Source organism: Spermophilus citellus (genome assembly GCF_964194105.1).
Source record: "Spermophilus citellus genome assembly, chromosome: 1".
Taxonomy (NCBI): Eukaryota; Metazoa; Chordata; class Mammalia; order Rodentia; family Sciuridae; genus Spermophilus; species Spermophilus citellus.
In genome coordinates this window covers 76891215-76963303 of record NC_138182.1, presented here as the reverse complement: position 1 = coordinate 76963303, position 72089 = coordinate 76891215, and the positions used below count along the sequence as shown (strand labels likewise).

General features: G+C 31.5%; 1 protein-coding gene across 1 annotated transcript; it reads right to left on the bottom strand.

The window, feature by feature from the left end:
* Positions 1–55133: 55133 nt before the first annotated feature.
* SLITRK6 (SLIT and NTRK like family member 6) lies at positions 55134–61544 on the bottom strand. Its single transcript, XM_081302906.1, has 2 exons — positions 61123–61544; positions 55134–58784 (listed from the first exon to the last, which is right to left on the bottom strand). Exon 2 carries the CDS (start codon positions 58758–58760, stop codon positions 56241–56243), a length of 2520 nt encoding a protein of 839 aa, XP_081159032.1. The 5' UTR covers positions 58761–58784; positions 61123–61544; the 3' UTR covers positions 55134–56240.
* Between the last annotated feature and the right edge of the window lie 10545 nt (positions 61545–72089).

Genomic DNA, 72089 nt, shown 5'->3' with positions numbered 1-72089 from the left:
TTTTCTAGACAGTTTCAGCCAGATTTATTGTGAATCAAAATTAACTTCCCCTTCTCTAATTTATTCTCGTAAACATTTCTTTGGAAACAGTGAAGAAAAACTAATTAACACAATGGCATTTAATGTTGTGGGACTAATGAGATCATCTAACAAGTGGGTGTAGATAGAGAAGAGAAGGTTATGAATTCTGACCCATGCACTCTCAAATAATTAAGTATGAGGAAGAAAATCCAAAAGATGAAGATGAATAGCCAGTGGAGTGGGTGAAAACTAAGATTGGGGTTTTTTAAAGGGTAAGTAATACATATCAAGAAATACTTCCACTGTCTTATAAATTTCTAAGTCATGAAGATGATGAATGAGAATTGACTATATAACATAACAAGATTCAGGTAACTGGCAAGTTTAACAAATATAATTTCAAAATTTATGGGAACAATAGTCTGAATTTTCTCAGCATGTGTAAGAGAGGGAATGATCAGCTATACAATGGAAACAATGCTCAAAGATCAATACGTCAAGAAGATTTGTTAAGAAGGAAGAGAGTGGAGAACTATGACAGTGATTGGAAAGGATTAGGTATATATTGAATTTTTGAGTTGGAATTTCTGTAATTTTGCTTAGTTTTGGTTGACAGTATGCTTGTAAAAAGTTGTAATGATAATGATTATGGAGAGACATTGTTTTTGTCACCATTGCATTGCCATCACCAAAAGAACTGACAAGAACAACTTAGAAGAAAAGATTATTTTGGCATATGGTTTAAGGGGTTCAGATGACTCCACAGGTCTCCCAGAACATCATGGCAGAAGAAAGCATCTCAGGACTTGGCAACCAGGAAGGGGGGAAGAGAGAGAGAGAGAGAGAGAGAGAGAGAGAGAGAGAGAGAGAGAGAGAGAGAGAGAGAGAGAGAAAGAGATATCTGCTTAACAAAGGTAAAACATAAACCTCAAAGACACACGTAAACCTCAAAAGACCTGTTTCCTACAGCTATATCCTATCTACTCAGAGTTACTCACCAATTAATCCAAATCAGTGAATTAGGTTATGATTCATAATCTTATCTTTTCACCTCTGAAAATTTACTGCATATTTACACATGAGCTTTTTGGGGATACCTTATATCTAAACTATAACAGATATAAAGTCAATGCTTCAATAGAAAGAAGAAAATGGTGTACACTGTTAGAAAAATAATACACTTAGAAGAAATAAAAAGCTGTTTTTGAAGTAGAAAGAGAAACAATTGACTAAAAAAGTAGAGAATTTAGATACCTAAGATAAAAGGATATTAAATATAATGTTTGGAATTTTCAGTAGTTCACATTGCTCTTTTAGTACAGTAAAGTATGAAAAGTTATCATGTGAAAATCTGAAGAGAAGGAGAGCAATCAAGATTTTTTTGAATATGGGAGAGGTGTTTTGTTTTTGCAGAGAAAGAAAGATAACATTTGATGAATTAAAGTAATAAGGGTTTGTGCTTCATTTCAAGTAGTCACTTGCGATTTAAAATACTAAAGTGGGCAAGACAGAAAGATTGTGCTTGTTTCTTTAATACTTATTCTATCCTGGGATGTATGCAAACAGAATAGATAAAGAGGTTTTTCCAGGTGAATGAAAAAGAAATTAAAAAAAGAAGAAGAAAAGAAAGAAAAAGAAAAATACCTGCAAGATTATTATGTTAATGTTGGCTAGGTAATGCTACAGAAACAAACTTCTCAAAATTCTAACATTATTAAATACATTTTCTCAATTATATTACATGTCGAACATGTCAGCTGGGAGCTACTCTGAACAGTCCTTTAGATATTTAGGATAACAGGGCACATTTTCATTTTGCTGCACGAGCTGGGATATGGCCTTCTCTGTTATTCAGCAGTGAAAAAGAACCACTAGGGTACCCCACATTAGGAATGAGATGTTTAAGAAGGGAACTTATACTGGCTACTTGTGTTATACAGAACATGGACCAGAACAATTAACATATCCAACCCAATTGCAAGATAACTAGAAAGTGCAGCAGTCCATGTGATCCCAGAGAAAGGAAAACCAAATATTAGTTACCACAGAAACTGAGTTTACATAGAAATGAGTGGTTTCTTTGATGATGAGAGAAAAAATTAAGGATAGGAGGACAATTATTGGCAATGAAAAAAAAAACTGCTATAGCCAAAGTGTTAGTATTCACAAGGGATAGAGTCATCATTGTAACAGTAAATCAGCCAATTGTTATTGAGAGTAGATATGTAGAATGTTTAAATTCCCATTATTGAATATGATGCAATTATGGTAGCAACAGAAGTAGAAATTTACTTTTCAAAGTGTTCAAAATATTTTTCTTCCATTTGCTGTCTTTGTCCCCTTAAAAAATTATTTAGCAACTCTATGCAGGATCATCTATTTGTAAAATGCTGAGAATTCATAAAAACTTTTTTCTACAGCTGATCTAAAGAACAAATGTGGTTAAAAAATACGTACACAAACTGTTATCTTTTGGAAAGCAAAATAAAATTAATTGTACAATTCATAACTATCAAGAGATGAAGTGGTAAAAACAGAAATCTATATGGATATGCTTCATCTAAAGATAAGAAAGCTAGAAACCAAAAGAAACTCAGTTAATATAATCCTTGAAAACAGTGATATTTATTACAAGAACAATCAATACAATTTGTGAAAATAACTCATGGAATCAGATAACATAAATACACTTTGACAATGTAAAGCTGTAACTGGCTACTGCTGTTTGCCATTTTTAAATCAGATTCTTTAGGAGATTTTATTTTATATACAGCATAAGGTTTGGAAATTTTATATATTTTTCATGTTCATTTTAGAATAATCCTTGATACAACACTGAATATTTTGTTACTTAGGGGAATACAAAGAAAGGGCAGATTTTATACAAATATTTATTTGCAGATTGAATATTTATCAGAGTCCACTAATCAAGACATGAAGTATTATCTTCTATGTCAACTTCTATGTGCATATGTATATATGGTGAGAAGAAGAGATTTGGTTGTGTTTTGATGAATCTGCCCAAGGTGTCAAAACAAAATGATGTAAAGTTCTTAAAATATAATATGTAATCTATTTTACAGCAATATTATATCATTATTTTGTTGGAAAAAGAGATATTTAGAATAAAGCATGAAATGTCAAACCATGTTATTTAGGGATTAACAGTATTAACAGAATTCATTTATTTTTATTTTTATTTTTATTTCTTGTGTGTGTGTGACTGCATGTGTTTTCCGTTTGAAATTCTCTTGTCCCTGTGTGAAGATTCTGACTTTAACTCCATGTTGAACTCCAGGTCTCTCCACAACTGACACCCAGTCACCCTCTCTCTCTTTTGGAGCTACACTACTAATAATTGCTTTTTAAAATTCTACTGTTAGTTTCCCATTACACACCAAACTTTATTATTCCTCAACTTAAAATACTTAAAATGCACTTTAAAATTGAAGGAATTGGTCTAAAACCAAACAAAAAAAATTAAGATAATCACATGGGACAATGAAGGACAACATGGGTGATCTCATCCATCACTTTAGGAAATACAACTCTTTCTGAAATGTGATGATCTGCAAAGGATTTTGGCCAAAGAAATGGTTTGAAGTGATATCTGGAAAAAGAATGGAATTAAATTGATGAAACGTACTTAAACTATTACTTAAAATTGAAGTTATTATTTCCTTCAGCTTCCTACTTACCATTGATTAAAGGTCTCAAAGAAGTTACTAGTGAACAGAGATTTATGTCTGAAAAATATCGAAATGATTTGCGTTTAGTTGAGCAAATAACCCTAAAGGTAGTAGTTTATGGCCTTTTTGGATATTAAGGATTGTATTGTATAGCTGAACAATTTTTTCACTCTATAAGGATTTTGGTTTCTCAAATGCTCTCTGGACTATCAATACATCATAATGAGTTCCTCATTAATTAATGTACTAAAATATGTGACATATGTTCAATTTTTATTAGTATTATGATTTGATCTTCTTGGGAATTGTGTTAATTATGTTTTAACAACTTTTAACAGCTTGTGTATTTACTGTATTGACTTTTTCTGATTCCTTTCTTTGTACTTTATAATTCTGAAACTCTAGCAGTTTGTATTATAAATGTGCCTTGCTTTGTTTCCATAGTTTTAACTTAGGATGTGAGAAATATCTGGCAGAACACTGGATACTTTCCCAAAATTACTAGTCAGACAGGTGAGGCTTCACTTAAAAAAGGTGACTTTTATTCCTGAACACTTTCAGTTGATCTGAGATTGTAGAAGAGACAGAAACTCTAGGAAAGGGAATGTAAGAAACTTTGTATTCCGACAGTGCCAACCTCCTGGGGATGTTGTATGTGTTCAGAGAGGTTTCACAATGATCTGCTGACTCTTTTTCTGAACCTGGAGAATTCATTTCCTTTCATCTTCTCTCCTGCCAGCAGTCTTTCTCTTCACTAGGACCAAATACACAAAATTATACAAAAAATCGAATAACATCCCATATGTTCTTTTTTCCTAGTGTATTCTTAAAGCAAGCATGCAGTCTTTCTTCAATTTGCCGAGTGACCTATTATAGCCAATTATTTGGGGGAAGAGATAGAAAATGAGAAGAAAAGAATAAAAAAGTTATAAAAATGTCTCATCACAAGGACAGTCTTCAGTTTCATTTGAACTGAATGGATGCAATCATCACATATTTATCCCTTCATTACCCCTTCTTTTCTCTCTTCCTAGGGCCCATTGTCACAGTTTCTCCATGACAAGCCACCCTACACCTCTCGCCTGAGGCCCCTTACCCTTTACAACAAGAAGCCATCATGCATCAATAAGATCTCTCTTCAGAAATAGCCTTGTTGACTAAGACTCTGAAAGTGTTATTTGAATCACCTCTAGATTTCAGATATCTTCTGAAATGTCTCCTTTAAAAAAGGAGACCTCTCCCAAGTCTGCCTTCTCAGAATAGCCTACAACTAATGATAAAGCAATATTGATCTACAAAGACTAAACATATAAACATATAAAAACTCTGAAGGATCATTACATTTCCTGGTTAGACAGATGTTAGTCATGGCCATGGTTAGGACTATGTCGCAGATGAATTTTTCCTCTACCCAAGCCTGCTTTCTCTTCCCTCCCTTTTACCGATGGTCATTTTAGGAATCCTCCATAATTAACCTTCTGACAGAGTACTTTCTCAAAATCTTTATCTCTCAGTCAACTGCAAGCCAAACTCATTCTGTGAGAGCAACATAGACCCAACACCTCTAAGATAAAAGTTTATAGATACTCATGATTGGCACTTTCATATACAAAGAACGAAATTAAGAATCATCTGTAATGCAGAAAGCTATACAAACTTCTTTTCTTCCTCCTTGTTTAGAAATAATGGCTTTTATAGGCATTGTACCATGGATGATTGTATGAGGATTTGGGGCTGGGGATGAAATGGAAAATTTAGAGGAGAATGGGAAAGAAAAGAGGAAGTTCAGGTTATGAAAAGCTGTGGGTAATAACAAATATAGACAAGGGATATCATATTAATGGGAATTTAACTTTCTTTTTTGCACATTTCTCTCTTTATTGCAATATATGCTTTTAATGCAAAGGCATTTATCAAATCAGTCTTACAAAGGGTGGGAATACATTTTCCATTAGTGAGATGAAAGTCAGTGGAGATGAGTTATAGTGGAGACAGAATTTCATACAGGAATAGAAGCAACATTAGAAGAAAGAAAACTAAGTACTGTCCCTGTGGTCATTGACCTAAGGAGTAAGAAAAGGAAAAATGTATATTGTGACATATATCACCTGGAACATATTGGAGCAGTCTAGATTTTTATCTGCACAAAAATCCCCATCATATCATCTATCCATAAGTAAACAGACAATCTTAGAGGATCTCACTTTGTGTGCTTTTATTAAAAGAAATAGATGTTCTCATGGAGTCACATATGAATATTGATGTTTTAGTCAGCTTTTTCACTGCTACAATTAATAGATTTAACTAGAACAATTTTAGGGGAGTTTATTTAGGAGCTCACAGTTTCAGAGGTTTCAATCCACAGACAGCAGACTCCATTCCTCCAGACTCAAGGTGAGGCTGAACATCATGAAGGAAGAGTATGGTACATGGAAGCAGCTCACATGATGACCAGAGAGCAAAAAGAGACTCACTGGATACAAAATATATACCCCAATGCTACACCCTACCTGCCTTCAATTATCACTGAGTTAATCTCCATCAGAGGATTAGTTCACTGATTGGATTAAGGTTTTGATGATTCAGTTGTTTCTCCTCTAAACCTTTCTGCATTGTCTCACACATGTACTCTTGGGAGACACCTCACATCCAGACCATAACAATTGATATTTTACATACATTTGAGATTGTATGTTTACTAAATAGATTTATTGTATCTGACAGTTTTTACTGGTTTCAAGTCTAAGAAAAGGTAAAATGTGGGATCCTCTTTTATTAATAAGAGGCTTGTTTTTATAAATATTACTCCATCCTCCTTTCTACTCACCACTACTCACCACTTTCAGCTACATCATGTAGTGGTCTCATCAGTTGCAATTTGAATTTAGGCCTTGCTGCCATATCAGGTTTTTTCTATACTGAGATGATTGATTAATTGGTGTTTTTCAGATCAATTATTTCCCTAACCAAGAAAGCTTAGGCTAAAATCAAAATTTCTAACAATGGTATATTTGTTCTTTGGGCTGCCATAACAAAATATGTCAAACTTGATAGCTTATAAATAAGAGAAATTTATTTGTCACAGTTCTGGAGGCTGGTGTCTGATGAAGTCTTAGTTTTCTGGTTCACAGATGGTACCTTCTTACCTCATCCTCACATGGTGAAAGGGACACAACAGCTCTCTGGGCCCTCTTGATGATACTGATCTCATCTATAGGCCTATACCTGTATAACCTAATCATTTCCTAAAGGGTCTACTTCCTAACAGCATCATATTAACCATTAAGTCCCAACCTATGAATTTAAGGAGATACAAATATTTAAATCATGGTATATAGTCACAATCCTATTTGTATGCATTCTGCATATATCTCTGAAACCATATCCTACATGTTTCCTTTAACCCTGTTATGATTTGAATGTGAGGTGTTCCCCCAAAAGCTCAGATGTCAGACAATGTAAGAAGGTTTAGAGAACAAAAAAAAAAAAAAAAATGATTGGGTTGTGACAGCCTAAACCTAATCAGTGAGCTAATCACCTCATGGAATTAATTGAGTGGCAACTGAATGCAGGTGGGGTGCAGCTAGAGGAGGCAGTGCATTGGGGGCATGGCTTTGGGATATGAATTTGTATTTGGTAAGCAGAGATCTTGCTCTCTCCTTCTAATTATCATGTGAGCTGCTTCCGTCCACCACACACTTCCACCATGATGTTCAGCCTCACTTCAAGTAAGCCCCCAGGAATGGAGCCACTGTCTATGGACTGAGACCTCTGATACTGTGAACCCCCAAATAAACTTTCTCACCTATTAGTCTTGCAGGTCTTTCAATCACAGCAGCAAAAAAGCTGACTAAAACAAGCCCCATCAGTGTTTTTACTGATTCCCAGTGAGAATGTTTCCATTGTCTCTCTGCTTCTGCTTTTATATCTGTGCATAAAGTTCTTCTACCTAATTCACACATTATGTGTATTTCTCACTTTATTCATATCTCAGTCATCCAGGAGAACTTTTGTGACCATAACAGAACTCTTCTGCAATTTTATTTTTCTTTCTTGTCTCTTACTATATTAAATTTCACTTTTACAGCATTTATTATGACCTGAAATGTCTAGTCATTTGCCTCTAGTAGATTTATATTCATAGACTGTTACACTGACATCTACCATACTCTATTCTCAGTGCCTGGCATACTGAGATCAGTCAGTAAGTATATTAGTTAGGATTTTGGAGGATATTGTATATACAGATAGTCTCCAATTTATAATAGTTTGATTTAATTAAAATTTTTTAAAAAATTTACTACAATGTGAAATATTATATTTTCATAGAAACTATAAATGAAATTTTGAATTTTGATCTTTTCCCAGGCTATTGTATCTGGTATGGTATTATTCTACTTTGGTGATGGGCAGGGGAAGCAAGCAAATCTCCCTTTTGGCTATGCAGTCAGAAAGAATAAACAACTGGCTTTTTGCACTGTACTATTAGCTAAGATGTGATATTCATTAAATTAGTTCTATCATTGCATTTTATTTTAGTTTTTTTAAAGAGAGAGAGAGAATTTTTAAATATTTATTTCTTAGTTTTCAGCGGACACAACATCTTTGTTTGTATGTGGTGCTGAGGATCAAACCCGAGTGCGCTACCACTTGAGCCACATCCCCAGCCCCCTCTATCATTGCATTTTAGACCTATGACATTTTCGGTTTACATATTCATATATGTTTGTGTGGAGAGAGAAAAAACAAGAAAAAATAAGAGATTTTTCAGATATTGGCTCACACAATTTTTGGGGTAAACAAGCTTGTGATGTGTAGAGCAGGCTAGAAATTGAGAGAAATTTATATTCCTAAATCTGAAATTTTCAGGTTGGAAACATGCAGGATTTGTATAATTTGGAAAACCTCACTCTTTACTCTTAGGGTCTTCGATTGAAGGGAATGAGACACTCATACATATAAGGAGCATTCTGCTATATTTAGTCTACTGATTTAATTAAACAACATTTAAAAATACCTCAACAACATCATCTAGACTAGTGTGAACCTCTACTGATTTAATTAAACAACATTTAAAAATACCTCAACAACATCATCTAGACTAGTGTGAACCTATGACTAGGCCAATTCCCTAATGAAACTGTATATCAAATTAGCCATCACAATGAGTAGTTGTCTAAATACTTAAAGTTTTATTTTAAATTAAGTCATGTATTAAGAGATGTTCATTTCTTATGATCTATTTTCATGCAAGAGTATGCAGATAATGCAGTTAGTACAAACACTCTGGCCCTAGTTGCAGATCTAAAATTTGAAGTACTCTCCAATGTCCAAGGATCTGCCTATCATAGTGATTTATGGTGACCTTTATTTAATAATATGTGAATAAGGGCCTAGTAATTAAATCTATGCTTTGACTTGCTCTTAATATATTATGTCAAGAATTCTTCTGGCTATCAGTAACATTATTTAGTACTTGATAATGCCTTCCATTTCACGTAGAGAGCAGTTAGCTTTGATGTTATATAGCTCCAAACTGACCTGAATGTAGGCAAGTACAAAGGAGTTATTATCCATGTTATCATGCATCATCTTCATGATTTTAGAATGCTCTTACTTGGATTTCTTTTGAAGTATAAAAAGGAGCAACTTTTTATATAACTGAGGAAAAATACAGAATATGATCTTATATAATAGATTTCCTATTAACTATTCTAATAATATCCTATACAATGAGTACCTTCTTTTTATCTGCTCAAACTTCAAATATGCATATTGTTTTCTAATTACTGATTTATTTTTTACTATCATCCCATTTACTTTAAGCTAAGGTATTATTAAATAAGGTTCTGAACACTTGAGTATTTGATTTATAAATTAAGTGTATTACTCTATGCACCCTTAATGATATTATATTTTAATATTTATTATACAAAATGAGTGTGCATGCTCATGTATACTTATTTTCAGCCATAATTATTGCATTGAAAAATATAAGAAAAATGTTTTAAGCTATTTACAATTCAATTATATTTGTTTCTTAGCTTTATTTATTCACTAGTGCATCAATTCTTATTGCTAAATGTTATGCAAATAATGTTTAACGAGTAAATGTTTACAAATGCAATGCAAATATAGATCTAGTGAAAGATTTTTATTTTGTCTTTTCTCTATAGGTAGGTATATTAGTAGATACTTATGTGAATGAACTTCAAAATGATCATTCCATTAAAAATATTTTTGTGTAACACATCATGTCTCAGGTAATCTTCTATAAACTGAGCACATATCAGTGAATAAACATAACAAATTCTTGCACATGTTGAACTAGCTTTTTATAAAACAGAAAAAGACAGTGAAAGAGAAAGTACCTCAGTTTTCAGGAAAACAATAATACTGAATGAAATAGCTAGCATTAGAGTCATAATTAGCTTAGGAAATACCCAGAATTGGAATATGTGGTGCACTAGGGAATGGGTTGCCTTGTGGAGCAATTGACATTTGAACACAAATGAGAAGTTCAGTGACATAACCTTATAGTAATCCAGGGAAAAACATTCCAGGGTGAAGAGACACATATAATAATAGTAAGGAGGATGGTCTGACTGGATACTGTTGTAACTGAAGTAAGTTATGAGGAAATGAATAAGAAATTTGGTAAGAGACTGAAAAGGAGGATCATATAATTCTTGGTGGGCATACTTATAAAAAGGGAAGTCATTAGAGATTGTCAACAAAGAAAGAGTAATATTTCCCCTTGAGCTGATGCAAGAACAGAAAAAAAAAAAAAAAGACCTATCAGTGGACTACTGTATTACTGCCAAGTGGGAGAATAAAAAGTATAGTTGGTAAAAAGTGTGTAGATTTAGAAAAGTGAGGAAATGTGGAGGCTAATGGTTTCGACACAGACTAGAATCAAGAGGTTATGAGGGGCAAGGGGGAGGGAAAAAAAGGGAGAGAATTGAACAACAGCAGGGGAGGTAGAGAGGGAAGATGGGAGGGGAGGGGAGGGGAGGGGGGATAGTAGGGGATAGGAAAGGTAGCAGAATACAACAGTCACTAATATGGCATTATGTAAAAATGTGAATATGTAACAGATGTGATTCTGCAATCTGTATTTGGGGTGAAAATGGGAGTTCAAAACACAATTTGAGTCAAATGTATGAAAGATGATATATCATGAGCTATGTAATGCTTTAAATAATAAAAAAAAAAAGAAAAAAAAAGAGGTATTGAAAGATGCTCAAGATTTTAGGCTGGAAAGTAGAAATAGAACATGATTTCCCAATTACTGAATTGAGTAAGACTGCTATATGAGCAGATTTGTAGTGAAAAAGGAACTGATTTTTGGACCTGTTAACAGAGTTATCTATTAGACACCCTAAAGGGTGTTTTAGGTTAGCAGATGGTATGTATGCCTATAAATGAAAAAAAGACAAAATATTTTAAACTCAAATATTAATAATATGTGTTACATTTAGGATAAGTTTAGAAATCACTTAGATAATATGTTCATTATGCAAATTGCCTGCAATTACATGAGAATCGTGCATATTAAGTATAATGATGAACTAAATTAGTGAGTTAAATGTCAACATGTTTAGTAACTTCAGCTATTGGTGGAAAAGTTTATGATAAATTGTGTATATCTGTATTGCATACAGAATAGAGAAGTCACCATTCTGTGATTTTTGTCCTTGCAAATTTCATAAATAATATGTACTTCTTATTTATCAGTTAAAAATATAGTAAAGATTTTGAGTTAACCTTCTTTGGAGGAAAAAGCAACACTGAATGTCAGGATTTTTTCTACATTATTAGACATTATTAAACTATATTAGACAAATACAAGATAATGAGGCTATATCAATACAGTTGGTTAACAGGGTTATTTAGAGACTAAAAATGAAATCAGAAGCATTTCTAAAGGAATGTTTAAATTAAAATTAAGTGCTCTTAAGTGAGATTTATAAATTTTAAATTTAATTAAAGTAAAAGCTAAGTAATTTTAATAATCCTTTTGCCATAAAAACACTCTGATTTATAAAAAATACTTAATAGAAAATTGAAATTAAAAATATAGATTCAAAGTATATCTAAAATTTGGGGGAAAGTATACTCTTAAAACTAATGCATGTTTTGTAGGGCACAGTGACCATGCCTATAATCCTAATACCTCAGGAGGATGAGGCAGGGGGATTCCAAGTTCAAGACTAACCTCAGCAATTTAGTGAGGTCCTAAAGACTTAGCAAGACCCTGTCTAAAAATAAAACATAAAAAAAAAAGGGCTGGAGACATGGCTCAGTCATTAAGCGACCCTGGGTTAAATATAGTGTACCAAAAAAAAAAAAAAAAAAAGCAAGCAAAATAAAAGTAATTCAACTTTCACGTTGTATGTTTTAGATTCTGGTATCAACCTGTTTGAGTATTTTCTTTATGTAAAATTAAATATGTAATACTTCATGTCATTGGTTAATATTTTTCTCAATATAAATTTCAATTTCTGAGATTAAAAGCAAGCTAACAAAAATATCAAAGCAGAAAGAAGATAATACTTGAGCACACCTCAAAAAATATATTCATATTTCACTGAAAAGTATCCTCATAAAGGAAAGTCAAATTTACAATGTTTTCAAGACAATTGCTTGCCAAGGGGATACAGCAGCAAATAAATAGCATGATTGATTTTCTAAAAAAGGATATAAAATATTATCTAATTAGTATCACTTGTTTTTGTATAAGTCAAAATATAAGCATTTTTGCAAGCATTCCGCCTGTGCAACAAGAAGAATGAAATTGGATAGGGATATTGACTTGTTCCTTGATGTGTTAGGTGAACGGAGGAAAATGGTTGTAATGAAAACTCTTATTCAACCTTATTACTCTGAAAAAGTACTTCATAATCACTTTTATACAATATCCAAGAAATAACAACAGCAACACTTTCAGTCAAACATCTTCATTTTAATAATAAAGAATTTATTGTTTGAGGCAACATCTTAAATTACTGAAAGAATAGTATGAATTCCTTGAACTGTAAAACCTCAAATGAATTTGAGCCTATTATTAAAAAAATTTAGAAAGATGCTTAAGGGTTTTCCTATTAGTAAATAAGTAATATCAAATATCACCTTATCTCCCAATGAATGTAAACAGATGAAACTAAGTCACACATGTAAAAAAGTACCAGTAAATACTTTAAGAATTTTATTTTTTGTAAAGGAACATCTAAATATTTTTGTGACTTTTTCCTATCATAGGTAATCAAAACCACAGACTTGGCTTTACTTTCAGAAATGACTTTATGTAAAGAAGTGATGATTACTTTGAACAATTGCAATCCTTTGGATTTCATTAACAAAACAACATAAAAGTGTATGCCCTAACGATATAAAGATAAATATGAAATATTATAATAACAAAATGTCATTCTTTTGTCATCTATATTCTTCATAATAGTAAAAGACAACTCCTAACTTGTCTTTGCCATATTTACTGAACTGTTATATGAGGTTATCAGTATCTTCATAGGAGATTATTGTGGAGATTAAATTAGATAATGCACAGTTTCTAGCCCATAGGAATCATGGATAAGTGTTTGTTGCTACTATATTTATTTTTATAAATTTCTAATGAAGATATTAATATTTTCATGTTGTTAAGTATGTGTATAGATTTATTTTTCATTATTTTTTATCTTGATGGACTTCAATAGCATTGCCTATTTTATGTGTCATTTATTTGATGTTATATGTTAATAGTATGTTGAATATATTTTCTTCATAAAATTTTAATTCTGTGTTTATAAGATAAATGTTCTACATAAGGACAGGTAAATTCTAGATTTTAATTACCATTAATATTCTGATGGCATTGTGTATGTTAATGCTGGGGGATTCATATATTATATTATACTTTAGGGATTTAATGATAATTTATTGGATTTAACTTTTAAGAAAAAGTACTGAAAATGAACCACATTGTATACTTTGCCTATATAGTACTTTTTTAATGATCTAAAATTTAAACCAAGTCCAAATAAATAACTATGACCTTGGCAGAAAATTTATTCTGGAAAAAATCTTTAAGTTGAAATTTAAATAAATCTGGTTCTCAGTTACCCATTTGTACATTATTATTATATATATAAAATAATCTGGCTCTTTTAATATAGTAGCAAAATAGACAAAATTTCAATGTTATTTTATTGTTTTGAATTAATAGTAATTTCAAAGATCAAGTGATCCTATTAGTATATTATTAAAATGATGCCTGCAAAATTATTTTTAATTCAAAATTATCAACATTTCTGTTAGATACTATTATTATAGCTAACACTTTTCATAGGAAATTAATTCATCCATTTCCTACTTAAGTATTTGCCAATTATTGTATACTGAAGGAATTGAATGGAAAATAATTTTTTAATGTATATGTCATGTTCAGAGCCTCAATAAAGCTGACTATTGTCATGGCCAACAATTAGTTATATTCTCTCTGTAAACTTGAACACCTGCTTCGCTATGCTCTATTTGTTGTTGTCTTGATTTATAGCATATAACTTCAAGGACTCCATTTTTCAAAAATGTCTTTCCTCTGTCCACAATTCTTGGCATCACCCACTTTATGCTCTGTTTATGCACTAAAAATTTTACACATTGATTTATTAATTGGAAAATCATATGAATCTGATTTAAATATACATCACATTTGCACTCCAGATATTTTTCTGGTAATGTAATTAATCCTTAACTCTGCAGCCTCATTCTTATCTAAAGTTGTATTGCAAGTAACAGTCATTTTGAAGGTGTTCCTGAAGGACATACAGTATAACCATTACTCTAGATTATTTACATAATGTCCTATGACCATTAGGCACTACAGACAGTAGGGTAACTAACCTGTTTTAACTGTTTTAGAATTGCTTTAACAAAATTGGTTATGCCATCTGCTTTCTCACAGACATATTATAAGAAACTACTATGAAAATGTTACTATGTTTATATTAAATATGTCAGCAAAGACACAAATCTACAAAATTATGGCATGATTCATGGGTCAAACTTTTTAATGTTTCTTTTTAGAGTTTTGTTGAGGAAATGGATTGGTTTTACTGAATGGAAACTTCTGTTTCCAATTTTGCTTTGTCTTTTAGAAACCATTTCTTGAGAACTTACAGGATACCTTTTAAAGTATTTTGTGTAATTAAGGTTGAAATAGTCATTATTTACTTTAGATTGAATTTTTGGTAACTATAATGAGAACAGGAATTCAAAACTTCATGCATTTTGTTCTTAAGTCTCCATAAAAAAAATCTAAATCTACTCTAATTTTAATATTAAGATAAAAATGACAAATTGAAAGATGTTTGATGTTTATTCTATTTAATATCCAGTACAATTATTCTTAAATTTATTTCTGTATGATTAATTATCAGTCTATAGAGTTGCCATTAAATTTGTTGATTAAATGATTGTGGTTAAATAGGTTATTTCAAACATATTTTGGATATAATTGATTAATGAATGTAAAAGGCTATTTAGAGCTGTCTTAGTGATATACACATGGAATGATGCATTCTGACACATACAGATATGAATTACACCTGAAATGTATCAGAGAGATTATCCATTCCTGATTATAATAGTGCCAGACTAATAACATAACATTGACTTATAATTTTACCTTTAAAGATCCATGTTACATCCAAATTTTCCTTTATATGAAATTAATTGGTTAATCTGGAAATTTTTTTTAAATTTTATTTATTTATTTATTTTTCTTTTTTTTATTGGTTGTTCACAACATTACAAAGCTCTTGACATATCATATTTCATACATTAGATTGAAGTGGGTTATGAACCCCAATTTTAAATCTTTAAAATACTGGAAAATAAACATGCTCTGCTGTGACATTATCTTATGCTATCAATTATCAAACACTATCCATTTTGAAAGGAAATTCTAGAAACATGCAGCTTTTTAAAAAGTGAATTTGAATAAAAATGTCCATTTGAGTATTTTCAGATATAAAGAGATTTATGTACCCTGGAATTAGTAATGTCTGCTTTGGTTGATATTGTCTGTCAACAAAGTGTATCAAAATAGCAAATTTTATAGCAATGAAAAGTAGAAGGCTTTGGATGTGTAACCAATGTGATTCTGCAATCTGTATACAGGTAAAAAAGGGAGTTCATAATCCGCTTGAATCAAATGTATGAAATATGATATGTCTTGAGCTTCCTAATGTTTAGAACAACTAATAAAAAAAGAAAAGTAGAAGGCTTTCAGCAAGAAACATTCTAGAAACAATCATTTCGATTGTTTTCTACTACATATTTAATAATAATTTTCCATCTTCAAAACAGAACAATGAACATAAATTTAAGCTTTAGAAGATAACTTGAAGTCATCATTAGGAGTACCCAAAACACAGTGAAATCAAGTCATGTCTTTTAGATCTGTACTGATGTTTGACCTTCTGATACTAGGTTCAGATTTCTGTGCTTTCTGAATTTTTCTGGTTATTTTAATTTTATGATTTCTGCTTGGCTTCAGCTCATAACATAAAACAACTTTCTGTTTTTAGTCTTCAAAATTTGATTTTTCTAAAATACTGAATTATTGATAATCTTATTAAAATAGCCTGAAATTTTAAAACACAAATTTAGCCTAATAGTGAACTTTTCAAGCCTGATAAACTTGTGAAAGTAAGTGCTTCTGGAATGTGGGAATAGAATAAGGGTCTTAGGTAGGATCATGGATGAATTTACATTATTGTTTTATAGTGATTTAACTAATTTAAACTGTCACCTGTCACATTAAATCACATAAATTACATTTGTTAAAAATAAAAACTAAAACGTATATACCTATGCACCCCTCCCAGACTTCCTAAAATACTGGGTTTAACCATTCAAAAAAATGTTTCATCTTTTTCAGTTGCCTATAAAATTCAGAATTGAGTCAACTAACACAGCATTATTAAAATATAATGATCATAAATCTTCTGTTGAAACCTTTATAGGGTTTTCAATTGCTTTCATTATGACTTTAAAAATCTTTAAATTCGATTTCACAATAGTATTCAAATTTTTTGTTGAATAGTTATTTTTTGTTGAATAGTTCCTATTTTTTTCTTAAGTTAGAAGTACTTCTTTGCAAAGTTTTAATTTGCATTCTAACAGTTTAAATTCTTGTAATAGCAAATGAGGCAATTACACAATTTCAAAAATTGTATTGCAAAGTGTATAAAATAATGTTCTCTTAAAATTCATAACAATTGGAATCCAAATATTAAATAGTTCAACCTTTTTAAAATTACTTAAACAATCTATTTTAAAATAAGAAACTTTCACATACTTGCAATCTATATTTTAACTTATATTTCAATTTCAATTTTTCTACTGATTATTATTCTAATATATATCATACTTGAAAAATACATTTATGAATAAAACTTAGTTTTCTTGGACTATATTTCAAAGTGAAATGGAGTTTTTGACTTTCAGTTAGTCTATTTATCTATGGAAATATTTCATTGTGTTATCTTTAGAAAAGAGTTATATTAAATATTTATATATTTTAGGATTTTAAAAGTATAAAATAGTTTCATATATATAGTTTCATATATATATAATTCACTTTTACACTCATCCTAAGATATGATTATCAAATAGCTGTTTTAAGTAAAGTTATCCCCAGTTTGTACATAAGGCGAGAATATTGGTAACATATATTTTCATATCAGGGGAAGATACTGAGTTCTTTCTTTTACTGCTGATTACAAGTCCAAGATTTAGTGAAATAGTGAAATATTTTGTTTCCATGAATAATTTTTCATTTGGTATTGCAAAGAAGTTTTGCCAGTACTACAGAAAACCCAAAGTTAATGAACCTAGAGCATATTTATCAGTTTTATATTTTATTTGGAATTATTATCATAAAAATGTTAAATTGTATCTGAATAGCCTAGATTCTCATATCTTCTTAAGTTGATTAAATCATTTTATGAGTTTTCTAATTTACGGTATAAATATAATATCTGATATGTTTGTATTATATTTGTGGTTATGAGTTTGTAATTTTGAAAAATATGCTTTTATACTATCTATAACAAAAAGTTTTCAATGATTTCTGAATTAAGACATCAATTAAGGTCCTTTTCAGTTTTCAAATAAATTTGCTAAGGATTCATTGATTAGTCACTAGACTTTCTTAGAAGTAAGAATTTGCCAAGACTTATAAAATAAACTTCATTATGTATTTTATTTATCAACTATTTTCATGGGGCTAAACTTAGATATTGAGGGGAAAACTAAATCCTGATAAGAAATGGACATTTTTTTTTACCTCAGCATTTTAACCATTGGATATGAGCAAAGACACTCACTCACTCACTCACACACACACACACACACACACAAAATAATTACATACAGACATATATGTATGTCATTTAATAGTTGAAAATAATCAATATTTTAGTTAGGCAATCAATGCATTAGCAAAACAGAGTAACTGGAAGAGTAGAATTAATCCTAATTAAATGTTTTTTGAGTTCAAAACATTAAAACCAAGATTGCTTTTTGCTCTTATAATTATATAAAACCCTTTTTTTGTGATTTGAGATGCAGTAAAACCTTTTGTGGAAAATAACTCATACAACATTGTAAGCAACACTAATTTTAGGGACACTGGAAATATAATGCTTAAAAATGCATAGTAATAATTTTTTTAAAGAGAGAGAGAGAGAGAGAGAGAGAGAATATTTTAATTTTTAGTTTTCGGCGGACACAACATCTTTGTTTGTATGTGGTGCTGAGGATCAAACCCGGGCGGCACGCATGATAGGTGAGCGCGCTACTGCTTGAGCCACATCCCTAGCCCATACTAATAATTTTATGACTACAATTTTGACATAATTTACAACTCCAGTTATTTTTAACACATTATAATTAAATTGTATTAATAAATAAACTAGAAAAAGTGTGATTTGGTATCAAGAATAACCAGCAGGCTGGTAACAAGGAAAACCTCTTTACTGATTAGCAATATATAAAAATATATAAAAGAATATTAATGAAAGTGTTTTCATTGGCTTCTGTTATTGATTAAAATATGAAAAGTATCTTCAATGTTGTTGTTTTTTAAATTTTCTTTAAAGAGACAGAGAGATAGATTTTTTTTTTTTTTTTTTGGTAGATGGACACAACACAATGCCTTTATTTTTATGTGGTGCTGAAAATGGAACCTGGGTTCCGCCCATGCTAAGAGAGTGTTCTACTGCTAAGCCACAATCCCAGCCCCTTCAATGTTGTTTTTAAAAAATAAAAATTGATTTATCAGAAGTAAATGTGATAGTTTTAACCAATTCTTCTTTGAAATGATGTACAATGTATAATTAAGACAAAAAATTGTTTTCCTAAGTTACCAAAGATAGAATGTTGCAATTTTAAGTAAAAAGAAGAGAAAGAGATTCTGAGCTTCCTTATGTTTGTGAATTAGATGAATAAACAAACATCTAATTAGACCTTTGAGGCTACAGTAAGAAAGCACTACAGATTGTGACTTCTAAACAATAGAAATTTTGTCCTCCCCATTTTGTATGCTGAAAAATCTTAGATCAAAATGCCAGTAGATTTAGCATGTGCTTCATGGTTGGCACTTTCTTGCTGTATCCTCAGATGGTGGAAGAGACAAAGGTCTTTCTGGAACTTCCTTAAAAGGGCACTAATCTTATTAATGAGGAGACACCCTTCATGACTTAATGACCCCTCAAATTTCCACTTCTCAATACATTATACTGGAGGTTAGGATTTGGAAAGACTCAAGCAGTCTAGAAACAATGGTTTATGAGATTTTGAGTCTCTAAAAAATTGCTGACCCAGATGAAAACGCAGAAAACATGACTTTCATATCATACATTAATATCTTCTTGTATGCTTTTAAAATTGTTTTCCTAAGTTACCAAAAATTGAATGTTGCAATTTTAAGTAAAAAGAAGAGAAAGAGATTCTGAGCTTTGTTATGTTTGTGAATAGATGAATAAACAAACATGCTGAGATTTAATTCTTCCAAAACTATCTTTGGTTTACTTTCAAGGGGATCTCCATGAAGAACAATAAATTCTTCGACAATAGTTGAGAATTGAAAACATGAGTTTATGAAGTGAAAATAATCAAGTGCATTGCTCAAAATCATCAAAATACCTAAATTCATAACATGCTGAAATATTTATACTATGATTCTTCACTCTTACTTTGTGCATTAGGAAAGGATATAAATTACATCACAGCATGAAAGTTCCTTGACTAAAACAGTGTTTAGTTACTTTGGGAATTAGGATTTTCTTTTTGTTGGCCCACAAAAATGTTTTTAAAACCAAAGGTAGGGGATGGGGGTTCAAGATAATAACATTTGGAATGAAAGAGAGATATGGATTTCTTTTGTAAGATGAGAGAAACATAATTGTGTGATTGTGATAAGGGACAGGGAAGAACAGCCATCATGATCTTCAGCCAATGCTGTTTTCAGGCATATTCATTTTACAAAGAAGTTGACTATCTGGAGAACTATTTACTTAAAATATTTAGTGCCTTTATTCCCCTTAAGGAGATTTGCCTTCTTCAGGAAGATGCGCAGAAGAATTTGGAGATTTGGGTTTCTACCATCAAATTCCCCTATGGCCAATGTAACATGAAGTAAAATTTCACTTAAATATACCAGGTAGTTTATGAACTAGGAAACATTCTGACAGGCCCCATCACATTTGACTTTCCTTTTTCTTGCCTTTCAATTTCCTTTTCTTTTTAATGCAGTCACTGAAGACATTTTAAACCTCCTTACCTTAACTCCCATTTTATTCTGTGAGCCTTCTAATGTGATTCTAAGCCTTCATCCCATACACTATTACTACCGCCTTCTTCTCCTTTACTTAATAGCCTCACTTATTTCCTCCCTTTTTTTTATCTTATTGTTGTAATTGAACCCTGATTAGAATTGAAGGGTCCTCCTCACTTCATTAATCACAGTCTGTAGCTAAAAATATTCTTTTCCTATAACCTGCATTTCAGAGCCTAAAGGAGGTATAGATATTTCCTGATGTGCACTGACATCACACACGACTTTTCTTGTTGGTATCAACTATCAATTTCCTGAATACTTCCCTTTACTCATAAATTTTGGCACTAAGTTTACTGTCACAATCTTCACTCTCCATTACATAAGAATGATGTGCCCAATACTATGGAGTCTTACTCATTTACTTTCTCACCTTCAATTAACTTTCTTCTTTTCAATTTTATTAACACATAATGTTATTGCATATTATCACTGATAATGGCACTATTTCAAAGATTGAAGTTGTATTCTAAAATGACCCCAACTCCTTCCCTCACTGGTCAATTTCTTTAGTCACTTACTTAAAAATGTTCTACTGAAATTTCCAACAACCACCTTTTTGTTATCCATTAACCTATCCATGTCCTCCTGTTATTCGTTCTTAGTTAATAATCAATAGTCCAATATTTAAATCATTAATTTTAAAATATCCTGGATTCTGTTACTTCTCTTTGTTTCCACTGACAAACCCTATAGTCGGTAATTCCAAGTAGTTTCTTACTCTGAAACTGTCTAGCATAACAACAGTTGATATAGCTGTTGAAGCAAGCTATTGGATATAAATTTAACTCAATCTAATAAAACTCAAAGAATACTTCAGAAAAGGTGCTTGACAATTTACATTTTTAACATCTGACACAATTCAAATTTTTAGTTCTCACTTACTATCTAATCTCTAATCTCATACTTAACAATGTTTCAACCATCTTTTTTGTCCTTTATCATCAAATTATTCCTTTCTATTAATCATTCACATCAACTCATAACATCCTGTTTAACGTTTTCCTATTTTTAAAAAATTCAATTTCATTCTCCATACCAACTATGACTCCATTTTTTTATTTATTGTTTCCAGTGAAATTCCTCAAAAGTTACTGGTTCTACTTTAAGTCTTTCCTCCAATTTATTTGTGAAATCACTATAATAGACTTTATTTTTCAAAATGTCTCATAATTTGTGCATATCAGAGTTATGATGGCTTCCCAATGGGAAAATACTAAAATCATTTTTTACCCTTAGCTAAACTTATAAGAAGCAATTAAACTCAGTAGATAATGCCTTCTATGATTTACTTGTTTAATATAAGTATCAAAAGTCATACTCTTTATTCTCAATTCTTCTCAATCACTTTTACTTATTCCTTCTCTTCTCCCAGACATTTTATACAGTAATCCTCTGATCTAATCATTGATGATTTCACATTCTCTATCTAAACTTATTAGTTGCAATTTTTGTTTTCACTTAAAATACCAAATAAATGTTTATACTTCCCAATTATATATTATTTTAAACTGCATAATTAACCTATATTACCAAATTCCTACTTATGAGACATCTCAAGCTTAACACAGTTATTCTGTGCAGAGTATTCTCCATTCACTTGATGCAGTGGCTCCATATTCATTTATACTGGAATGATGCTTAAGTGCTTTATTTTACTTATATCTTACCCGTCTCTAATCACTCAACAGATTAAACTTAGTTCATCTGCAAAACATAGTTAAAACATGACTCTTTATCACCACTTCTGTTGCTGCCACCTGAATTTGGGCTGCTTTCATTTAGTCTCCAGACTCCTAGTTTCCCATTTTCCATTTTCCCCGCATTCTCTCTAAGCAAAGCTACCAAAGGGATTAGTTTAATCTTAAAACAAAATCATGTCAAACATAGTTAACAATTACATAGTGTGATGTTTTAATTTTTGCTCTCCCCTTGACTAAAGAATGTCTAAATAGTGGATGAAGCAATTATTTTTGAATCAGTGGATTGACCAAGGAAGACACCCTCTCGTCCAGTGGTAGAGCGTACAGTTAATTCAGCATCTAAATGACATAAAAAGGCAGGAAAATGGCAAGTTTTTCCTTCTCTTACCATCTTTTGCCCTTGGACTTGAGAATTCCAGTTTTTTTGTTCTAGACCCCAGGACTTGCACCACAGAGTCCCTGATTCTCTGTGCATTTGACCTCAGATTGAGAGTTACACCCTGAGACTTCCCTGATTCTCAGGCCTTCAAACTTAGACTGAGCTATGGTATAGATGTTCCTTTTTCTCCAGCATGCAGGTAACTTGTAGTGGGGCTTCTCAACCTCCCTTTCCTCTTTAACTACCTATCTACCTAACTACCTCTCATCTATATACCTGCCTGCCTACCTACATATCAACTAACTCTGCTATTGTTTCTATTCCTCTGGAAAACCAGACAAATACACAAAGTAACTGGCCATCCTATTCATTAAATTATTAACAAAGAATTTAATGATGTTGGAAAGCCTCTGGGCTCAAATCTAGACTCATTTGTCTTGTTTATGATTTCCTTATGGCTCCTTTCAACTGAAATCCTTGGATTTAAATACTAGCAAGAATGTTACATTGCCAAAAGCTTGACCTAAGCCCTAAACTCTAGTTTTGTACTCTGAATGTCAATTGTGTTCTTCACTTGCATATCTAAAATGCATCATAAACAACTCATGTAAAATAATATCATCCTCTTCTTATTCTTCAAAACAACACCCAATTTTGATTTCTCCCTTTTCTTCAATTTCTGCTTCCCTTTCATCAAAACCTCGAATTAGTGATCAGTGTCAACATGAGTCACACATATTGATCATCACTGGGTCCCCAGCATCAGAACAGTATACAATCTATTGTAGATGTTCAGAAAACGTATTTTGAACAGTAGATTAATGAGAGTCGCTGCAGAATTTGTACTCTTCCTTTTGTTCCAAGGTCATCCATAATATACCATTCTTACTTTTCTCTGCATACTGTACTCTGTGTCTTCTCAGAGTCTTGAAATCATCAAACTCCCTGCAACCTTAGAGTTTTCAGAACTTTGAGATTTATTGTCATAAAAATACAGGTTATTGTTTTAGTCAGATTTTTTACTACTGTGATAAAAAGACCTAAGATGAACAATTTTAGAGGAGAAAAATTTATTTGGAGGCTCATAGTTTCAGAGTTCTCACTCCACAGGCAGCCAGCTCCATTCCTTGGGGTTCAAGATGAGGCAGAACATTATGGCATAAGAATGTTGGAGAGAAGAACCTTGCATAATGATCAGAAAGAAGAGAGACTCCATTCACCAGATAAAAAATACATAACCCAAAGGCATCCTCCAATGACCAACCTCTTCTAGCTATACCCTACCTGCCTTCAGTTAGAACTCAGTTAATCAGCATGAGGGGATTAATTCACTGATTGAGTTAAGTCTCTCAGAAAACACTAATCATTTATTCTCAAAATATTCCTGCACTGTCTCACACATGAGCTTTTGGGAATTGCCTCATCTCCAAACCATAAGAATTATTCACCAAGTATGAATTTGAGGATGTTGTTAGATAAAAGGAAAGGAATATATGGGATGTGAATATCAAAGAATGGGGAAGAAAGTAAAGTAGGGAAACAATCAATTTACTGTAAAGTTATGGACTTTCTTTTACATCATTATATAACATGCTGCACTTATTTAGTATAATATGATCATAATTGCAATGAATTAACTTTCTTAACAATTTGTTTAATATTTGTTTTGCAATGGTGACAATCTGTTTCATTAGCTTAGCATATGCTTGTCTATAGTAAATGTTCAATTACGATGTTAAATGAATGAACAAATTCAGACTCAATTATCTTTGCAGTCTTATATCTTACTGCCACTTTCTACACTTTAATAGAGCAATTCCATTTTTCCCTTCTTCAATCCACTTTACTGTGTTTACACTGCTCAATTTTTTCATTCAGAATGTTTTTTTTATAAATTTCCAGTTGATATTCTAGTACATTTCATTATACCCTAAAACCCTAATTACTCTTGTAATCTACTTTCTGTTTGTTATAATTAACTTATATTTATTCTATACTTAAAGAAGTTTGCCTTCCTTCTGTCTGTACACTACCATGTAACCTACTTTGTGAAGAGCTGATTATTTTCTGAGAAATTTGTCTTATTTCTTCTATTTCCTTGACCAATTTCAAAATCAATATATTACTTGAATAAAAATAATATTTAAAAGAATCCGTTTATTTTCATTGCATGAACTATATTCAAAAATTAGATTTATTTGTTCAGATATTTTCTCTGTTTCATATGTTAAGTATGTTTCATCATTTAAGTATTCTACCTCTCCAAATATGATAGACTCCCTAGTTTATTTTATTTGTTTGAGCCATGGATTTGTTAGGTTTAGAAGGTAAACAGAAAAAAAAAAACAGTAGGAGATTAGTTCAAGCATTATTTTGAGAGTATTCTGAAATTGTTGCTCAGATACCTGCTATTCAACATAAGGAGTGTTTTAATTCACATGGTAACAAATGAGTATAATAGTCAATGACTATTTTTCCTATGTAATTAGCCCAACGTTAATGGGATTTTGTGTTTCTTTCTGTAAGAAATGTTTGTATTGCCTACAGGGTGTAAGTCCTTTGTCATCTACTTCCCAGTGATCCAGTTAGTATCACCAGCATGACATCCTAGGGTCTTTTGATTTATTGAAAGGTAGTACCTTTTTACAGAAGGCTAGAGATAGTGTATTCAAGTATCTAATATTTTTGCTTTGGTCTTTACATCTAAAACAGGTTAAAACCCTTTATTTCTCTGTTTCTGATCACCTTGCAATTTCTCATTCTCAGTGATTAAATCCTCAAAATATATCTTCTATAAAACAGTGTTTATTCCAATAGTATCCTACAGAATATACTTGTATATACTAACCATATTTGGAAAATTTGCTCTCACATGGTACAGAAGTCACAAAAGGGAAAATGCTGAATATTATTAAGCAGTATGCACCTTGGAAGAAAATTTAAAGTATGAAATTTATTTGACAGCATATAGAATTCAAAGTTCTAGTAGTCAAATAGGAGTTAAAATTTATAGAGCAGCTTGAGTCCTTAATGAAGATCAAATCTCTATCATTAACATGATACCAATTTTCAGGAAAATGATGATTCAAATTGAGCTTCTAGAATCTTATTTTTACTAAAAGGAATAATACTGTGTAATTTCCTTGTTAAACATTAGGTTGATTTACTATAGAAACTTCATTTTTTTTAGTGTTTTGTGAAAATATGCAAATTTTGCCTTTTTGGAAGACTTAAGTTACTTGTTCTATACTGTAATATTTTTTTGTTTTTAAAGTGGGAGACTAAGATTTTTTTACCATATCTATTTTTTTTTATTTTTTTAAATATATCCTTGGAAATTTTAATGATAACCAAAGCACAAGTCTTTTGGAATCCCTTTGTATCATATCCATTTCTTATTCATTAAAATTAATGAATGAAATATTTAAATTGCTGTCTGATTAATGGATGTGAATAAGGATAGTTTTCCATCTCTTGATTATATAGCCTATTGCTAGGGAAAGAAGGCTGTTACTTCATGATTTGCTATTATGACAATCTTGGTTTTAAGCCTTCAAATTTTACTATGAAGTTCATTAGCATGGTTTGTATTTAGCCTTTTTGACATTGGTATAACTTAGTGATTATCTTATAAAATCAATCTGGCTGTACATTTATAGATAATTAAACATTTTAGAGTTAAGACATTTGCTGCTGTGAGCATAGCCAGAGAAAGATATTAAAATTTTATTTGGTACTATAATATATTTATTTTCCTTACTAAGGAAATAGTTATTACAAACCTTTTAAATAATCCTCTACAAAAGGTTTTATTTTAAAATCTAGGATGGAAAACATAGTTGCAGATTAAGAAATATTTTCAGTGACCTTTGAAAATAAAACTCACAATAAAATAGGTGAGGTTTGTTTGATTTTATTGTATGAATGGTTCTGCTTTTCTTACTCCTTCAGTGATTGTTTGCAATTCTCTAACCTATAATTCACCTCCATCTACCTCATAATGAAAACTCATAATAGTGGAACTTTACAAAAAGGAAAAGTACACTAGGTAAATCTCAAGTAATTTGAGATGTTATGTGGATTTTGTTCAACCTCTTCTGCGTCTAAAGAAATATTATTACTTTAACACAAAAAAGCATGGTCTACATTCCACATATGTTACATTCAAACTTTCCAAAGTAGAAAGAAAATGGAAGCATTTAATTTGATTCAGTGTCATAAACTCTTCATTTTCTAATTAAAATTTTTGTAATAAAATGACTGGGAAACTTTTCTATCTTTATAGACTTAGTAAAGAGAAACTATCTACTTAACACCAATCCTTTAAAAGATATATACTACATAAGATGGTAATACAATTCCTTGGATATATATATAGGTTTGAAATTTGGATAAGGATTTGGGAATTTTGTACAGAAATGCCCTTGAATTAAGCAGAAGACAGTCTGGATACTAACTGAAAATTTTGGTCCAATGAATTCAATACATAATAACAAACTGGTCACATAAATACCAAGAAGTGTTTTAGACATTTGTACTGATTCCAGAGAATCTGACCCAGACTTAGGTTCAGTCATTTATGCCATGTCTTTTATTTTCTATTTTCAAAAAGAGATGGTGTTGAAACTCTCAAAATATTATTCCCCAAGGGCTATGAAGAGAAACTTGACATATTTGGAAAACTATTCAGAAAGGAGCTAAGGTTGCTGCTCTCATTTGTAAGAAAACAAAATACTCCATCTAATTGCATTCAGCATATTAGATTACTTTTGTTTATATTTTATTAAGAATATTATTTTTCAAACATTCCTCTTAATTCATGTTCTTTTTCTAGTGAGGAGTACAATAGTATTCATTATGAATTAATGAAATTAATATTATTAATCTACCAGGAAAAGAGAAGAAAAGAATAATAGAGTAAACATTGATTGTTTGAAAGAAGAGAAAGAATCACATGACCAGACATGCAATGTTTGGGCCCCTGATAATGTGGATTTGAACACTTGTTATTTAATTTATCGCTTAAGATATCGAGAATTATGTTACTTATATTTTCTTAGTTCTAATTGCATCAGTTTAAAAATAAAACAAATGCTTGTGATTGATTCATTTTAAAATATGGATACTGAATAGATTAAAAAATAAATTTTTTATGAGAAAAAAATGTAGTACTATTAGGAATAGTATTAAATGGAATTATTAGGAATACTATTAAATGGAAAAACTTAAGATAATTATGGACAGAGATAAGTGGATATTCCAGTAAATCAGGGTTGGGATTGAGGATTCAATCCACTTCAAGTGATTAAAATTAGAAGGAGAGAGCAGTATGAAGCAGGTTTCCATTGTTTGGGAATATTTATACTGCTAATATACTGTGTGATTTTAGTCTTCCTCAGAATTTGTCCATAGTCATGATAGCTTTACCTCAACCTCCCCAGAAAAAAATCATCCGTTTCCTACTCATACTTTATTCAGGATTTTTTTTTTATAACTGAAGATAGTTTGTTTCTGAGACATGGGGAAGGTCTGCTTTATGTGATAGATGCAAAGAAGTGATCTGAAATAGATTTTCTTTTAGACATTCAATCAGGTAAACCAGTAAAACAACAGAGCCCCTTTGAAATTTAATTTTTCTCGACTTTTATTTTTACTTTTCCAAATTGCCATTCATCTTTTTGATGTGGTATTTATAAGGTCCTATAAAATCAAAATAAACTTTGTATTTCTTTTTGCTTTTCAGTAGTCCTCACCTTCTTTCATTTTGTTTACATCTTTGTTATTTCCCAGGAGATGTTCTAAAGATTTAATTGTGTTTATTACTTTAAAATTTGTGTGTTTACCATCTAAACATATATGATTTCTTGAAGTTTTGTTATGTCATCCTCGAGTATGCTTTTATCTTTGTATTGCAATGCATAGATGGCAATTTAAATTCCTTTTAAGGATAGATGGAATAAGTACAGAATCCAGCGACTTAATATTAATTCAAGTCAGAACAGATTGCTGTCGCTTGTCAACATACCCTCCCAATATTGTTATTCCTCAGAGTTCAGTGATATTCTATTTTTTACTCAGTGTTTTTTTCTCTTTCATGTTCTATGATACTATAGATCAAAAGGAAATCCAAGAGCTTCTCGTTTTATGAAGTATTTGTTATTAATACATTCCCACAATACTTTCACCTTGAACATGAATCAAGTCTGACAATTAGTAAGTATGAAGTGAAAGACATCTGTACATACAAATGGCTGTAGTCTTTAAAGTACACAAAAATACTGTACCAATGTTTCTCATGATACTATAGATTACAATGTTTTTTTAAATTGAAGATATTTTGTTAAATGAAAAATACAAGGATAATTCATGGAATCAAATATTATTTGTAATTATCATTTAGGACCTTAATTTGGGGGAGGCGATTGAGAGGAAAGACATTTTAATAGACTATTTTGGGGAGAGATTTTTAAGTTCACAGAAAATTTTAGCAAAAAATTGGATACTTTCCATAGGCTTCCCTCAGCTACCCAACACAGTTTCCACCATTATTTAAAATGGAGCCTTAATGTAGTACATTGCAAGTGATGAACCAATATCAATACCTTATTTTAATTGAAGTCCAGCTTATTTTACAGTTCACATTCTTGTATCTTAGTTTTTTTTGGTTTTGAAAAATGCATTACTTCATGTATGCATTATAATATAATCCAGAATAGTTTTACTATCTTAAAAATGCCTTATTCTGCTTCTATTTATTTATCCTCTTTCCACTATACCACTGATATTTTTACTATCATTATAGTTTTATCTTTTCCAGAATGTCATATTGTTGTAATAATACCATATGTGGTCTTTTCAGACTGCCTTCTTTTACTTGTAGATATACATTTAATATTCCTACATGCCTTTGAAACTTGATAGTTGATTTATTTTTATTGCTGAATAAAATTCTACATGATTGTATCATGATTTGTTTATTCACTTACCTATTTAAGTACATTGTAGATGTTTCTAATTTTTGACAACTTGGAAATATACAAATGTAAACTGCAATTAAATATATGACTATATTAAATCAATCACATATTATATCAATATATTATTGTTTAAATTTTTGCATTCACTACATGTTGTATTTGTTGTGCTTTTTAAGATGAAAAGGATACATTTTTCAGAAGTTGTGTGTTTATTTCTTGCGAATAAAGCTGTTGCAAACTTTACTATGCAGGTTTTTGCATGGACTATAGGCTTCATTTCCTTTTGGATATTATGAAGGAGCACAGTTGCAGGATCGTACGGTGAGGCCATGCTCAGCCTTATAAGACGCTACTAAGCTGAAACCAGTTTGCATGCTTAATGTAGTGAGCAGAGAGGGCTTAGCTGCTGCCCACTCAGGCCAACATTTGGAATTGTCAATATACAGGATTTTAGCATATTAATATCTATAGTGTTATCTCACTGTTATTTTAATTTGCAGTTGCATAATGACAATTGAGGCTGGACATTCATATGCTTACTAGCCATGTCTGCATCTTCTTTAGTCAAATGTTTGGAACTTTTGTTCATTTTAATTGTTTCTTTTCTATGGTTGAAAGCATTTGTATTTTATAAATACAAGTTCTTTATCAGATATATTATTTGCAAAGATTTTCTTCCATTCATTCCATGGTTTGTTCTTTTTTTGCTATTTGTGTGAGAGTATTCCACAGAATGGAAATATTTAATTATAATAATGTCCAACTTATAATTTTCTTTTATGGATTGTATTTTTTGATGGTACATCTGAAAAGTAACTGTCAACCTCAAGATCACCTAGTCTTCTTTGTCATCTTCTAAAAGTTTTATAGTTGTTTTTTATTCTACATACAGATCTATTTTTCTTCTTGAGTTTGTTTTTGAGAAGAATATGAACTCTAATTCATTGTTTTGCATGTGAATATCTCATTATTTTAGGACAATTTGTTGAAAAGACAGCCCTTTCTTCATAGGATTACCATTGACCGTCTGTCAAAGATCAGTTGATTATACTTCTGTTCAAATACTGGGCTCTTTCTTTTCCTCCATATATCTATTGTCCATTCTTTCACTAATATCACACTGACATTATTATTGTAGCTTTACAGTGAGTCTTGAAGTATAGAACTGTCTTGTGTCTTAAGTTTTGCTTTTCATTCCTTTAGCAATATTGTGGTTATTTCGGTTGTATGGTTTTCTATATGAATATTAGAATTGATATTCACAAAATAATGCCTGGAATTTTGCTCAAAATTACATTAAATCTATGCATACAATTAGGAAGAAATGACACATTAACATTAATATTAAGTGTTCCTATACATGACACTGGAACAGCTCTGCATTTATCTAGATCTTTTATTTCTTTCATCAGAATTTAATTGTGTGTATCAAATATTTTGCACATATTTTGTTAAATTTATACTTATTTCTCTTTTGTTGGGATTCTGAGATATATGGTGTTGAGTTTTTATTTCAAATTCTTACCCTTCTTTGTTACTACATAGCAAAGAAATTAACTTTTAGATTTTTAACCTCATGTTTGCAACCTTAAACAACAACTAATTAGTTCCAGGAGGTATTTTTTAGGAGGCAGTATTCTATCCTTTTTTGATTTTCTACATAAAGCTTGATGCCATCTCCACCTGTTGTCAATTTTTTCTGCATCAATCGATATTATTATATATTCTTCTGTAACCTGTTCATGTGATGGATTACATTAATTGATTTTTTTATTATTGAAGCACCTTTGCATAGCTGAAATGAATCGTACTTGGTGACAAATTATTTTTTATAAAATAACAATGAATGTTAGTATTATTTTACATTTTATTTTAGCGTGTTTTGTGCTTTTAAAATAATGTTAAATTGTAGAAGTCAAATAAACTTGTTTATGTGCATAAGCTCCACAAAAGTTATTACTTGGATAAATGAAAGTGAAGTAGCTCTTTACTAACAGTGGCAAACATCACTGTCTTTTCTATGTAAAGAAGCCACTTCAAAAGCAAAAATCTGGTAGGATCCCTGGGTTGTGATGTTAAATTATTTCCTTCATGCTTATCTTTCAGTTATTTACATTCATTTTTGCTTCATTCTATTGAAAATGTGTTCTCTCTCCTCCTTTGCTTCTTGTAATCATGAAGGAGCTGCCACATAAATATCTTTCTTCCAGATGATTAATGATGAGCCACTGATGAACAATAACTGATATTTCACATCTTATGGCATTAGAGACTTAGAGCAATCCACTAGTCAAAAAACAAGACCGTTTAACAGATATGCCTACATCCAGTAGTTTATGCTGTGATACTTATAAACCCTGAAGGGGTGCCTAACTCAGAAATATGTATTGTTATTCTGCATTGGTTGTATACTGAAGAAATTCCATAGAAAAAAATTTCAGAAAGCACCAAAGTAAATTCAATCCACATTTTTTTAATTGTACAAAACCCTTAATTCAGTGAATTGCTGTATCTAAGCAGCATATGAATTTCATGTCAACATTAGGATGAACATGCTGATAGACAAGGTAATTATCACTTAGGAGGGATATTTTGAGGCTCAGTGACCTACCATAATTTTGTTGTTTCCTGTTGTCACATTCAGCTTGCATCTGAGAAGGAGATAGAATCATTTGAAACCAAGTTTCCTAAAATATTGAATAACAAAAAAAGAAAAATAATAAGAATCTAGCTAGCAACTCTGATTGGAAATCTGGTGATCTAATTCTGAATTATTCTTATCCTATCCAGAGAGTTAATACTTACTCAATTAGAAGAATGTGTTCTTAGTAGAAAATATGAACCTACAATATTGGCTGACTCTGAAGTTATAATTGATAGCTGGTGAGTGAGGGTAGGTCATTTGCTATAACTTTCCACAGGCACCTTCCACTAGGGTAGTATGTGAACACATTTGAGTTATGTGTAGTTCAATCCAAGAGTCCTCATTAATGCCTATATCATCATGTTCAGTTCTAAAGATGCCAATCATAACTAATATATTATTAGTCCTATTGATAGTACTAAGCTAATAAAGATATTTCAATTCATACAAAAAAAGTGAAAATGTCTATTCTTTGGGGATAATTGTCAGTGAATCATGAAGAGTGAAATGAGATATTGATTATCCCATTTTTTATATTAAAAAACCATTTTATAAGGCAATTCTAGTAAAATATAACTTGGTGTCCAAACTAAGATCTTTAATTGCTTTGGTTGTAAATATAACTGCTAAATGACAGGAGCCTGTGGTGATCGGTCCCCAAATGACTTCCACTGATCACAGATTTTTGCTATTGACACCCTTGTGTATTTTCTCTGATATTAGAAAGGGTATAATTGTGAGTAATAAGGTATTGAGGGAATAACACTGTGGTTTCTAAGGCTAGGTTATTAGATACATGGTGGAGTGCATTGATTTTTCTCTTGGATTACTTGTTCCAGGGAAAGTAGGTGACATGGCATGAGAACTATGATGAATTAGATATTAGATGGCCCCCAAAAGCTCAGGTGTGAGACACAGCAAGAAGGTTTAAGGATGAAATGAATGGATTATGAGCCTTAACACAATCGGTGAATTAATCCCCTAATAGGGATTAACTGAATGGTGGCTGAAGACCTACAGGGTATGGCTGGAGGAGATAGAATTCAGTGGGGGTGTGCCTTTGGGTTATGTATTTTGTCCTTGTTGCATGGAGCTGCCTCTCTCTCTAAGCTTCCTGGTGTGATGTCCATAGCTACTTTCCTCTGCCACTCCTTCTGCCATGATACTATACCTCAACTGGAACCCTTAGTAATGGAGCCAGCCCTCTATGAACTGAGACTTCTGACAGCGAGTCCCCAAACAAACTTTTCCTTCTCTTATTATTCTTGTCAGGTCTTTTGGTCACAGCAGTGAAAAAGCTGACTAAAACAAGAAACTTTTACCGAGTATCATGGAGAAGTACACATGGCAAAGATCTGAGGTTTCCTGCCAACATCTACAAAAGTGAGCTGTGTAGGACAGTGCACAGTTAATCTTCAAACAACTGTACCCTTACCTAGTCCCAAATTCAACCTAATGAGAGACTCAGAGCCAGAACCATAGTGCTAATTTGCTTCTGAATTTCTGAATTGAAGAAAAAGGAAGTAAGAATTTACTGATTTAATCTCTGGAATTTCTGGGTAAATTCTTTAGGAACAACAGAAAACAAACACTCAATTCTGTTAGCAAATGTTTCCATGAAGTAATGGAAGCTGAGTCTTAGGTCTCAGGCCTAATTTCATATAAGCCAGTTAATTATCATTTCATTAAATTATATTGACATCTGCCTAGGACAATTCCTGCCAACCTGCAAACCCATGACAGAGCCTAGGCCCAGGCCTAGGCCCAACCCTGCTAACCAGTGTTGGAGCCCAGGCCAAAGTTGGCCCCGAACACCCACCTGACACCAGCCAACCCACACTGGAGCCCAGGTCCAAGTCATGCCCAGGACCGCTCCTGTGCAGAGTGGAGGACCATGCTGGGGCTTTCCCTTTACCAACATGTTGCTCCCCGAGCATGAATCCTTCTTTGGACACTGCAGCCATTGCCATAGCCCTCTTGATGCAATAGCTTCAATGTTGGGACAACAGACAGGGCCTGGAGTCAGCTGCATCTTCAAACAGACAACCCACCCTTTCAGCCACATCTCTGAAAGTGGTTGCATCCATCTTGGGACATCCCCACAGTGTGTGGGCACTCTCTCGTCCAGCGAGGAGGTCCACAGAACAGGGTAGAGGAGAGTGTGTCTACGGAGTCACTAATCAAGACCTTTGGAGACCAAGTAGGAAGCAGGTATGATTTTATTACTCAGTTACCATGTATATATACTCAGGTAGTAGCTAAGCAGATTATAGGCAGCCATCAGTGCAATTTCTGCTAACTGGCCTTGAAGTAACCAATGGAGGAGTAGGCCATTGCACAGGAGCTATAACCCATGGCCTCATGCCCAGGGCTGTGCCTATCCGGTAAGCAGCCTGCCACTCATGTGCCTAGCACTAGGGGAGTGGCCTTCCACACACATGCCCTTAATGTATGCCATGTATGTGGTACTCCATGCACTTGTCTCCACACCAAAGCTATCTTGAGTTACCTGCACTATTGCTACCAACACCTTTAGTAGCATTAACATCCATCTTGGGACACCAGTCCAGGGACTGCAAACTCAACACCAAGATGAGGTACAGGTAATCTGCAGGGACACTACAAGATTATAGGATAGAAATATAATACCTCAGATCCATACTGCAAGAAAGGAAGGCACATAGCAGCTTGAAAAACCAAGGGAAGAAAGTGTCCCAAACAAACCAAGGTACTGCAATAATAGGATTCATTGACAGTGCAGTTGATGAAAAGTCAGAGAAGTAATTCAGAATGTATATAATTAAAATGATTTATGAATTAAAGAATGACATAAGAGAGCAAATACAGGCAACCATTGATCACACCAACAGATATAAGAGAGCAAATAAAAGTAGCAAACGATTATTTCAAGAAAGAGAGATTTTGGAAAAAAAATCAAAACTCCTTGAAATGAAGGAAACAATAAACCAAATAAAAAACTCAATAGAAAGCATCATCAACAGACTAAATCACTTGGAAGATCGAACATCAGATAATGAAGAAAAAATATACAATCTTGAAAATAAAGTTGACCACACAATGAAGATGATAAGAAACCATGAATAGAACATCCATGAATTATGGGATAACACCAAAAGACCAAATATGAGATTTATTGGGATAGAGGAAGGCACAGAGTTCAAATCAAAGGAATACATTATCCCTTCAATGACAGAGTATCAGAAAATTTCCAAAACATGAAGAAAGAATTGGAAAATCAAATACAAGAAGCTTACAGGACACCAAATGTACAAAATTGCAACACATCTACACCAAGGCACATTATAGTAAAAATACCTAACATACAGAATAAGGATAGAATCTTAAAGGCTGCAAGAGAGAGAAATCAGATCACAAATAGAGAGAGACAAATTCACATATCTGCAGATTTTTCAACCCAGACCCTCAACGCTAGAAGATTCTGGAACAACATATACAAATCTCTGAAAGAAAATGGATGCCAACCAAGAATCTTATATCCATCAAAATTAAACTTCAGATTTGATGATGAAATCAAAACTTTTCATGATAAACAAAAGTTAAAAGAATTTACAGTGAGAAAGCCTGCACTACAGAGCATTATCAGCAAAATACTGCAGGAGAAGGAAATGAAAAACAACAATGAAAATCAGCAAAGGCAGGAACTATACTAAAGGAAAGGCCAATCAAAGGAGAATCCAAGTCAAGTTGAGTACCAAACATATACCAAAATGCCCAAAAATACAAATTATATTTCAATAATAACCCTGATTGTGAATGGCCAAATTCATCAATTAAAAGACAGATTGACAGATTGAATAAAAAAATAAAAAGACCCAATAATATGCTGCCTTCAAGAGACTCATCTCACAGGAAAAGTCAGTCACAGACTGAAGGTGAAAAGAGTAGGAAAATGTACCACTCATAAAGACCACATAAACAAGCAGGGGTTTCTATCCTCATATCAGATAAAGTGAACTTCAAATCAAACCTAGTGAGAAGGGATAAAGAAGGACATCTCATACTGCTTACTGGATTCATACATCAACAAGATATAATAATCATAAATACCTATGCCTCCATTAATGGGGCATCTATGTATATAAAACAAACCCTTCTCAAATACAAGAATAAAATATACCACAACACAATAATTCTGGGTGAATTTAATATACCTCTCTAACCACTGGATAGATCTTCCAAACAAAGACACTACAGAACTCAATAAAACAATCAATGATTTAGACTTAACAAAAATATATAAAATATTCCATCCATCAATAAGTGAATACAATTTCTTCTCAGCAGGACATAGATCCTTCTCCAAAATAGACCATATGTTATGCCACAAAGAAAATGTTAGCAAATAGAAAAATCAAGATATTCCCCTGCATTCTATCTAACCATAATGAAATAAAATTAGAAGGATAAAATTAAAAATAGAAGCTACTCCAACACCTGGAGACTAAATAATACACTATCAAATGACACATGAATAATGGAAGACACCAGGGAGGAGATAAAAAAAATTCTTATGGTCAATGGGAACTCCAAAACACTATGAAGGCACTGCTAAAAGGAAAGCTAATTGCATTAAGGTTATTCATTAAAAGAAGAAAAAGTCAACATATAAATGACCTGATATTACATCTCAAAGCCCTAGAAAAAGAAAAACAAACCAATACAAAAAATAAAAGACAAGAAATAATTAAAATCAGGGTGGAAATCAATGAAATTGAAACAAAAGAAACAGTTCAAAAATTGAAAAAACTAAAGCATGGTTTTATGAAAAAATAAATAAATAAAATTGACAAACCTTTAGCTACCCTAATGAAAAGAAGGTGAGAAAAACTCAACTTATTAAAAATTCATGATGAAAAAGGATCTATTCCAATACAGCCATCCTTCATAAAATTACCAAATAAATAATGTTACTCTAAGTTTCAAGACAAGAAGTAATTATTATTAAAAGATATAGAAGTTTACCTAAATAGAATAAAATTATATACAAATATATCTTCTGCTATTGTCTTAAATCACTATCACCAATGTATTGAAATTTTCATTAAAATGTGGCTTTTTATATAAAGGACCCATGAAACAGTCCTTTACAATATTTATATTTCTCCATTCTAGTATTTAAACTGGAATGTACACCACACATAGAATGGCAACAAATTTATAACACATCTTAGAAAACAACTTTGTGGTAATATCAAATTCATATAAGTTTTGAATTGAGAATGTAGCTCACTGGTAGATGGTGCACTTTGCATACATGAGGCCCTGGTTTCATATTATTTCTGATAAGTTTGTACATGACTTTTTTAATTATTTAAAAATATTTTGAATATGCAAAAGGAAAAATAATAATATTAAACTCTTAGTGGAGTATGTTTAAAAAAGTAATAATTATTGATATATACATGTTTGAATTTCTATTTTGTATGTGTTCCTGACTAAAAGTCACATACAAAATAGGGAATGTAAAGAAGTAAAAACCATAAATCATGATACCAAGTGGCTTACAATCAAGTAGAAACCAAATACTTGCAGAGAGATCAATAATAATATGAGGCAGTCAAATGCTCCATTAAGTGAAAATGACCAAGGATATTGAGGTAGGTCTCATTGAAAAGGGAGGTCATGGGCTGACCCTTTTAGTAGAGAAGGAATATCATGAGCCATGATACAATGTGAAAATGAACGCAAAATGTTGCAGAGACCAATCTATGTGATATTTTGGCTAAGGAGTGAAATATAGAGAAAAGGATGATCAAAGAGATTTATAAGAAGTTGAAGGGGTCAATTTGTTGAATCCTTTCATAAAAGTGTTCAATAAATTATTCATTAATCTTGTTAAATTTTGAGGGATAGTAAAGACACTTAGATTAACTGCTCAAATATTTTAAAAATCAACTTTTTTATAAATGAATAAAAAGTGATTTGAGGATTATGCTGATCCACTACCTTCTCCAGCTTCTTACCAATTTTATGAGAAGTATGATAAAAATTATAATGAAGCTATGATTTTTTTCTGATGTATTTTGTCTTTCTTCAATGCAACCTACTTAAATTCTATAGTCTATAAACTGTTCATTCAGGTTCCTAAATTATTTCTTACATCTTGCCAATATACCCAGTACTTACCCAATTCTTCAAAATCATTTACCTAAATCTGGTATGCATGTATAACATATACAGCTTTCCCCCTCCCATTTCCAGACACCTTCCCTGAGTCCACTACTTAAACCCACAGATTCTCTAGTCTTGAAAGTCATGGTATCACCTGTTGCATGATCACTGAATAAAGATGCCCATTCACTCATTTTGATTATTATTAATTCTAAAGTTTAAAGATCTGGCAGAGTAAATGTATATACAAAATTAATCATAACTGCTATGCATTTTTGTTGGTGTGTTATATCTTACTTATAAAATCAAATGATATTAGAAGAACAGAAACTTTACTATTTTTCAACATTTTATAGTTTGTATATTGCATTTGGTAGATTGTAGTAGAGGAATATGGACTAATAAAACTCAAATTATATTTTTAATCATAATTTATAGACTCTTGTACTCAGATATCAGGAAATGCCTGCAGGAAAATAAATTTGATTTATAGATGTTCTTTCAATTTCCAAAATGTCCTTGTCTAAATATTTTACTATGGTTATCTGAGCTTAATTAACATACTTTATTCCTTTCAAGGCTGATTGTTGCATTTTATTTAATATCTCACTTTAGTCATAATCTAGGGACATGTTAGTAAATTCCTACTTTTTTTGTATGTGGTCCTGAGGATTGAACCCAGGATACATTCCCCCTGCTACCCTTTTTATATTTTTATTTTGAGAACAGAGTGTCGCTAAGCTGCTGCAGCTGACCTCAAACTTGTGATCCTTTTGACTCAGCTTCCTAAGTAGCTGGGATTACAGGCATGTGTCATTGCACCTGGCCTTATATTGTTCTTTTTAGAATTCTGTCCACTTTTATTTAGACGACTTACATGAGTGGGTGTTGCTGTTGGGATCCAGGCTAGAAGTGCAACTTTTGTTGAGATGGGACTGTCATAAATGAGACTTCTTAGCAGTTCTTTCCACGGTTCCACTTTATATGCATTGGATAGAGAATGGATTTAAGTGCATAGCAGAGAATATCTTCATGATATATGTGAGAAATATCTAATTAATTGAGTAAATGTAGAATCATATATTTGTGTTTTAACCTCCAAGGTTGTTATTTGACATCATACAAAACATATCTTCTTAAGTGATAGTTATCTCAATCACTATTAACCAAACACCATCTTTAATAGTGAAACCAAAATAGAAAAGTCTGCACAGATTTTATAATATCAATATACTAGTGGAAAAAAAAAAGTCTTGCTTAATTCCACTGTAAATGAGACAAAACCTTGAATTAGGTGTGTATATTACTAATGAATTTTGCTTTGATTTCAGAATTTTTAAATATGAAACAAGAATTAAACTGCCATACCAATCATTTTGGTAAAATTGGCAGTTTCTATTATGAGTACCTTCCAATGAAAAGGACTGATAATTTTTAATATTTGCAAATTTTAAATAAGAATGCCTTTTATTACCATTATGAAATATTATAATAATTTAGAATTTTTGAAAGAGTTATTCTTTTGAACTTCATAGATATAAAACTTATTTCTTGTTTATTCCAAGTATTCATATTCCTTGTATAACTCATATACTTTCAATTTGTCCCTTAGAAATTTTAGATATTGTTTTGTTAAACTAGTCAGATATCTTGCCCAAACTATTTAGAAACAAATTGATTCATTTAAAATCATTAAAAGATTTACTATCTGTATGTTTATACATCTTTTCTTACCAAACTCATATTTTATCTATAAGCACCTTCAACTCCAGTTAAGAAGTGAAAGGAGACAAAAACATGGAACAATCAATAGCAGTTTTATTAGCAGCTAAGATTTTTGTCTTTGTTTATAAAATCAATGTAAAGAACTAAAATTAAAATTGAGAGACTAGATCAACTTAATTTAATGATGTTTTTATTGTCAAAATAATGAAAGATTTGTTGCCCCTTAAGATTGCAGATCATGTATAATCTATTCATGGATATCCTCCTGCATACAATATATGTATTCAATGAATTAATTTCTGACTCTATGATGCTTTTAAGTATATATAATTTTAAAAATCTCTAAAATTCAAAGGAACTGAATTGAAGAAATTCTAACTTTGATCCCTATTTTTCCTGAAAGCTTCTTTATGATTTGAACAAGATACTTGATTGTGCTCTTGCTTTTTCTTTTAGATTTTAGAACTTCCCATGTACAATTATACTAATTACAATGACTGAGAAGAGAAGCATCCACAAGACCTTGTGACTCTTGTGTGTTACTTACATATTACTTGTCATCAAGATATTACATTGTTTTCCTTTAACCTTTCCAATAATTGTTTTCTAAATGAGATCACAAATATGACCTTCATGTTCACATACCAGTTAATGTTTTTACGATTGACTCATAAAGATTTGTGTCTTAAATTCTTCCCATTTTATTCTAGTTGATGTTTTACTGTTCTAAATAAATGTGACTTATGTAGTAGACAAATGGTAACAAAAAACTTCTTTGGAGAGATTGACTACCCTGTGATAAAATACTAAGCCAGATCAATTCTTGTTTCTTTTGAGTTTGTTGCAAATTGCACAATTACATGTCATTATGTTATCATTTTACTAAATTACAAGGCAATGTACTGAATATAAGAGAAGTTAACTTTTATGTGCAAAGGAAGGTCAAGGTCATTTGCAATTATTTCCTTTTAGAATTCTACTCCTAGTGGGTAAAGGGTGCAGGGAGTATATCAGCTAAAGAAACTCAAATGTTTTCTGGCACTTTAATTTGGAACATTCAGAGAGGAATGTTAGGAATACAAAAAAGCCAGTGTGAATCCTATTAAAGGCAACAGGAAATTGTTTAGTGAACTATAACCTTGTAGTAAAACTTTAGTCTGACCACATCTGAATATATGTAAAGATATGAATTTGGACATTACCTCATTCTGAATCTTTTGGTCATCAATGGTAATATGTTTTGGACCTTTGAAATTCATAAATATAATTTTGAAGTTTTGTAACTCATAGATGTATGAGCTTTATTCACACTTGTTTCATTTATTAATATGTCATCCCTGGAAGTGCTGAGATAAAAATTTTATTCAGTTCCAGTACTGTGAGCCATCACATTCCTATTTTAATAGACTCAGTATCTATGATTATGTAATACAAAATTAGAGGTAAGGAAAAATAATTTTCTTTAATTTAGAAATCAGTTGTTTCCAAATTTTTTAGTATCTTATACACCAACAGCATCTTTAACATTTGATTACCCAATAATCCATCATTTTGGTATTGGTAATTGAATTAATAGTTAAAGACCAAACACCTTCTTAAGTCACTAAGCATAGTATTACTCTTTTATTTTTCTTGTTATCTTTCCCATATTCCTCTAATATATTTTGCATATTCCTTCCAGTTTTTTTGACTGTGTTTTCTGGTTTCTATGAATATAAAAGACATGCAACATAAAGTATTTGTCAAAAATCCAGCTAACACAAAAAGATATAAAGTTTTACTTAAAGAATAAATGTTATGTGAAAATCAGGCACAGTAATTTAAAATCTGAAAACAAATTAACAAATTACATTGCTTTTATGTAAAAAGGGATAATATTTACATCTTTTCTTTATGGTACCAGGGATTAAACCCAGGACCACTCAACCACAGGCCACATTCCCAGGCCTTTTTTGTAATTTTATTTATAGATAGGGTCTCACTAAATTGCTGAGTTTGGTTTTGAAAACACCATACTCCTGCCTCAGCCTCCTAAGCTGCTGAGATTACAGGCATGCACCACTGGTCCTGGCTACTTGTATCTTTTTATTCCACCTTTTCTTCCTAATTTTCTCATTCTTGGCCTTATTCACATCTGAATATGTCTAAAAAACATAAACCTCATAAAGAAATGTTTTCAGATAAAAAAAGCGGATGCATAGTTAAATATGATTTGAAAAGTCAATTCTGTTCACTTAAATGATCCTTTAATATTCTAGTTCAAAAATTTGAAAGGAAAATTTTACCTTCTGAAGGATTATTTCTTCATTTAGTATGTTCAGATGATTTGTGTTGCTTAAGTATTTCCTATAATCTAAAATTCAATGTAAAATAGAAAAGTGGTTTTACAGGCAAGGCATTTGAAAGATTTTTACTTATATTAATGAAAACACTATTTTTATGTCAATTTTTTAATTTATATATGACAGCAAAATGCATTACAATTCCTACTACATAACTAGAGCACAGTTTTTTATATCTCTGGTTGTAAACGTAATATATTCACACCAATTTGTGTCTTCATACATATACTTTGGATTGTAATGAATCATCACATTCCACCATCTTTAATTACTCCATGCCCCTCCCTTTCCCTCCAACCCCTCTGCCCTATCTAGAGTTTGTCTATTCCTCCCATGCTCCCACTCTCACTATGAATCAGCCTCCTTATATCAAAGCAAACATTCAGCATTTGGCTTTTGGGGATTGGCTAACTTCACTTAGCATTATCTTCTCTAACTCCATCCATTTATCTGAAAATGTCATGATTTTATTCTCTTGTATTGCTGAGTAATATGCCACATTTGTTTTTATCCATTCATCTATTGAAGAGCCTCTAGGTTGGTTCCACAGTTTAGCTATTGTGAATTGTGCTACTATAAACATTGATGTGGCTGTGTCCCTGTAGTATGCTGTTTTTAAGTCTTTGGGTATAGACTGAGGAGAGGGGCAGCTGAGTCAAATCGTGGTTTCATTCCCAGTTTTTCCAAGGAATCTCCATATTGCTTTCCATATTGGCTGCATCAATTTGTAGTCCCACCAGCAGTATATGACTGTACTTTTTTCCCACATCCTCACCAACATATATTGTTGTTTGTATGCATAATAGCTGCCATTCTGACTGGAGTGAGATGAAATCTTAGAGTCATTTTAATTTGCATTTCTCTAATTGCTAGTGATGAACATTTTTTTCATGTATTTGTTAATTGATTGTACATCATCTTCTGAGAAGTGTCTCTTCAGGTCTTTGGCCCATTTATTGATTGGGTTATTTGATTTTTATTCGGTGTTTAGCTTTTTGAGTTCTTTATATACCTTGGTGATTAGTAATCTATCTGATGTGTGAGGGGAAAATATTTGCTCTCCTAATGTAGGCTCTCTCACAGGTTGTAAAAACACTAAAATTTGCTAAAACATTTTTATTACCTAATGATCCACAAATACATATTCTATTGATATTATTGAAGTGAATTATACAATACTGTATTACTTATTTCAAAAATGTCTAAGGTTTTGAAGTACTTAGACATTTGTTGAGATAAATATTATTTACAGATGGGATGAAAGTACAAATTACAAAGGCAAGCTTTCAGTTAATTTGTTCATACTACTTGCCTATTCATATATTTTTAATTAATTTATATAGAGTCTTTAAAGATTTCCATTTCCTTATTAGACCCTTGTTGGGAATTATTAACATCATTTCTAAGCTTTTTCAGAAAGACTTCCCTAAATACTTATCTCTTTATCTTTTGTACTTTTACACAACTCTCTTATTTTCTGAAAAAATCATTTACCTTTTAGTAATATACTGTCCTATACCAACTACCTGTCAAATAGTTGAATATGTGACTACCTTAACAGACAGTAGGAGAAAACTGTGGGCCTCAGAGGGATAAACACAATAGATACAGTAAGGCAATACTGGATAATCGTTCGGTTAAGTGATATGCTTTTCTCTCATTTTTAAAGAAAACATAGAAGAAGAAATTGGAAACATTTGGCTATGACTCAAGGAACGAGGCACTTCTGATAATGACCAGGATATGAAAGAAGTGAAGAAGAGTAATTTTTTAGAGTCTTTGGAGGAAACATGACCATGCCAACACTCCCCGATTTCAAGAACTGAGACAAAATAAATTATTGTTGTTGGGAGTTATCCGGTTTATAGTATTTTATTGCAGCAGTATTAGGAAACTAACATAGGTTTTGATACTGAAAAGTGGGGTGCTGCTGTTACAAATACCTAAAAATGTTTCAAGAATTCCTCATTCATCTCTTAACATCCATATTTCTATCAACAATCTCTTTAAGGCAAACTGAGCTATAATTTGCCTCAAAATTCTTCCAGCCTCTATCCACTACTCAATTCTATTTTTTTTATTTGTTTATTTTTTTATTATTATTTTATTTTTTATTGATTATTTAAAGCATTACATAGCTCATGATATATCATCTTTCATACATTTGACTCAAATTGTGTTTTGAACTCCCATTTTCACCCCAAATACAGATTGCAGAATCACATCTGTTACATATTCACATTTTTACATAATGTCATATTAGTGTCTGTTGTATTCTGCTACCTTTCCTATCCCCTACTATCCCCCCTCCCCTCCCCTCCCCTCCCATCTTCCCCCTCTACCTCCCCTGCTGTTGTTCAATTCTCTCCCCCTTTTTTTCCCCTCCCCCTTGCCCCTCATGACCTCTTATAATTTTATGTATCATTGAAGGTCTCCTACCATTTCTGTATGCTTTCCCTTCTCTCTCCGTTTCTCTCCCCCCATAAAACCACTACTACCATAATTTTAAATATTCATCACAGCAGCACCCCACTTCTTGGTCAGTAAGGTCATGCCCTCCCTGAGAGCTCTAGCCAAGAACCCTTCCTTGCCTTTTCAGCTTCTAATGTTTTCCAGCAACCTTTGGAGTTGTAAATTTATCCCTCCAATTTTTGCTCCTACAGTCACATGGTATCTCACCTGAGTGTCTGTGCATGTCTTTCCATGGTTGTCATATAAGAAAACGAATCAATGAATTTAGGATCTACCTTAATTCAGTATAAATTACAACTAGCTACATCAGGATAGGTGCTACTTCCAAATAAAACTAAATTCTGAAGTTGTAAGTGTACATGAATTTTGGAGGATAATATTCAGTCCACTACTAGGTTCATAACAAATATTTTTTCTAAATGTCAGAAATGATTTTATTTAAAATTATACATAAAGAGTTTAGCACAGTAACATGTTCACATATAAATATATTTTATAAATATATAGATATTTATATATCAAAAAATCTGAGATTTATCATTTTTAAGATAGGAAATAGAAATAAAATGAAGGTCAATAAAATATATTTTAAATTACCCCTATTATTTCCATTGTTTTATTTTTGGGGTGTGTGTGTGTGTGTGTGTGCGTGTGTAAACATTTGATATAGCAGCACCCAACTTCTTGGTCAGCAAGGCCATGCCCTCTCTGACAGTTCTAGCCAAGAATGAATGAATGAATGAATGAATGAATGAATGAATATATGTATATAAAGCAGCGCGCGCGCGCGCACACACACACACACACACACACACACACACACACACATATATATATATATATATATATATATATATATATATACACATATATATATATTCTAATAGGAAAAATTACCTAATAGATCTAAATTAATTTTTTGGCACATAATTTTATTATTTTTACTTTTGCTAATTTTTATTACTATCAAGAGGTGGTGGGTTATTTTACCAAAGAGTATAAATTCTAGACCTCAGAAAGCTAAAATCCAAGTTATTTTGTCTTCTAGATGAGCAAGTTTTGTGTCTCCATCAAATGGTAAAACTAAATTTCTAAGATATGACATTAAATGGATCAAATCACTTGACACTTTTTAGTCCTTACAACTGTACCTCATATAAATGAAGCATTAATAAAAATATTAGTTGATTTGATTATTACTTGCAATATAATTTCATGTCCAAATACCACTTAGACTTGCATAGTCCTGTGATCAATTTTTAAATGTACGAAAATAAAGCAATAAAAAATATGAAGAAAATTGCATAAAACCACAGAGAAGACTGATTATACACTCTTGCGTGATTCTCAAATTAATCAAAGCATAATTATTGTCACTTTTCTGGCTATAACCAGAATTTTGCATCAATTTTTTTTCAAACCTAACATAAATGTAATATACCAAAAGGAGTGATACAATGTCCAGCTACATGTTTTCCCAAACATGTAGTGGCAACATGTAGTGGCACTGAAATGCTTGTACAGCAAGCAGTTTATAGAAACTGGAATGTTCCAATACATGTGTAGAAAATACATGTGTAGCCTACTACATACACTCCACTACATGGCATGTGTGTATATACATATATTTGTATGTGTGTGTGTGTGCATATCAGAAAGTATGAGCCAAAGTATATTTTTCCATTTTTAATTTGCTTGTCTGAAGATTTGTCACAGAGTTGAAATGCTGACAAACAAAGGTACCCTTGTTTTTTGTGGTGACCAGGACATTGTTAATGGGTTATATTTGAGGAAAAAAAAACAGTAAACAGTGATGTATTAGAAAATACATACATATATGCATATATATGTATGTATATACACATGAATATATACATATATATAATCTCATAGAAAAGAGATAAAAAACTGGCATTTTTATTAAGTAATATTTACTTTGAAAATAAAGCAGATAAAACAATCTTTAAAAAAGTATATGATGAGCTATCATATAGAAGATAAATTACAACAGGAATAAGATGCAAAATGGACTACTAAGTGTTTTATACAGTTTTGTAGAAGAGAATGGTTGTTCAGTTATAAAGCTTTAAAAATAATAGTATTTAAATTGATTGAATTATCAGTAATCAAAACATATATTCAAAAATTTCTAGTGATTGACATAAAAGCAAGTTTCTTAATGGAATTATATTTAACAAACATATACCTTACCAAATTATATGAAGTAAGAATTTGGGGCTGAATATGTGATATATGTGTAAACAACTAATGTATTGCTCTTTCTCTCTGTATTACATTTTCTCAATATTCTTGAAATGACATTTTTATTACTTTGTCTGAAATTCCTTTTATTGGATCTTTTCTAGTTTTTAATTGTTAAACCTCCTTTTTTGTTTGTTTGTTTGTTTGTTTGTTTCGCTTTTTTGGTACTAGAGATTAAACCCAGGGACACTTTACCACTAAGCTACATCCCCAGCCCTTTTTAGTTTTTATTTTGAGACAGGGTTTCACTAAATTTCTTGGGCCTACACTAAGTTGCTGAGACTGGCCTCAAACTTGTAATCCTCCTGTCTTAGCCTCCCAAGTGTACCTAACTCAATTGCTAAATCTCCTTAAAATATCCCCCACCTCTTATTATCTCCACATTAAGGTTAGAGCTTTCAACACCAGAACTTTTGAAAGACCAACCATATCCAAACCATACCAACACTCACAGGTTGATTTAGCTAAAACCAAGATAACTTTTTGTTTTACTTTATGTATTTATTTATTTGGAGATGACAGCAACAATGCTAAGAGGAAGACCCATCCTCTTAGGGGAGAACATATAGGAGAAAACCTATAGCCCAAAGGACTGAAGACATTGATTTCCATACTGCCATTGTCAGCATTTGACTTTAAGTGGTTGCTGATAGCATGATTCCGTGGAAAAACAAGTATTAAATAGGGTCAAGAATACAAAGAAGCAAGAACCAAAAGATCATCTTTATCTGTTCTCTCATCCTACAAATTCTCATTTTCTAGTGAAATTCTTCCAAGTTGATTTTTATAATTCTTCCTACTAGAATTTCCTGTAAAATAATACCTAAGATATTTTCAATAAGGATTACTGAATTGGTCATGGGATAGTAGGTAGATAAATTGTCCTGCTCCTGCCTCTTCAAAGGCAAATAAGGAGCATAAGAGATCAGCTTTTAAAAGCAACCAAGTCAATTTTTACAGTATGTGGGAAAGGCTGTAGAGGTGGAAACTGACCTGTTACTCTTGTTATCAAAAGATACATCATGTGTGACTCACATGCTGTTGGCTTTCAATTCATGTATAGAAGAAAGGGTAGAGCTGTGACTATTTCAACAGTACACTTTGGGGGCAAGTCAAGCAAACTTGAACTTCATGAAAGTATGAAATATTGCCTGGAGTTGGCTTTATGGTTGTGTTGCCACACTGAAATAGAACAAGCAATTGAGTTAAAAACCCATTAGGAAATAAATATATTTTTATTATAAAGTAAAAACAAACTTGTCATTAAAGAGGAAATATTATTTTGTTTTTTTTAATTACCAAACTCATCAATTTTTCAATTATCATAGTTTATTACTTATGTAACTTCACATAATTAATGTTCAAAGTTTGTTTTTTGGCAAATAGTAATTATAAAAGCACATTGCTGGTATCTAAAATGAAGAAGTTCTCAATAAAATTTTAAGTGAATAAAGTAGGAACAAACATAAATACTTCATATCTCTTAAATATCAAAAAGTTAGTGCTGGGGTTGAGGGTCAGCGGTGGAGCACTGGCCTCACATGTGTGCGGCCCTGGGTTCGATACTTAGCACCATATAAAACTAAATAAATAAAATGAAGGTATTGTGTCCAACTACAACTAAAAAAAATTTTTTTTAATTATTTTTTAAATAATAAGTTACTCTTTATAGCAATTAGTTTAATATAATCATAAGCTAAAAATAAACACTTTTAAAATTAAAACAATATTATTACATGAAGTAAGACTCCAACATTCACAAATGTGAACATAAAATTTTCCCCAAACGAATGAATGGGGTTCATACTTCAAAATATTTTCCTAAAATTATTGCGAGATGAAGCCTGATGAAGTAACAGAAGTTAGGATTTTCCAAATCTGGAAAATCTTGGCCATGACTTTATATTTGATTCTGGTATATTTAAGTTCTTGAGCTTCATTGTCTTTATTGCTAAAAGGGTGATAACAATATTTGCAGATTTGATATAAGGATTAAACTCTGAATGTATTCAAGGCATCTTGTATTGGGTATGAGAATTTGGTAGGCCAACACTAAATTTTAGATATTTTTATCATTAATGAAAATTAGTACATAAAATTCAGGCTTCAAGTAGTATAATAATTAAGAAAAAAAATCTGGTAATCCTACTCATAGTCACAATCATTACTCTTGTACTTTAAATATTTCAGATCAAATAATAATAATCTCTATCATTTGCCAAATATTCTCTCACATGTTATATTCCCTTAGATGTTAGTGATATATAGTATTAATGGCATATGAAATATGAACAAATGATCCTGGGGAAAAACTTGATATTCACATGCAAATGAATGGATCTAGTCAGAAACATGAAATCCCTTAAAATTAAATAAAAATTGATTAGAGACCTAAATGGAATATGAAAAATATAAAATTTCTTGCATATCACATAGCAGAAAATTTAGATGATCTTGGGAATGGTTATGAATTCATAGACATAACACTAAAGGCATGACCCATGAAAGAAAGGATATTTTTTAGCTGGACTTCATGAAAAACATCTGCTCTGTTAAAGGCACTGTTAAGAAAATGAGAAGATAAGCCTTTTACTGGGAGAGAATATTTGTAACACACATTCCTAATAAAGGATTTCTATCAAAGTTATACAAAGAACTCTTAAATCTAAATTTAAAAAATGAATAGTCAGTTTAAAACATGGGCAAAAGACCTCAACATACACCTCAGTATATAAGACATATATATGGTAAATGGGCATATAAAAACAACCCACATTATATGTCATCAGGGAATTGCTAATTAAAACAAAAATGAGATGTCTTTTATGTCTATTAAGAATGGCCAAGAATATGAATGGCAACAAGACCTTTTGGTCAAGGTGTAAAGTATCAGGAACTCTCATTTGTAGTTGTGGAAATGCAAAATGGTACAGGCCTTTTTATAATTTTAATAGCAGCTAAATTTTGTATTAGTAATAGAAGATTTAAATTAATATCATGAGAAACTGTGCCCTGTAATTTGTTGGTCAATATTTTATTCTATGAAGTAGAAAAAATAAAGTCTTAAAAATACTAGTTGACAAATATAAATGAATATTAATTATAGTGATGGGGGGGGATACTGCAGTGTTTTCCTGTCTTCCAGGTGTATATGTGGTCCAATCTAATAAATCCTTTACCATTTTAAAAACTGATTCTAAATTGTGCAATATCATTTTGAATAATCTAGGATTATGTAACGCATGACTAGTCAAATGTCTGATATTTATTTAAATAAAAAATTAAAACTCACACTGTTATATCTAAACACAGAAATAAAACATGTACAAAGGGAAGACACATTTTCTATGATTCCACATGGACTGTAAATGCTCATGGTTATGACAGGCAGTCTGGTGAGGACCACTGTTCTAAGAATAAAACAAAGAAATAAATCAACATCAGCAAGAAAACAGAGTTCTTACTCTGGCTTATAACTTAATAGTCAAATAAAGTTGGTAAAACTCTTACCTACTTTATTTGTAAAGTAAGAAAAAGTTAGAATGAATGAATGATAGAGGTTTCTTATGTATGCAGACATCCAGGAACTTTGTGTTTTCTGTACCATAATACATTATTTTTTCAAATATATTTTCTAACCCACAGTACTTCAAAATGCTAAGAAAAGCCCAAAATGTGTCAGTGATAAAATGGATTTTAATGGATAAAACCACATGTTGCATTTAGCATAACCTTATTCCTGAAAATAGGAGTACTTTGAACTCTACTGTTACCCTCTTTATTCTCCCACATGTTGCTACATTAACTTTTGACATTATGAATCCTACAAAGGTTAGTTATCTTTATTTTCTCTTAACACCTAGGAGAAAATGTATGGAAATCACTTAACATACATTCACTAATGGTGAATTCATTGCTGACAACAATGTAAATTTAAAATTGAACAAGTTCATTTTGGCAAGGTGATGAATTTTGTGTGCAACATCTCTTCAAGACTTCTATAAAACCAAAAGTAATGAAATGACATTTAAATATCCAGAGATTTTACAGAAGATAAGTAATTCAAAAATATCTTACTTATTCTCAGATAATCAAGTTTCTCACCAGTAAAAACATAAGAGATATGAAGAAGCAAATAATTGCATGCAGGTCACATCTCCCTACTTTCCACATTTTAAGATTTAGAAACAACGGTACTTTATTTGAAAAGTGTACAATTTTAAATAATTTAAATTGTGAATACATGAATGTGTGTCTGCAATTTGTTGTTTTGAATTGTTTCCTTTCTTCATTCACTAATCCTCTGAAAGACATTTACTAACAGAAGAGTATTTGTCTATTTAATTATGCTTTCAAAGCAGCTAGAAGAGGATTTTTACATCTGGCAGTCTGCTCTGTTACATATACATAAGAATGGATGCATATATAATAAACATAAATGTACCTTGTAAAATGTACCTTGTAAGACAGATAATGTCCATTATTTCCATAAAAGACAAAGTTGTTAAGCAATTTAAAATATAATTGCCTTATCATAATTCTGTAACAATTAACCATTATATACAAATTTTAATTTGACACTGCTAAGGTGAAGAACCTCAGTGGAAAGTTGGGGCAAATATCTCTGTTTCACAATGTGTATAGCTGGAAAGGCAAAAAAGAATTCTGTATTTTTAGTTACTATCTATTTCTCATTGACAAGATCTTTTATTCATTTGGCTACCAGGTATAGAGCCACACCCCTGCCTAAAAAGACTTTCAGTTTTCTCCCACCCTACAATAAAAAGTGGGGCACATCTTTTATGATGTGCCATTCTCTTCACATAAAGAGTTATATAGGGAAGAGAAAGAGAAAGAAATTCTCACACTGTGAAACCTTTTCCCAATTACCAGGAGATCCAGACTTTCCTTGTCAAATAGCAGTTGCAAACATATGGATTATTTTCTTTTATTCAGAAAGAGAACAGTCTCTTGGGGTAATTTTGTAGACACTCTCACATATAAGGAACTTTTTTGGACTTTCTTTGATTATTTATGTATGTGTTTAATGGGTAAAGAATCTTGCAACTTAGTAGTATTCCTATTCTTTTAAAAGTGCTTTTAATTATGTATCTATTGAGTATCATAGAATAATATACAATGCAGATTAAATTACAACTATATTGAGACTATCTCACATTTTTTGTTTTCCATAGGTATGTGTGTGTGTGTGTGTGTGTGTGTGTGTGTGTGTGTGTGTGTATATATATATATATATATATATATATATGTGTGTGTGTATAAAGCACATACATAATATATAAAATTCAACTTTTAAAGTATATCTCCTAAATATATTTATTAACTGATAAATATCAGATATAGAAATATGCTCCCTATATACATGAAGGGCATAAAGAAAGGATATAAAACATTATTTTAAAAGTTGCATTTCAGAAACAGACCAAATTATTCTATGGGCATGTATTATTATATCACAATGAATTCCACTATTATATATAATTATAATGTACCAATAAAATATAAGTAAAATAGAAAAAGTATTTAACTACAAGGGAATACTCACATCACATTCTTCAATCCTGAATCAAATCTTAAACCTTTTAAATTATTTCGGCAAGGTCATGAAGGCAGCTTAAAGCAGTTTAGATGTTGCTTCAGTTTATTTAATATTAAAGGGAAAAAGAAAAGACTTTCTCTCTGCTACAATATGAGAATGTGATTCAAAGAGGGTAACACATTTAAATGATTATTTCTTACTAAAATTTTCATGTCACTATGTGGATCAATGGAAGATATCTGAAGAACACTTTCATAAATTTACAATAGGTAATTTGGTGGGGAGGAAGTTATTTATTAAGTAAATATTATTATAAGTTATGTCTAAAAGATTTATTTGAATATAAAGTTTTGCTCCAGTATGATTTTACACTACACCCATCATATTAGAAAAATTTAGTTTGGGGACATCAATAGCAATTTGCACTGATGTGCACTGGACAAAATTCTGATAAAAATCAAGAAACAAACTCCAGATAATTGAAAAAACATTCTTTTTTTTTCTTTTAGTGACCAAGTTATATGTATAAGGATGAGAATATTTAACACATACAAGAATTAGGACTTTGAATATTTCTTTTTTTTAAGAGAGAGTGAGAGAGGAGAGAGAGAGAGAGAGAGAGAGAGAGAGAGAGAGAGAGAGAGAGAATTTTTAATATTTATTTTTTAGTTCTCAGTGGACACAACATCTTTTGTTGGTATGTGGTGCTGAGGATCGAACCCGGGCCGCACGCATGCTAGGCGAGCGCGCCACCGCTTGAGCCACATCCCCAGCCCCCTTTGAATATTTCTGTTGAATTTGGAAAGAGACAAAGTTGGTTGTTTAAATAAATAATTAAATAATATAATTAAAAAAATCTTCTTAGAAGGAGAAGTCATAGGAAATGCAGGTGAAATAATGAAAGTTTTGAGATTCTCACAGATCACAAAACTCTTTAAGGGGTAAAAACCATTATTAACTTTGTCAGCTCCCATAACTAATAGGGAAACAAATTACATAAGAAAAAATCCATCATGAATGAACATTTAAGTTTCTAAACTATTATCCTCTTTGTAAAACATAATGATTTCCATACCTTTTTAAAGTTTCTTTTATATTTCTTTTTCCTTTTAGTCTTGGGATGGTATATTAAATATGGAGACATACTTACATGTCTTCATAAACAACTATGTTCTCCTTGATCTTAAGTTTAAAAATGAACATCATTACATTAGGTAATTAACAACAATTAAAGATTAAAAACTATTACTCCTTCCAAATCAGAGGAATGTTCTCAAGGACATGTTTCTGTCTGAATTCATGGATCCATTCCAAAGGTCCTCCAGGCAGGGACATTTCTTAAATTTTGCAGACTGCATGAATCCACTTGATTGGAATAAAATTATTGGTAGATACTCAATTGAGTAAAGAAACATCATGACATGTTTACTGCCCTTTTTTTCTTCTCTTCAGAATATAGTTTTTTAAATCTCTCTTCAGAGGATTTACAATTCACTACTGTGCTGAATATTTCTTTTTGTAGGTAAGTATAAAGCATACCATATGGACATACATTTTACCTTAGAAATTGTTGCTTTAAAAAGAATAATTCCCAACTTTGTCCTTCAAAATTTTGGAAATAAAGGAAGAAATTTAGGTTTTCAGTAAATCTTTGATATATAATGGTTGATGACTTTGTTTTAATATAGGCAATTATTTAGAGAGATATGGTAATATGATTTCATAATAGAACCATAATCAGTCTTCATATCCTGCAGCATAGTAGTACAGAAATGAGTTAAAAGTTAAGACATTTAATAGGTTATTTTTACAAATCACTGAAATATTGTTAAATAAATTTTTAAAAATACTTCTTTATATAAAACGGAGTCCTTCCTAAACCAATGCATAAGTTTACATGGTGCTAAGAAAACAGACCTAGATTACCTTTACTAATTTTACTATGAAAAATTCCTATGTTTATTCTGCAGTTAGAAAAAAAATGTTATTTTCATTTGTATTGCAAAGGAAAATGATTTGCTTAAAAGGGAAAATTGCTAATAAAAGTTTACGTTTGGCTCAGTGTCCATCATACTCAGAATTTTAATATCCTTTTGCACGTGGTAAACAAAATACTTCTCTGTGCCCAACAGAAACCCTTCTTTTGTGTGTGTGCATTATGTATGCATTTGCGTATTACTTCTGACTTGACTGACACACTATTTGAAGAAAGCACATTTGAAAATAGACTTTTCATTTTAGCTTTATTGTAATGAGCAATATCTTTAATTTTCTTGAAAGGCACCCAAGAATAATTACTTTTGTGAACCAAAAATATACAAAACTGTACAGAATAAATAGTTCATAGAAATCTAGCTATACCTTCTTGTAAAATAAAGCTACATTGTGCCTTTCTTGAGGCAACTTAAATCACTTACCTTTAGAAGTGCCTTTTCTACTAATTTATGGCATCTATCAGTATACATCAATAAAAATAAAATAACAATCTTTACTACTTGTTTTATACCTTTGAATTACTTGCCACAAGGAATATGTTTCTATCATGTTCATTCAGATACACAAAGGATTAATACTATGAATGAAAGCAAACTTAGGTGATCTAATCATATTTACAATTGAATCTCAGTAGCATTTTTAAAATATTCCAAGAAACATTAAACTTTTGAGCACAGACAACATACCGTAATTCACAGCAGCATTGACATTAAGAATCTCCACACAAAGTGTATAGAAAACCAAAAATTTGCTTATTTATTCCACCTGAACTATTAATAATATTTGTTTTGTAAATTCAGAAAACATTTGGGTGGCATTTGATTAACCCTCCATTGTTCAAATTGTGGGGCCACCCAAATTGTCCCAATAATTACAACCATTCCACTTTTTTCTTTATTATTAGAAATCTCAAGTTCAATTTTCTTTTGCATTTATTGCAAGAAAATTTGACAATGCACATTCTGAAGTATATACTGGTTATAAACAATATATTCCTTACATATTATAACTACATGTATAGGTATAGTCTTTAAATAATGAAATCCAATTTTATTTAATCCATGGGTAAATTAATTCAAGAAGATAAGGGTGATTTTAGTGTTCAACCCCTATCTTAGATGTGCAAGAGGACTTCTATGAAACACTTTTAAGCATATGGAGAAATATTACTGTAATCCTTGTATGAGTTACATGCAAGGATTTATGTTATTTGGGACAAACTAAATTGCCTGAAGATAATGCCATGGCTTCTCCCAGTGATCCCTGAGTTTCTTTTTCTTCTTTTTTTCTCCCCCATAGGATTACTGCTGTGCTTAAGTTCTGATTGATGACACACTCATGTAAGGCACTTATTTCCAAAGTTTGGACTTAAGACAGAACCACAGCATTTCTGTGAAAGTCCTCAAATTCTCCATCTATGTTTGCTGCTCCAGGACTTCTAAATAGTCAGGTTCGGCATGTAAATTAGCTTTGAGCTCAAAATATTCATTTTTAGTCTGTTCCACTAATACCTTTCTTGGCCGTGAGTACATTAATGTCTCCATTAATTTCAACTCTTCATGGGCTCTAGGATAATGTACCTCCAAATCAGGCTGGAGCTGGGCAATATTTTTCCTTAGGTACTCTGTGATTCCCAGTTGCTGAAGTTCTCTTTCTTTCTCTAAAATGTTCCTGTATAATGAACTGGCATCCTGGAAGGACAAAAATTCTGTTGATTGGTCTGTAGTTTTGTATTTCATATTTGACCCTGTGAGTGGCGAATGGTTTTCCCTTTCTAAAAGACTTCTTTGGAGATGTTTTACATCACTTCCTTCTTTCTCATTCCTTTCTTCTTCTTCTTCTTCCAAATGCTTTGGACCAAATGATGGACTTCTATAAACATGAACCATGGGGCTCACCATGTGCTGCTCATAAAGAGAGGCAGAGGGTCTTTCAGTTGTGTGATGAGTTGTTTTATGGCCATACATGCTGTATTGAAGATGCACAGGACTGTTGTCTCTAATTTGCTCATCTACTTGTTTCCTTTTGTATCTTCTTCTGCGGTGGAGAACAAGAACCACTATCCCTGCAGCACAGAACACAATAGTTATAAACACAATCAGGAGTCCTAATATTAGAACTGAAAGTGGTACAGCATCAGTAAGAGATCTTAAAATAGTACCAGCTGTATTTGTCGTTGTTGTAGGAGTAGTAACAATAACATAACTGGTCTGAGTTGGGTTATTTACTAAACCTGGGCAAAGAAGTTCACTATTGAGGGCCTTTAATTCCTTTTTGTCAAGGTGCCCTGGGGAAGTACAGAGGATATCATCCGTCACTGTGTTCTTGCTTAATTTTTGTATCCATTGCTGCAATCCAACTAGGTCACAGGAGCAGTCCCAGGGGTTATCCTCAAGGTCAATCTGGGTCAGTAAGTCAAGATCATCCAAGATGTTACTCACAGGTAGATGGGTGAACTGGTTTGTTTTAAGATTTACCCTAGTTAAGGGAACTCCTGAAAAAATATGCAGTGGCAAAACTTGTAGGAGGTTGTTGTTTAAATAGAGGACTTTGAGTTTAGGCATTGGGTTAAATGTTCCGGGTAATATTTCTTTGACTGCATTGTATTCAAGATATAAGTACTCAAGATTGTCAAGACCAAGAAACATGCCTCTATTTAATTTGGTTAGATGATTACCATTTAGGTAAAGTTTTTGTAGTCTTGTTAGATTCATAAATGATCCTTCTTCAAGAACTTCAATACGATTGTTTCCCAAATGAAGCATTTCTAAAGTAAAATATTCCACTAGATCAGACTTCATTACAGTATGAATAATATTCCCTGCTAGAATAAGCTTTCTAGGATTCTGTGGAGGCGGTTTTAAATCTGATAAGCTTTCAATATTACGCTCTTGACAGTGTATTAGAAGTCCTGATGGGGATAGAACTTTGCAGTTACAAGGAATAGGACAGTAGGGTGCTGGAAGTTGAGTGGATGGCTTTGTAAGATAAGGTATTAAACCTGGTGCTTTGGTAGGTGGTTTGAAAATGGGTGTGATCTTGGTTGACATGCGACTATCACTTATTGAAGATGTCACAGGCAGATGCAATGATCCTGAAGGATCTTCATGTTCTTCATACACTGGTGGAGTAGGGCAAATTGATTCCTTTTTCAGTCGACTTAGTATGCTTCCTTTGAAGACTGGAGGACTGTTGCATACAACATCACCAATTACAGACTGTGGTGGCATATTTTCCAACCAAATTTTTAGCTGTAATAAGTCACAATTGCAGGCCCACTTATTGTCCTCCAACTGGAGATCCAATATTCGACCAATGTGTTCTAAAAAGCCAACATAAGGCAATGTTTGCAACTGATTTCCACGAAGATCCAGATGGGTTAAAGGAACAAATCGGAATATGTTTGGAGGCAGACTCTCAATAGCGTTATCATTTAAAATTAACACTTTAAGTCTGTTGAGCTTGCTAAAGGCACTTGGTTCAATCACTGTAATAAAATTGTTATCAGCTTGTAGGAATTCCAGGTTTTCTAGTCCATGAAAGGTATCCTCTTTCAGAATTTCTAGAGAATTGTGATTGATATGAAGTTGCTTAAGGAGGCCAAGGCCATTAAATGCACCAGTCTCAATATCTGCAATATTGTTAAATCCAAGGTGTATTGAGATAGCATTGGTAAGCCCAGAAAATTCATTTGTGTGAAGCATTGTCAAGCCATTATTCAATAAGCTTAGGTGGAAAGGTCGTGATGGTGGCACAGTTATTTGGGATAACTTCTTAATACCTCTTTCTTCACAATTTATTAACATTGTCCCGTCTTTTTCCTCACAATTGCAAAGAGAATCACAAGAACCTCTGACTGAGGGTATCGGCAATTGGGACTGTAAAGATATACAGGCAAAGAGAGATGAACATAAGAGATGAATCCACAGCTTCATGTTGTCATGTGATGAAATCTGATTCTGTAAAATAAAATGCAATAAGAAGGGATTTTATTGGGGGGAGCAGGGACATGAATTTGACATTTTCAAAATGATGGGTCTTCCACTAAAGAGGAAATTACTTGTTAGTATGAAAATATAAATACTTTGCACATACATTTTTTCTTTTTAAATTTCTCATAATACTTGGACAGGCATATTTTGGGTTACTTTTAACATGCACCATGGTCAAAATATAAAATTTAGGAAAGCAACAATTTGTAATATTATGTCAACATATTTGTGTTCATATCTGTCAAATAACTAGCCTTATAAAAGATAAGAGAGGTGCTTTCTGGCTAACTGGACCACCAACATTTCAATATGATGTAAAATTATACATGTGAGAATGCCTTAATATTTTTTAACACTAAAGTAAAGGAATTTAAGACTGGAGGATTATAATATAAAAAAAATATGTAGGTATTAGCCAAAAGCCTAGAGAACTACAGGAAATGTAAAAGTTATAGAAAGAATGTATACACATGTGTGTATGTATGTAAGAATGTTTCCAAGTGTATGCATTATATTCATGTATTTATAACCCTGTCTGTGTTTTAACCTATTTTTATTTCGAACCAAGATACTTATTAACTTGATTTTTTAATTTCAAAACTTTAAGAAAAATCTGTCCTCAATGGCTAATAAGCCAAGGCATTGTGAAAAGAACTCTGCGTTGACTATTTTGTCTGAGTCAGTATATATAATAGTAGCATCACATGTATAGGCTTAAGATTTTATAGTCAAATTTCATTGAAAGCACACTTTATTTTGTATTTCTAAATATAGAATACTTCTGGCTACTTTTTAATTCTGTTATGGACAAGTTTGAAGTTATCAAAAACTGAAGGAGACTGATCTGCAGCACATATTTCAGTCCATTGTGGAAGAATAAACAACACCTCATGTTCACTTTAAGCAAATGACTTTCTATTGAGGTCTTGAAATAGGCTTTAGGGCACTCAAAGTCATTCTGTAATGGAGCAGTCAATTGCCTTTATTATAAGGCCTAAAGTCTCAAACAAGAAACTCTGAAACAAACTGCACAATTCAAAATACTTCCAGATATGTCTCATTTGGTTAAAAAAAAAAGTTCATATTAACAACATCACATTTTCCTAGCCCTTCAAAATCTAAATGTGCATGTGAAACAGCAATTCTAAAAGACTCTGACTTAGACATAAAAACAATGGTAAGGTAAGCATATATAACTCTAAAGGTATCTAATTTTATTCCTTTCCTTTAAATATTGCTCCTAAATTTACATAAAACAAATAGAAAGTTAAATACCACATCTTATGACTACTGAGCTTTTGAAAATGCCAAATGCTTTCATTATCCTAGGTCAAGTGTGAATAGTAACTGTGGATCTAATTAAAGTTCACAATGAGATAAAATATCCTAGAACCCAATCATTAATCCTGAAAGTAATTTTTATTTCCCCAAAATACATTATTTCATTGCAAATACATGTAGCCTGAAATTTCTGAAAGGCAAATGGCAATTGAGCAACTGAAGGAACAAAACAATACAGTCTACATAAAAAAAAAAGTTACGAGAATTTACATTTCTATAGGGAAACAGTTTGATTTCACATAGCTCTGAGTGCTGTGCTTAGAGTCAAGGAGCTTGTAGTTGGAGTTTCAACTTGTGGATTAGCTTTCCAAAACACTCTAAGTACCTCTCCATAAATTACAAGCAATGAATATAATTCATTAAATGAAGTACAGCATCTTGGGAAAATAGTAAATAATTTCTAGTTGACAACATCTCATTATTTTAATCTTACATGCTTTTTATTCTCTTCAAAATGTGCTGTGGAACAGTTTCTAATCTTATCAGAAATTTTAAGAGTGTTTTTACAGTAACCATATCTGATACAATGTGAAAGAGGCCATAACTCCCTGTTTACATATTTTTCAGAAAGTGTATGTCAGAAACAATAAAAGTAATATACAAAATTAAAAGAATTTTTGTTGAATATTCTGCTTATATTTTAAATTCAGCAATGACATTTGGAAGCAATCTTCCCTTCAGGAAGTACACATATTTAGTTTCCAATAACAAACTGCATGTTGTAAAGGAAATAGTGGCATATTATTATATTTGTGCTTCTCCACAGCCAGCTGTTGGACTAAATGTCTGCTGCTCAGAGAAACAGGCATCTGCTACAACATTAGTTGGGCCACTGAGCAAAATGAAACCAAATATCACTTAAGGCAAAGTTATTTTGTTTCAATAAGAGGCAAACATATAAATTTAATCAATTTATGATAATGCAAAAATCAGGATAAGAAAAGCCTGGAAACATTCATCTTACCTGTAAAGCAGACTCTTCCTGACGTTATCTGTAATGCACAGCTGGAAGAGGTGTTCAAAGTAATTCAGTTTTGTATTAAAAAAGAAAACACCAACTGTCAGGTACTTTCTTCTCTCAGATCACTTTTTGACAAGTCCCATAGCTTTAGAAAGTTAAAATCTCTGGTGAAGGACAAAGCTATGAGCATTTCATTGAAAATATTGCAAGCAGAGTACATACTAGAGCATCCTGAAGCAGTTGTCCTTTTCTCCCCCAATTAAAATTCACAGCATACTTCACAGCTATGCTGACTTTTTTGCATATAAGTTAACCATTTGCAAGCTGCTGAATGCAGCCAATAAACAAGATGTTTAACAGAGCTGGGATTGATCACTCTTGCTTTCTTAGGTTGTAGATCCAAGCTGCAGCCGTGCTCTCCTTCCTTCCTTTCTAGTCTTTCTTGTTAGCTCAGTTTGTTATTAGTCAGATTGCCAAGGGCTGGGAGGGAGGCATAAATAAAGAGACTTCTTGGCTTTTGACTCAGCCTTTAAGCCCTTCCCCATCAGAGCACTTTAATCCGCCCGTGTCATATAACACAAGAGACAGCTCCACCTTGGGACTGCTCAACTCCTCCTCTTTCTGAAAATGATCTTTCCCCTCCTTTTAATACCAAATATGGAACAAGTGATTTTGATGGAAATAATTACCTGTTGTTTAAAATGTTTAATAATATATTGTGTTATTTATGGGAAATTAAATAATGTATTCTGTTAAATTCTTATCTAACTCAGTACTGTACAGCACACACAAGTGCAGAAAAAAAACAGGCATGCTGCCTGTAGAAGAGCTGCTTCCTGTAGTTTCTTTTGTTTTTGTTGGTGTTCAGAGGTGAAATTGTGCACTAATTAAATTTTAAAATAGTAACATAAACTGCTTCCCTACAACATAGGTCTATATGTATTTACCATTTCAAATTTTTTAATGTGAGTGACTGTGTTTTATATTTCATTATTTCTTTCACATTATTTCTTTCAATAATGAAGCTAGAAATAAGGTTTCATTCAGTTATTTAAAAATAATATTTAGAGTAAAACTATTATAATTTTAAAACATTTTCAAAGTTTTACAATATGATTGCCATTGATATAACACAGCTTAGCATTCATAAAGACATAAAATTCTACCTTCATATATAAAATTCAGCAAGTTAAATTAAATATGTATAAATGACAATATCCTGATTTTTATAGTATTAGGTCAGAACTATTTTTTCCCAAAAAGATTTTATTTAACTTTCGCTTCAAAAATTTTTCTGAATGACCTTAAAGAAACTCTCAACAGATTCTTTATTTCCCCAAATTTTTGCTTATACAAAATCATTTCTCCTTACCTACATTTGAAGTAAACATTTTTGCATTCAAAATGAATACAGTATAAACTATCATTTTTTAAAAATATTCTGTTTAGATTCACTATTGACTAAAGATTCCAGAGGCCACTTAATACAAATTAAGTCTCATTTCCAAAAATATTATTTAATAAAAGGGAGTTTAAGCTTGTTTCAATTATCAAAATAGAAAAATAGAAATATTTAATTATTATTACCTGTTGGTATGCACTAAGATCCATATACTTTTCATAGTCTTAGTGTAGAATATTATTTTAAAATATAAAGTTTTATGATTATTTTTAATATTTCCACTTTCCTTTATATTGTATTCTCCACTCATTGAGTTCCTGACCTGTTTTTATAGCAATGTGTTTTAAGAAAGAATGGAGACAACAGAATGAGTAAAGAGAACAAATAAATATCAATAAAGAAAATTAGCAAGACTAAAAATCAAAAAAAAAAAGTGGTGACACTAAAAGTATTCACAAACATTTCTGTTAACTTTCCCTTCTAATATGAAGTTAGTAGAGGCCCCCAGTGACTCCATATAAAAGATAACTATGAACTAATCAATTAATGACAACTTATAGATTATGTTTATTGTGACCTTTAACATTATCTCTGGACATCTCTAAGTGGCAAACAGTAAGAATTACATTTACACTAAGAATACCAAGCAGTCAGAAGAAATAAACCCATCTCAGTCAACCTAGAGCACTTAGGACTAGGATACCTTGCCTTCCCTGCTTTCATGCATGGGGTAGAAATCATCATAATAGCCATGGGCCACAAAAACTAGACAGAAGAATATTTTATGAAATTTGTCAGTCTGATAATGTATGTATGTGGGACACATAGAATGAAAAGACCAAGAATGAACACTGAAAAGAAGAAATTGAAAGAGATTTATTCATTGTGCATAGGAGCACTTGCACCTCAGAGCATCTGTGCACTTTTTTCAGTGTCATATTTAAGAGGTAAAGTGAAGATGTGCCAGATGCAGGTTAATTCCAGAATCTAAATGGCTTGCAGAGACAGAACTCTGAACCATCTGTGGTATAGACTGGGGCACATTAAAATACTCTTGATAGTAAAAGTATAATACTTGGTGACCCTTTGGGGATGATATGACTAGAGTTAATTTTAAATATTCATAGCAAGTTTTATTCTTTGAAGAAAAAAATTAAAAACAAAAATAAATCAATGACACTTTCTACCTATTTATATAATTGTTTTAAAATATATATTCAACAGAGATCTTTGAGGAAAGTTTGTAGAGTTAGGAGATTACTGAAATTTATGATAATTCTACCAAAACAAAACATTTAAAATAAAAATTTAAGTTCACAGAGTCTTTGGTGCATTAATTTCATATACATTAATAAAGACATATTTCACATTGCTCCTTTTATAATAAACATGTACTTTAAACTTATGTCTCTAAAAATTATATTTGTTTTGTTATAAAACTTAAAAGAATCAAAAATAAATTAAAAATCTAAAATTGTTAATAACTCCATAGGTTAAATACAACTCAGATGTTTATTATTTTGTATTCCCATTTGTCCATTGTATATACAAAAATAACTTTTAAAAATTAAAGAGGTTAGGCTTAGTGGTGCATGCCTATAATCTGAGCAACTCAGCAATAGAATGGCAAGTTCAAGGCCAACCTGGGCAATTTAGCTGAAATCTCATAGAGAAATCTCAAAGATGTCTGTTGAATATACATTTTGAAAATTATATACATATGTAAAAACTGTCATTGACTTTATTTTGAGAATATTTCTCATAACAAATAATAAAATGTTATATATGTAGCTCAATGGTATAACACCTCTGGGTTCAATCCTCAGTATCAAAAATAAATAAATAACTTAAGAAAAGAGCTCAAAAAATATATACTAAAGTTTACCTGAAATATATGATCTGACCTGTTTATATAAATACTCTTCATAGAATCTAATAACAAAGGAATATTTATTGCCTTTAATCTTTCATAATTCCACATTATATAGAAATCATTGCATTTATTCTTCATATATTGAACTTGGGGTTTTCATTCATGTTGTCCTGGCAAAGAGACCTCAAACACTTTACGATCCTTTCTTTATTTGGATCCCTTAGAGTGGTAGTATAATTATTATTATGCCTGAATTTAATATTAATATACATCTTAATTAAGGTAACTTTTGGATAAAGAAGAATAGAAGATTTTCTTGCCTACAGGTGAGAAAGACATATGCACATGTTCATCACGTACAATGGTTTCTCTCAGTGAAAGTGTAGGGAAGATGTAATATTTTTCCCAGTCCCATATAAATGGGTGTAGGAAAACTGGCCATTTTGTACTAAAACTTTAATTAAAAAAAAAACTTAATTTATTTAAAACTTAAGTTTCCTTCATGCATAAGTGATCTGAATGCAAACAGATAAAATTAATAATTAAATTATTTTATTCCATGAGAAGTTTTATAACAAAACTTCCTGTTGGTGTTTTAAAGTCTGTTGACACAAAGGATTTCACTAGATCATTGCTTAAACTGGCAAAATGTAAAACAAAACAAATCAATGCAAAGCAAAACAAAACCCTTTCTTACAAGCATGAACAATGAGCTGTTTTCATATAAAGGATACTGGGGATTTCATGAATCTCCCTGCTTCAAACAGATGACTAAACAGACATAAAAATAAAACAACTAAAAACAACCCGAATATATTGAATGTTTCCATGATGAATAATGAGCAATGTAAGAGAAGGTGTATTGGAATAGTACTAGACTGTAAGTTGTTTTGATAGTGGAAGAGACTATTTGAAGCAGGGCTTGTATCTCCTTCATATTATTTTTTCCTCCATATCACTATAGAGTCTGTTAACACATGCAAACCTGTCAAATCATTTCTTTGTTTATTATCACTATTATGGATCATTGTACCTTTACTTGTTCTTCAGGACTTAGTTTTTTTTTCTATATAATAAAAATTTAATACTAAAATTCAAGATTAAAAAGTAGTAACCATAAATAGATCCCCTGTATTTTTTCCAAATGTGGTTGTTTTAAAATTATTCTAACAAATCTATATGACTATATTACTTTATATCAAAAAGATTAATAATAATGATAATGATAACTACCACTGAATCAAACACATATGATAGATCATCTGTGGCAAACCACCTGCAGGAGATTTTAAATTCTAAATGTCTTCCCATTGCCCAAAACAATTCATTTGTCACAGCCTCTGCTCATCACACACAGCTGTGTCTTTGAGGGATGTAATCTTATTTTAATAGCTAAAACTTAATGTTATATATTGCATTTTGTAGTATAATATTTTTAAACGTGTTGTGTAATTTGGATAATGAATTTTTGGGTTGTAAATATCCACTAAAATACTGACAGAGATATTTTTTTTAAGAATCAATTTATATTCAACACATGAATATGCATTTCATACTTGTACACCTATGAAAAATTAGAACATAAAGATATATGTGATTAATCTTAGTACAGTGCAACTACCTTTTGATGATTTTAATACATATATATTTAATGTATAATCATACTATGTATATGTCATGTACATATAGCTATATCAATCTCCTATGTCTCTTTTAGAACAAATGAGTTTTCTGTAGAACACACTGCAAAATATGTATACCACATATAATATTTTGTATTTAAGAAAATAAAGATAGCATTTTCTATAATTTTCATGTTTCCATATACTAAAAGAGAACATAGGACACTGTGACAAATAATATATAACTTAAAAATATTAATGTTAATAAAATTTTAAGAAAAATAATATATACTAATAATCAAATAACTATAATAAGTCATATTTGTATTAATGGATAGAGTCCTTTTGTATTTTGGGAGGAGTGAGTGGGAAATTATTTAGTTATATTCTATGGATGAATAGCAAATAGTTTTTGGATATATCATATCATATTTTCCTAGGCAATAAAAAAGGCAAAATTTTCTCCTCCTAATACTTTTGTTTGAAATGAGAAAGATTTTAAATTTGTTCATCTCCACAGTATTTAGTTTGAGCTCACTTGACTACAGTAAAAAACAAATACTTTTTGAAACATTTTGGATCTGGCTAATAATAATAACCAAAGAGCCATTTCTAACAAGTGGTTCTTTATTTTCATCTGTAGTTACAACCTACTAGGTGCCACTGATATTTAGAAATTTCACAGTTTAAACAATTATTGCCAACAAAATGATTTTTGAAGCATAGCTTTTCTATTATAAAAAATGAATCAATTCAAAAATGCCCCTTACTTGCTCACCTTTCCTTTATATAAAGACACATGCTTTTTAGAAAATAAAATCTTCGATGTAAGTAGAAATTACTTTTTTTAATAATCTTTGATTTTGAAAGAGGAGAAATTTATGAAAATATGGATTTTCAATCAAACTCAACCTTTAATATTTGTAATAATATTAATAAGTGTTAAGAGAATCAGGTAAATCCTAACCACTGCTCGGTTTAAATCATTTTCATTCTTTTAGCACCCTCTGGTGGAAAGTTTTATTAAAAAAAATAGCAAATGTAAAACAACAGTGTCTTACTATCAATATCGAGTTCATGTATTTAATTGTTAGACCAAAATTATCATTATGACATGTTAAAATAGTATTTAAAAATAATTAACTTTTAGTATCATTAGAAGCAAAGTATTATAAAATATTTTTGTAGGAATCACTGGCAATCTGTTGCTTTTATTGTCAGCATCTTTTTGCAAAGGGTTATAAAGATACTTCAAATTTTTTAAAAAAGCATGCTGCAGTTATTCATTAGAATAAAACTATCTTAGATGTATATTATTTTGGTTATTTACCTTAGATTTTTAGTTTCATTAGAAGTAAACAAGAGTGCTGCAAATGTGTATACACATTGTAAGTACTCTGTACTTAGTAACACAGTCATAACTTTGAAAAAAACCTACCAGGCTACTACTCTTACAATGGAAAAACTTGACCATAAAGAGATATTGTAATGTCCAAAATCAAGAACTAGTAAAAAACAGAATCTAGATTTTCATCTGTCTATTCTGACTTTGGAATTTGCTCCTTCATATCTGGTACTGCTAATCAGAATAAGCATTTTAAAGTGTAGACACAATTTATAGAAAGATGAGGTTTTAGTCCTACGTATATGAAGGACAAATGTTTTAAACACCATTTTCGACAGTCTTTTTAACTTAAAAAATATTTTACTTTTCAAGAAACATAAATGCTTTACTGGAAAAATTGGTTATCATTTCCTTATTGGTGAATTTTAATTATACATAGTAGTGGGATTCGCTATGCCATATTCATACATGCACATAATATTATTTGATCAATCTCATTCCCCAGTACTTTCCACTTCCCTCCATTCCTCCCTTCCCCTGATTCACTTGTTCTACCTAACTGATGTCCCTTTTATTAATAGTATTATTTTTAAATAGTGCATTATAATTACATATTTTAAAACAGGATTTAAAAAAACAGGATTTGTTATGGTATATTTTTTAAATGAACATGGCATAATTTGGTAGATTTTTGTTCCCCAATATGTCTCCATACCCTCCTTTTTCCTTCTGTCTCGTTCTCCATCCACTGCTCTATTTGTTTCCCTTCTACATTCATGAAATCCATTTTTTTATTGCTTTCCCCTTCTAACTTCCATATAGGAGAGACAACACTTGACCCTTGAATTTCTGAGTCAGACTTATTCCTCTTAACATCATGTTTTCCAATTTCAACCATTTACCAACAAATGTAGTAATTTCATTTTTGTTAAGGTGAGTAAATGTCCATTGTGTATATATACTGTGTTTTCTTTATCCATTCATCTGTTAATGGACATCTAAGTTGATTCTATAACTTGGCTGTTGTTAATTTTGCTATAAACATTTGTAATGCACCTATCACTATAGTACACTAATTTTAGTTCTTTTAGATAAATACCAATGAGAGGGATAGTTAGGACAAGATGGTTCTATTCCTAGTCTTTTGAAGGATCTCTGTATTGCTTTCCAAAGTGGTTATACTAACTTGTAGTCTCACCAACAGCATATATGATATTCTTTTCCCCACATTCTTGTTGACAGTTCGTTATTTGTATTCATGAATATTGCCATTCTAACCAAAATGAGATAGAACTCAGTATAGTTTTGATATGCAATTCCCTGATTGTTGAGGGTTTTGAACATGTTTCCATATATTTGTTGTAGTGTTTCATGTATTTGTTGCAGATGCAGTGCAACTGCATCTGGCCTAATTTCTGTCTTTGATGTACTTTCAGTTGATTTTCATGTTTGGTGAAAAGTTCAAAATGCATTAAATTCATCTACATATGGATAAACAGTATTCCCAACACCTTTTTTTTAAAAGGCTCTGTTTTCTCAAAGGTATGTTTTGAGCAACTTTGTCAAGAATCAGATGACTGTATCCATTTGCATCTGTTTTTGTTCCTTCTATTCCATTGATATTCATTTCTTTTTATGCCAATACCATGCTGTTTTTTCCCTATAACTCTGTAGTATAATTTAAAACAGGGTATTGCTATATCTTTATCATTATTACTCTTTTTGCTTAGAATTGCTTTGACTGTTCTGGGTCTTTTTTTCTCCCATATGAATTTTGAAACTTTTTTTCCTAGCTCTGTGAAGAATGGCATTGGTATTTTGATGGAGGGCTGCATTGAATCTGCATTTTTGGTAATATAGCTATTGTAAAAATATCAAAACTGCACTGATATTTTATCTGACTCTGGTTAGAATGGCATCATGATGTTTTGCCTCATCTCAGACCCATATCAATGGAGTTCAGACCAATTGGATATTTGTGAGTAATGATGAGAATGCAGTAAAAATGTGTCTAAAGATATATACTTTGGGTAGGAATGTAAATCAGTAGACTCACTATAGAATTCATTTTCAAGATTCCTCAAAAAACTAGGAATGGAAATACTGTATAATCCAGCTATTATCACTCTTTGTATTTATCCAAAAGAATGAAAATTAGCATACTATCCTGGTACCTATATACCCATTTTTGTATCAGCATGATTTGAAATAGCCAAGTTATAGAATCAGCCTAGGTGTCTATCAACAGATAAATGGATAAAGAAAATGTAACATATATACACAATGGAGTTTATTCATCCATAAAGAACAAAGTAGTCATTTGCAAGAAAATAGGTGAAATAAAAGAGTGTCATGTTAAGCAATATAACCCAGACTGAGAAAGTCAAGGGTCATATGTTTTCTTTTACATGTGAAAGCTATAGACTAAAAAGGGAAAAAAAGTATCTCATTAAAATATAAGGGAGACAAATAGGGTTGATAAAGAGAATCAAGGGGTGGTAGAAGAAGAGAAAAGAAAAGCTAATGGGGAATAAAATTTATCAAATGTTTTGTGCATGTATGAATTAACCACAATCAATCTTACTATTCTATATGATTATTATGTACCAATAGAAAATCAGTTTATGTGAGATACTACTCTGCTTACTTTTGTTACACCCAAGAGAAGAGCCTTTTATAAATTACATAGACCATAGCCTTTTGATTCTATTCATGTGATGTGTGCTGTATCACAGTAACATTGCAGTCTCTTGTTGTGGGTTGAACCTCAAATATTTCATAAAAGTCTGTTTCAGTTAGCTTTTTAAAAAGTATTTTTATTAGTTATAGATGGATACACTACCTTTATTAATTTTTTGATGTGGTGCTGAGTGTTGAACCTAGTGCCTCAAACATGCTAGGTAAGCACTCTACCACTGAGCCACAACCCCAGCCCTTAGTTAGCTTTTGTGACCAAAAGAGCTGGTTAAAGGAGGAAAAGTTTATTTTGGCTCATGGTTTCAGAGGTTCAGTCCACAGTCAGCCAAATTCATTGTTTTGGGTCCAAGATAAGGCAAAACATCATGGTAGAAGGACAGAGGAGGGGACAGTTGCTCAGAACATGGCAGACAGGAAGCAGAAAGAGAGAGCTCCTCTCACTGCAGAAAAACTATAAACCCCAAAGGCACACCTCTAGTGACCTAGTTCCTCCAGCCGCACCCTTCCTGCTTACAGTCACCACCAGTTTCCTTATGTGTGGATTAATCTTGCTGATTATGTTACAGCTCTCATAATCTAATTGTTTTACCTCTGAACATTATTGCATTGTCTCATACATGAACTTCTAGGGGGACACCTCATATCTAAACCTAACAGATCCCTCAAGCATATATGTAAATATTCCTTTTGTAAGATGCATCCTTCTCTTCAACTGCACCATTCCCTTGCCAAGCTGTAGTATATATATATAGGTATATTTTAGTAATCGAAGGGGTGGGCATGTGTAAGAGTGGGAAGGGTATGCACCAGCACCCCATGTTACCTGGAGAACAAACAGAGGCAGGAATTAGACATGAATGCCTGTGACAACCAGACATGACAAGGGACTGTCTTGTCACACTGTGTCTTTCAGATAACCCAGTTCTTCTCTCAGACAACAAATGTAACAATTTAATATTTCTCATAATTTTCTAGATTTTATTGTCTTCTATTCATGTCTGAAGAGAAAAAATGTCATATTGTTTTCGGTAGCTTAGGAATAATGTTATAAGTATTGGCTATTCCACTCTTCCCTAATGTGATAGCTACACCACCTGAATTTCTTACTGTTAAAAATCACACAAGTTTGTTAGATATATGTACAATTTTAGAAAATAAATTCTCAATCATATAATATGTATAATCATTTGTTTATTAAAGTTGTGATTTCTAGTTATTCCTGTACTAGAGTCTTTTGAAAAATGTTGAATATCTTATTTTTTGTCCCTCTGCTAGATGAGTAGTTTCATAGGTAGGAATGTGTTAAGATTTACAAATCGTATAGACATATTTATTACAATGGTATTATAATTCAGAATGCCTATATTTTCATAAATGCACAAATACCTGAATATAGTTTTCAGAGCTCTTATAATATTAAAATTCATATAAACTCTCATTTATACATAAAGCTTTTTAAAGATTTTTATCTCACTCTATCATTATGTATGAATAAATTAAAATGCAGGAAAAGTAATGAATTGCTCATAATTATCTCACAGCTTAGTAGCAGAATAAGGTTTAACTTGAACCTTTAATTTCAGAATTCTCATTTGTGTTTTTGAGAACCATTAAATAAGTGAAAATAATATTTTCACTTGCACAGAGTGGTTCATTCTGTTTTTCAATGTGTTTATACATGCATGTTACATATATAATATATAATTAATATATGTCATAATTAGATAAATTGAAGATAGTTTCTTATGAAGATTGTGAAATTAGCAGACTTGTCACCACTTTTTTCATGAATACAATCACTTTTCATTTAGAAATGTTCAAGGCTGGTATTCAGAGCATATCTCATTGGTTGCTATGTCTTGGCTGATTTTGATAGTTTTCTGCTTGTTGATAAATAGAATAAGAACAACTTCAAATATGAAACAATAAATGTTAAAAATACTAACCCTCAATATTCCAAGATTTTTGTCTTTATGAGTTTTCCTACTCAGTAATATCTACTTGTTAGTCTCAAATCAGTATAAACAGTGG

Excerpts from the sequence above, each read along its gene's own strand:
- SLITRK6 (XM_081302906.1), bottom strand. The coding sequence starts at position 58,760 with ATGAAGCTGTGGATTCATCTCTTATGTTCATCTCTCTTTGCCTGTATA.